Source organism: Pagrus major, chromosome 15, assembly GCF_040436345.1.
Source record: "Pagrus major chromosome 15, Pma_NU_1.0".
In the NCBI taxonomy this organism is placed as follows: domain Eukaryota; kingdom Metazoa; phylum Chordata; class Actinopteri; order Spariformes; family Sparidae; genus Pagrus; species Pagrus major.
In genome coordinates this window covers 31,228,161-31,299,620 of record NC_133229.1, presented here as the reverse complement: position 1 = coordinate 31,299,620, position 71,460 = coordinate 31,228,161, and the positions used below count along the sequence as shown (strand labels likewise).

The 71,460-nt window shown below is 45.1% G+C and overlaps 3 protein-coding genes across 5 annotated transcripts in view; 2 read left to right on the top strand and 1 right to left on the bottom strand.

Moving 5' to 3' along the window:
• shld2 (shieldin complex subunit 2) overlaps positions 1 to 4,378 on the top strand; it is a 9,566-nt gene extending 5,188 nt beyond the window's left edge. Inside the window, exons 3-11 of one of the 2 annotated variants that reach the window (XM_073482021.1) lie at positions 1 to 718; positions 814 to 964; positions 1,118 to 1,225; positions 1,299 to 1,493; positions 1,794 to 1,940; positions 2,017 to 2,223; positions 2,401 to 2,644; positions 2,984 to 3,099; positions 3,782 to 4,378. The exon at positions 1 to 718 is cut by the window's left edge and continues 88 nt beyond it. In XM_073482021.1, the coding sequence (XP_073338122.1) occupies positions 1 to 718; positions 814 to 964; positions 1,118 to 1,225; positions 1,299 to 1,493; positions 1,794 to 1,940; positions 2,017 to 2,223; positions 2,401 to 2,644; positions 2,984 to 3,099; positions 3,782 to 3,954 (2,059 nt within the window). In that variant the 3' untranslated portion in view covers positions 3,955 to 4,378. The remainder of the gene's footprint in view (positions 719 to 813; positions 965 to 1,117; positions 1,226 to 1,298; positions 1,494 to 1,793; positions 1,941 to 2,016; positions 2,224 to 2,400; positions 2,645 to 2,983; positions 3,100 to 3,781) is intronic. The other variant, XM_073482020.1, reaches the window with a different exon arrangement.
• Positions 4,379 to 34,777: 30,399 nt separating this feature from the next.
• LOC141009164 (uncharacterized) lies at positions 34,778 to 46,685 on the bottom strand. Its single transcript, XM_073481619.1, is given in 11 exon segments — positions 34,778 to 38,561; positions 40,032 to 40,150; positions 40,745 to 40,838; positions 40,994 to 41,188; positions 42,004 to 42,320; positions 42,535 to 42,634; positions 42,740 to 43,820; positions 43,822 to 44,009; positions 44,388 to 44,886; positions 45,361 to 45,470; positions 46,265 to 46,685. Coding segments are annotated over 11 exon segments (5,892 nt in total). The 5' UTR covers positions 46,523 to 46,685; the 3' UTR covers positions 34,778 to 35,630.
• Positions 46,686 to 46,876: 191 nt separating this feature from the next.
• On the top strand, positions 46,877 to 68,654 carry LOC141009163 (uncharacterized). Of its 2 annotated transcripts, none has more exons than XM_073481617.1 (22): positions 46,877 to 47,773; positions 47,819 to 47,874; positions 48,037 to 48,087; positions 48,485 to 48,675; positions 48,816 to 48,858; positions 49,377 to 49,502; positions 50,155 to 50,259; positions 50,351 to 50,569; positions 50,745 to 50,891; positions 51,001 to 51,279; positions 51,575 to 51,793; positions 52,586 to 52,732; positions 52,817 to 53,050; positions 53,930 to 54,082; positions 54,169 to 54,432; positions 54,653 to 54,757; positions 54,844 to 54,981; positions 56,111 to 56,218; positions 56,491 to 56,528; positions 56,772 to 59,253; positions 59,919 to 60,027; positions 67,847 to 68,654. In XM_073481617.1, exons 1-22 carry the CDS (start codon positions 47,125 to 47,127, stop codon positions 68,449 to 68,451), a joined length of 6,468 nt encoding a protein of 2,155 aa, XP_073337718.1. In that variant the 5' UTR covers positions 46,877 to 47,124; the 3' UTR covers positions 68,452 to 68,654. The 2 variants fall into 2 exon arrangements, with proteins under 2 accessions (XP_073337718.1, XP_073337717.1); XM_073481616.1 differs by having other exon boundaries at positions 46,877 to 47,788.
• Positions 68,655 to 71,460: the final 2,806 nt, after the last annotated feature.

Here is a 71,460-nt window from a genome sequence, read left to right as displayed (position 1 = left end):
TGGTCTTCGCTCCGACGATCAGAGACCTGCAGACAGAGATGAAGAGTCCAGTCCTGAAAATGAAGATCGCTGTTCGTCTTCAGTTCAGGAGTATCTGGACAGCTGCTTCCCTGCAGCTCAACCAGAACCAGAACCAGGACCAGAACCTCCACACTGCTCGTCCACAGCCGTCCCGCCTCTGTCCACACACTCTCAGTTCCTCACCACCTGGACTCTGAGTCAGGCTTTAATCCTGAGAGGCAGGCGTGCTGTCCAATCAGCAGGCAGCCCTGAGAAAGCCCCGCCTCCTCAGACTCCACCCAAACACACCCAAACACCTCCGTCCGTCTCCTCCAGCACCCCCGAGCTCTTCAGCCCCGTCAGCCCGTCACTGGGAGCCTCCGCAGAGCTCTTCAGTCCGCCCTGTCCGAGCCCACGGGCGGAGGAAGGAGGCGTCGTCATCCAGGCCATCACAGACGGCGTGCTCTGCTCCCAGGAGGCCGAGCAGCAGGAGGCCACGCCCTCCCAGAACTCCCCCGCCAAATCCCCTGAACTCAAAAGAGCTCGAGTCTCAGAAAACATCAGGACTGAAGCGTCTGTGGTGACATCAGAGAGCGCCGGCACCGCTGCCGTCAGGCTCCGAGGTCCAACAACACTGCTGATCCGGTGTGACAGACGGGGGGTGCGGTACTCGGTTCTGGTCGCAGTGGTTCACCCCTGTCACCTGAAGGAGGTCAAGGTGGGCGGAGATACTGCATCTCAAACTGTTTCCCATTCTGAACGACCTGTTGGAGGTAAACTGTTTGATAAAGTGTTTGATTTGTTGGGTTACAGGTGAAGTCCGGGCCGGCGGCGGGGACCTTCGTTCCTCTGGCGTCCATCGTGGTAACGGACCAATCAGGTGTAGAGATGAAGGTGGTGCTGTGGCGGCGAGCGGCATTCTGGGCATTGACAGTCGGTCCTGGAGACGTTCTGCTCATCACAGGTACAGAAACACACCTGAGCTGTTCAGCTTCTGTCTGCTGCTTCATGATGGACGGCTCTTTCTGACACGCCCACTTCAGGCAGTGATTGGTCAGCTTTTGTTGTTGTTGTTGTTGTTGTTGTTGATTATGTTGTTGTTGTTGTCTCCGGTCAGGCCTGCAGGTGAACGAGGACAGGCGGAGAGGAGAGACGGTACTGCAGTCAACCTTCAGCAGCAAACTGCTCAGCCTGGGACAGATCACCGCCTCCGCCTGTCCACCAGGTACGTCACCACACCTGCGACCAATCAGAGCCTCCTCAGCTCAGTGTTACAGCTGATGTCTCTCTCTCTTCAGTTCCTCAGCAGGTTGATGCTCGCTCTCTCACTGCGCTGTGTGACTTCCTGCGGGAGCGCCGCCCCCTGCTGCTGTCTGTGAAGCTCCGCCCCCCTCAGGACCTGAACCGCCTCCCCTACGTCACTCTGAGGTCACTGAGGGTCAACACGCTAGTCCATGCCCTGCTGCGTGTCACACACACACACATCAGCACAGGTGAGTCACAGGTACAGGGTGTTACCATGGTGACATGAGACTCACCTGGTGGAATCGTCAGTATGAGATGAACGAGTTTAAAGGAAGTGAAGTGATGTAATCGGCGTTTACACAGCGGCATTATGGGTAACAGACTGATTTATATTGTGTAGATATTTTTTAAAGAGTTAAAAACAAATTAAAGATTAAAAACAGTCGTCTGCATAGAAACAGACATTTGTAAAACGTATTGTTTGAGTCTGACGTCATGATGTTGAAGCTGTGATGTCACAGCGTCTAAATGAAATGGTTGGTTGTCAGAGTGGCGGAGCGAGGCGGAGTCTCGCTGCAGGTCGGCGGTTCAGCTGAAGGCCGTCGTGACTGTGGAGCAGCCTGACGGTCAGCAGGGGGCGCTGCTGCTGTGGGGAGCAGCTGTGGACTGGCTGCCTCGGCTCAACGCAGACAGAGGTACGCACTCACAGACAGACTTTTACTCTGAAAGGGTCAGCTCACCTGAATCTCACTGATCCTCTGTGTCTGTCAGCGGCCGTCTGGGACTTCCACGTCCTCCTGGTGAGGGACGGTTTGACCTCCGACCTCCTGGAGCTGCACTCCACCCCCTGGAGCTCCGTCCAGCCTCTGGACCCTGCTGACCGCCGAGCGCAGGACTTCCTCCGACCACGACCCGTCCGGACTGAGAGCAGCATTGTGGAGCTGGATGTCGACACGCTGCTGTCACAGAAATACAGCGGTGAGTCTGAGAGCAGCGTCACCGTCAGACTGACTCAGATATTATAACTGATTCTACTTCCTGCCTGCAGAACCTTCACAGTAAAAGTACCAGGAGATTGTCACTGTTGATCTTCAGTCGTCAGTCTGATAAAAACATGAACATGACATCGCAAATGTTCTGTTTCTGCTCCTCCAGGTGACGTGGAGCTCAGAGTCCAGGTCTCCACCTTCCACTTCCTGGATCCTCTGGCTTCCCAGAATGCACCACAGCCGGTCCTGGATAGCTCCACCCCTCTGGATGGTATCCTGACGGTGCTGAGCGGTGACATCACTTACACCGGCTGCGCCCGCTGCTCCGTTGAACTCGATACGGACGCCAACGGCATCTACGGCCCCTGTTACCCCTGCCTGCCTCACACCGCCGTACGCCGCTACTACAGGTGACATCATCATCATCAGTGTGTTCATGGACGTCCTCTTCATGTACACGCACATGTTTACAGACATATTAATAAAGTGTATTTAAGTAGAAGAAGACTAAATTATTACAAACTTTTATTTTTACATCTTGATTTTTAATTAGATTTCTATACTAACTGAAGCTGGATTCACCACATGAACGATGTTTAACAATTAAAATGACAAAAAAATAATAAAATCCTCTTTTTATTTGTTCAGGAAACATTGATAACTTATTGTTTGTCTGCTAAAAGTGTGTGTGTGTGTGTGTGTGTTTGTGTGTGTGTGTGTGTGTGTGTGTGTGTGTGTGTGTGTCTCAGGCCAGGTGTGCTGACGGTGAGTGGGCGGGGCAGCACTCAGGTGTGTGTTCACGTTCCTCCTGTTCCGCTGCAGAAGATCCTCAGTGCTCCACCTGATAAACTCCATCGGAGCTCAGGTGAGACACAGACAGACCTCCTGTCAGCTGTGGACGAGTAGGAAGTACTCAGATTACTTTACTGAAGTAAAAGTACTGATACTATTAGAACTTTTTCTTACTATCTGAGTAAACATTGTAAAATAATTTGTAATTGTGTAATGAAATGAAATGTGATGAATCTTTTGGTTCAGACTGTGAAATGACTAAAGTAAAAGATCAGGCACTCAAAGACTCAGGTAGACTAAAGTACCTCACATTTGTACTTTAGTACTTGTAATACAGTACATAAAGTACATAAAGTACAGGTGATGATGATTAAACTGAGTGAAGCTTTACTGTCGTCACATGATGTTGAGATAAAACACACAGCTCAGACAGAAAACTATGGAAAATAAATAAATAATGTTTTCAGTCACTGACGCCCTCTGCTGGTCAGAAACAAACACTCAGTAACTGATTTTAGATTATTCTTCTGTCACCTGTCTGTCCATCTGTCTGTCACCTGTCTGTCCATCTGTCTGTCACCTGTCTGTCACCTGTCTGTTGGTCACCTGTCTGTCTGTCACCTGTCCATCTGTCTGTCCGTCTGTCTGTCACCTGTCTGTCTGTCACCTGTCTGTCCGTCTGTCTGTCACCTGTCTGTCTGTCACCTGTCTGTTGGTCACCTGTCTGTCTGCCTGTCTGTCTGTCTGTCTGTCAGCTCCAGGCTCAGAGGTGAGACACATCCAGGTGGCAGCAGACAGGATCTTGTCTCTCCTCTCCCTCCCAACAAAAACCGTCCTCCTCACCGTCAGGAGTCACTTCCTGTGTGACGAGAACAGCGTCCCCATCGCTCAGGACTTCACCCTGCTGGACCTTCAGTTCCCCCCCTGACAGCTGACCCACATCAGTGAGGACGGGCAGACCTGAGGGGCTGCGCTGGATCAGGATCAGGGTCCCGTCCAGACCTGATCCAGGTCATTATTGATGGATCAGTATCACCCTCATGAAGCCTTATTCAGTGTCACAGTGGTGGAGAAACACTCGGTGGTTTCCTTCTGTCAGAGGATCGATGATCTGCAGCTGGAGATGAAATTACTTTGAGCAGTTAAGACTCATCGAGCTCGCTTAACTGCTATTGGAGCACGGAGCGAAAAGAGGCGGGGCTTAGACAGATTAAAGTTCTGGTGCTGTAACACTGGGTCCGACTCTGCCTCCGACATGTCGACTGTGGAGCTTCAGACTCAGAACATAAAGAAAGTCTTCCTGTTTTCTGATTTCATCTCATTCATTAAAATACAAATCTCTGACAAACAGCTGATGTGAACATGAAGACGTGTTTATTGTTTCCATCATGTGAATCATCTGTTGCTGCAGCTCATCACTGTGAAGGTCTCTGCTCTCAGACCACAGCGTTTGTAACCCATAACTTTAAAATATTACATGTTGTTACTTTAAGATTCAACAAAGTAAACATGAACCTTTATTCTGAAAATACAATAAATGTTTTAAATAAATGTGTCACAGGAAACGCTCCTCGTCAACAGACAGAATATCAGATATACAAAACATTAATTAAGTCATTAGCAGTCGATATCTGATGATGTTAATTTAGTGTTTTCTTTAGTTTTTATCCACAATACAACCAACAAACATCCAGTGTAATGCTAACTGTATACTAATTAGCCCAGCTGTGACTGTACGTCAGCTCTAATAACGTTAATAATCCTGAATATACGTTAAGAAACAATTCAACATTCAGGGAAATATCAAGAACTAAATGATGAAAGTAAATATGAAGTCTGGAACTGGAATCTTTGATGTAAACGTAAACTAATGACAGCAAACATGTTCATCAGTCGGCAGAGCCAGGCTAACTGTTTCCCCTGCTTCCAGTCTTTATGCTAAGCTAAGCTAAGCTAAGCTAAGCTAAGCTAACCATATCTAAGTCCAGCACACACAGAGACAGGAGATGATGTGGATGTTCTCATCTCTCAGGAGGAAACAGAGTAAAAGCAGATACAGCAGATATTTAGTGTCACATACAGAACGAATCAAAGGTCCAGAAGCTGTCAGCGAGTCTGAGACTACAGAACCAGGAGGAGCTGGTGAGTCCGGCTGGTAAACAGACGGCACATGTTTCAGTCTTTATAAAAACCGTGTCCAGCTGAGGATGAGCTGAAGCTTCAATCAGGTGTTTTCTGTCGGGTCAGTTCCCCCGAGACGTTTCTTCAGCCACGTCCATCAGATCACTGAACAGATCTGAAACAGAACGAGACACAACAGTTACTATCAGGTGGGAAGTAATCAGGTACAAATACTTAGTTACTGTACTTCAGTACATGTTTCAGGTATCTGTCCTGTACCTGAGTATCTCTGAGACTTTCCCTCTCTACATCTGAACACAAACATCTGAACTTTCTCCTCCTCACAGCTTCAAACAGCCTCGTTACTTTAGTTTGATGCATCTGAGGTGAATTATGGATTATTGTTATTTGGCGTCATCGCACGCCGCCTTCCCAACATCACCAGACTGATGTCGACCTATCAGAGCACATCACGCACGGCAGACGCAGCGAGACGAAGCAAAGACGTAAAAGGAGTAGTGACCTGTAGAGGCCACTGTGCTGAGGTCAGCCTCCATACGTACCTCCATCACTGACTCCTCCACTCGGTCCTGGATATCCTCCCCCGTCTCCTCCTCCTGCTCCTCCTGCTCCTCCTGCTCCTCCTGCTCCTCCCTCCTGTTCACTGAACAGACCCTTGAATCCTGACTTCTTCTCTCCACCCTTCTCATCGTCGTCTTTGTCGAAGAGCTTGGTGAAGAATCCTCCCTTCTCCTCCTCCTTCTTCTTCTTGTCGTCTCCGAACGAGAACAGTCCTCCTCCCTTCTCGTCCTCGTCCTCCTCCTTCTTGTCGCCTCCGAACATAGAGAAGAATCCTCCTTTCTTCTTGTCCTCGTCTTTATCTTTGTCTCCGACACCCAGAGCGTTCTTCACGGCGTCCTCCACCATGTCTCCTGCAGGACAGACAGCATGAAGACCACATGTTTGATTTAACCACCTGGAGCACCTGACGGAGGCGGGGTTTATCTCAGAGGGAAGAGAGCATTACATTTCATTTTAAATGTAAAAGTTCTTTTTGTTTAAGTTTCCTGAAGCTGCAGTCAGATTAACTCTTCAGTCAGCATCAGCTGTCGTCCATCACCTGACTCAGGAGAGCCTGAAGTGTCGGTGTGACTCAGTCTGAGCCTGAGGGACAGGAGGGACAGGAGGGACAGGAGGGACATGTTTTCTAAGTCTGATCCTAACTCTTCTCTCTCCTGAGTTTATGAAAAAAAAACTTTTGCAGCCTAATTTTTCCGTGACCTCAACCCTCGGACATGACACGTCTTTCTGTGCGGTTGATTGGACTAACAGACGGGAGGGGAGGGACAGACGTCTGTGTTTTAGCTAACGAGCCTCTCTCAGCGTTAACAGGAGCACAGAGCTGGTTTCATTAACGTGTCGGCGTGTCTGCAGCAGCAGCAGGAAGACAAAAGAGATAAAACACAACAACACGGTGACGACAGGAGCCTCGACACTACAGACACAACAACACAACAACACAACAACACAAGAGCTTTCAGCTGAAGGTGGAACTGACATGAGACTTAATGAGACGCACAACTGAAACATTGAGACATTAAGACTTCAGCTTCAGTGTCTCCTGTGAGTCTCTTCACAGGAGATCAGATAAATGATCAGAGTCACCAGAGACGTGTTTCCTCCTGACGGCAGCAGGAAGATGTCCGACATGCAAATCAGGACCATGAACACACACACACACACACACACACACACACACACACACACAGACACACACACATACCCCTACTCACCTATTTTCTCCCCCACCATGCCGGCTATTTTATCCATCTCTGTGTGTCTCTGTGTGTCTCTGTCTGACTGTCTGTGCTGTGTTCTCAAGCAGGTGGAGGTGAGACTGAATCTGACCTCGTCTCTTTCAGTCAACGCCTCTCAGGTCTCGCCCCATTGGCCGTGGAGGAGTCAGGTGTGTCCGGGTGTGTCAGCAGACCGGACCGACCTGTCCCACCTGCTCTGACGCTCTGCTCTCACCTCGGCAGTCAGAACCAAGAGCAAAACTTCATTCACACTTAAAGCATCTCACTGACAGGTGATCTCACAACTTTAACTAACTCCTGTGTTGTTGCGTTAACACGAGGGGAAGCTGGAGCCCTGAGCTCTGACTGCAGGTGTTTGTGTTGCCGTGGTAACAGGAGCTGATGCTGCAGGACAGGTGAGTCGAGTTACACTGAGACAATGAGAATAATGGCATGAGTGTAATGAGTCTGTCCTCCCTTTCTGTGAGAAAGTATGACTCAGTATCACACTATGAAACACACACACACACACACACACACACACACACACACACACACACACACACACACACAACTCATCAGATAACAGTCACATGACCTGCAGATCCAGAGCTGGGATCCAAAACATGAAAATACAGACGCACCTGCAGACGTGCAGCTCCACCTTGAATCTAGTTTTTATGACGTGCAGACGTTTTGTGTTTCTGTCACGCTGACGTCAGAGAGCTGATGAACTGATGAGTCTGTGCTCTGTTGTCCAAACTGACCCAAAGTCCACATGTCTCTGAAAACTGCTTCCTGTCTCAGATGCAGCTGTGTGGTGACGGTCCGCTGTGTCGGAGGATGAGTCGGTAAAAATACTATAGTACAAGTAAAAAGCATTGAAACTGTTACTCAAGTAAGTCCAACAGACCAACAGACCCACAGACCCACAGACCCACAGACCAACAGACCCACAGACCAACAGTCCAACAGACCCACAGACCAACAGACCCACAGACCAACAGACCCACAGACCCACAGACCAACAGACCAACAGACCAACAGACCCACAGACCAACAGACCAACAGACCAACAGTCCAACAGACCCACAGACCAACAGACCAACAGACCAACAGACCAACAGTCCAACAGACCCACAGACCCACAGACCAACAGACCCACAGACCCACAGACCCACAGACCAACAGACCAACAGGCCCACAGACCAACAGACCCACAGACCAACAGACCAACAGACCCACAGACCAACAGACCCACAGACCAACAGACCAACAGACCCACAGACCCACAGACCAACAGACCCACAGACCCACAGACCCACAGACCAACAGACCAACAGGCCCACAGACCAACAGACCCACAGACCAACAGACCAACAGGCCCACAGACCAACAGACCCACAGACCAACAGACCAACAGACCCACAGACCAACAGACCAACAGACCAACAGTCCAACAGACCCACAGACCAACAGACCAACAGACCAACAGACCAACAGTCCAACAGACCCACAGACCCACAGACCAACAGACCCACAGACCCACAGACCCACAGACCAACAGTCCAACAGACCCACAGACCAACAGACCAACAGACCAACAGTCCAACAGACCCACAGACCAACAGACCAACAGACCAACAGACCAACAGTCCAACAGACCCACAGACCAACAGACCCACAGACCCACAGACCCACAGACCAACAGACCAACAGACCAACAGACCCACAGACCAACAGACCCACAGACCAACAGACCCACAGACCAACAGACCAACAGACCAACAGACCCACAGACCAACAGACCAACAGACCAACAGACCCACAGACCAACAGACCAACAGACCAACAGACCAACAGACCCACAGACCAACAGACCAACAGACCCACAGACCAACAGACCAACAGACCAACAGACCAACAGTCTAACAGACCCACAGACCAACAGACCAACAGACCAACAGTCTAACAGACCCACAGACAGGTGGCAGCACATGTGGAGCTGCAGCAGCAGGTGACACACACACACACACACACACACACACACACACACACACATCTGCAGTTATAAATCTGAACAGACATGAGACACACGAGGACGACAGGAAGTGAAGTCAGACAGCCAATCAGAGAAAGCCCCATTCAGAACAGAGAATCTTCATGTTTTTAAGTTTTCTTCAGTTTTACAGTCATCCAGTGAAAACACTGTTGAACATTGTTGAACATTGTTGAACATTGTTGAACATTGTTAAACACTGTTAAACACTGTTGAACATTGTGGGTACAGGAAGCATTTAAAATGCTAGGGGGATCCTTCACTGGAGGTCTGGAGCTTCTCCCCATGATGTCATCTAACAGTTGGTTTCATGCTTTTATCTGACTACAGCAGCATGACAATAATTATGTTTTACCTCACATTTTCAGTTTCCTCCAGAGGAAGCAACTGTCTCCAGATGTGAAGATATTAAAAAGTTAAAAGTACAGAAACTGATTCAGTGACTGATTTATAAAAGCTTAGTGTTGCAGGCTGCTGACACACCGTGTATGTTTTTGGCTAAAAATACATATTTGCTAACATTTCAAATAGAAAATAAAACCAAAAGATTGAATGAAATATCTAAATTAATGTGAAACAATTAATCACCAATCATGACTTTTGCTGTTTTCTATATAATAAACTCAATGACCTCACACTGTTACAAGGTGCCCAGTTATATCATGTGATGTAATGTAACAGTTCAAAGATTTAAAGATAATATTAAAAAATAAAAATCTTTCTCTCCGCCTGTTTAAGTCTCATCTATCATCTTCCTTTCCTCGCTCCTGTTTCCCTTCTTCCAGCCTTGAATCCTGTCTGTGTTCAAAACGAGTCACATCACACTTCCTGTTTACATCCCCAGCTGACGGAGGTTATGCAGGAGATTAACATGACTGACAGTCAAACTGGACGGAGCTCAAACCTGAAAACCTTCACAAGTAGCTTCACTGTTAGCATATCTCCCTGTAGAGTGTGAATATGCCACGGGTTGTGTTTTCATAACTTTTATTTCTTCCCAAAGAAAGCTAATAATATTCAGGTTAGCTGGTGCAGCAGTGTCATTATATTTGATTATATTCAATAAAATCTAAATTCATATTTGAAACTAGAGACAGTTTTTAAACACACAGTGTGTATTTCCTGCTGCGAGGAGTTTGTATGAGATCCAGACCTCCTGGAGGAATAAACACCTGGAGGAATAAACACCTGGAGGAATAAACACCTGGAGTCTCATCAGGAAACATTGAGATAATATATGAACACAACTCAACAACACGAAGAACAAAGGTCCAGTTGTTTTTACACATTTTAATGCAGAATTCGGACAGATTTTATCTTCAGTAGTTTCTGTTGACTTCATTTAATTAATCAACATCGAGTTCTTGTCATTCACTGAAAAACCAACAAGTGAATATTTCATTGAATCACTTCTGAACTGATCACATCTGAACCTGAAGTTTGAGCTGATTAGTTGAATTAAAAACATGACATCAGAGTGTGATTAGCATTTGATTAGCATTAGCATTCTTTAGCAAAACACAGGAGAATCTGCACTGATGTTTAAATATATGACAGTAATGATAATGATGTAACCGTCTGCATCGAGCTGAACACAGAGTGAAGCCAGAGATTTCATTTAATCAAACATTTAGTGATGATGCATGTTCTTTAAAAGTGTCATCATTTTTAATGACTTCATATTTCATTTGTTACTGCAGGTGGACGTTCGATGGACTGAAGGTTTTGTCAGGAGGTCGTCTGCAGGTTTCTTCTATTTAAAGAATCCTCCAATGAAATCCTGCACATCAGCGCCTGAGAGAAGAGACAGAGACAAACAGAGAGCATTAAAAACACCTGGATGGACACGAAGATCAGACGAGACTGACAGATTTTTATAACATAAACTCTTTGACCTTCTGCACAATTCACCATTTGTAATAAAAAAGCTCCTGTGAGACGGATCAACTGTCAGAACTCTGCTGACCAGAACACTTTTCATCCGGTGCCATCATCAGGTCAACAGTTTGCTTTAGTTTATGACCAAACACCTGCAGAACTGATGACATCATCAGCCTCACCTGGACTCTGTTTACTGATGATTAGCTAACCTTAGCATGCTAATAGGCTAAACTATGATGGGGAAAATGGTGGACTTGATACTGGCTAAACATCAGCATGTTAGCATGCTGATGTTAGCATGTAGCCTCTCAGAGCTGCTAGCATGACTCTTGTTGTGAGATATATTTTTAGCAGGAGTTTAAACTCAGATGTCAAACCTCTGGTCACAGCAGGACCGGAGTCACAGCAGGACCGGGGTCACAGCAGGACCAGGGTCACAGCAGGACCGGGGTCACAGCAGGACCAGAGTCACAGCAGGACCAGAGTCACAGCAGGACCGGGGTCACAGCAGGACCAGAGTCACAGCAGGACCAGGGTCACAGCAGGACCGGGGTCACAGCAGGACCAGAGTCACAGCAGGACCGGAGTCACAGCAGGACCGGAGTCACAGCAGGACCAGAGTCACAGCAGCACCAGAGTCACAGCAGGACCGGGGTCACAGCAGCACCAGAGTCACAGCAGGACCGGGGTCACAGCAGGACCGGGGTCACAGCAGGACCAGAGTCACAGCAGCACCAGAGTCACAGCAGGACCGGAGTCACAGCAGGACCAGAGTCACAGCACTGAATTGAAGTCAGTGAAACGTTGCTGTTTTAAAGCACTCACCTCCTCCTTCCTTTTTGTCACCGCCTCCAGTGACGGAGGACACGATGTTTCCTAACGCTCCTCCTCCACCTCCATCATTGCTGCCTCCAGTGACGGAGGACATGATGTCTCCTAATGCTCCGCCTCCTTCTTTTTTGTCACCGCCTCCAGTGACGGAGGACATGATGTCTCCTAATGCTCCACCTCCATCATTGCCGCCTCCAGTGACGGAGGACAATAAGCCTCCTAACGCTCCTCCTCCACCTCCTCCTCCTGATGACTCCTCCTCTTTGTTTCCTCCACCACTCAGGATACTGGTCACCGCTTGCTCTGCAGAACAAACAGCTGTTAGTTTCTCAGCACCTGGTGATGTCATACTGTGATAAAAGCCACCATGGACGCCCTCCGTTAGTAAAACTGTGGCATCTTAAAATCCCCATGAAACGGCTAATCGAGAGCTTTTTGTTTCAGCACAGTGACGTGCCTCTCTGGACAGTCAGCTCCCAGTGACTGAACAGCGCATCCTCACCTGAGACGGAGGGAGTACAGCACCGAGGTGGTTTTGTTGCCAGGCAACCCGGGGCTGTGTCAGCAAGGACCGCTCACCAAGCTAACAGCAGCAGTTAGCGCTTACTTTAGCACCAAAGCTACCGGTATCTGTCCACCAGGAGACTCCTGAAATCACCTCGGTGCTGAAACTCACCGTTCTCGGAGGTCCACTGAGGAGCCGCTGGTTATCAGCACGTCTGTTAGCAGGTACTGTAGCAACAAGTGAAGCTACCTGTCCAGAGGGGGCAGCAGAGAGAAAAATCACCTGAATCGCTGAATACAGTTAGAAGTCAGTGAGGTCCGGTCTATAACACATCGCTCAGTTTATATATCCACAGCAGAGTCATAAATATAGAAAACAAATAATGAATATACGCCCCCGAGTGCAGAATGAGTCATCGACATTTTTAATGAGTTTCCAGGAAGTTACAAACTCCATGTAGAGTTCATGTGAAACTAATAAGACGCCATGAAGAATATCAAGAAAAGGCTGGTTTATTTTCAGTCTGTCTCTCAGCTCAAAGGTTATAAAGTATAAGAAATATTTAAATAAAACCAATTTCATCCTCTTTTATTAACAGATCATTTTTAAATAACAGATCATTTTTAAATAACAGATCATCTTTTAATAACAGATCATCTTTTAATAACAGATCATCTTTTAATAAGCGACATTAAAGTTAATTTGTGAGGAGCAGTTTGACACATACAAGCTGTGTTTGATTCGACCTGCCTGGAGCACCAGACGGGCGGAGTCACAACATATTTTTAAATTAAAGTAATTAAGTGCAGTCGCCTGAGGCTCCTGATGGTGTTACCTGAACTGCACTGAAACACCACCCACCTGCTCCACCCAGGAGAATAAAACAAACGCTGTGTTTTATGTGTTAACGCCAGAGACGACTGAGCTTCTGTGTGTGAAAATAATTGATAATAAAAGTCCATTTTCATTCAGTAACTCGTCCGTAGTTTACACGTCCATCACACATTTTGCTTTTGAAGTTTGACTGGAGACAGAATTTAAGTAGAAACCTGACTGACTCCTCAAACATCACAAGCACGTCACCTCTCTGACCGTCACATAGCAGATCTGATTAACGGTGGAATTTGAATATCTGACCATCTGACAGAAGGTTTTTATGTTTCCTCATGATTCTCCACATTGTTTAATAATCCTCCATATATTCTGTATATGTTGATCATCAATCAGTAATATTGATCGCGAGCTCGTTCTCTGTATTTAAGATAAACTAATAATTTATATGATGAAATTTAATTCAGACACATTTCCTCAAACTTCAGCCTGATTAGTTTGATATCTCTGGAAACACACAAACTTCTGCAGCTGAAACATCTGTAAACATCTGTAAACATCCTCCACCTCTGGAGCCCGGTGCTGGTGCTGGTGCTGGTGCTGGTGCTGGGCCTGAACCTGCTGCAGAGGAGACTGAAGCACCTGATCTAATCTGATCTAATCCTGCAGAGACTTTCAGAAACACACTCACCTGCTTTTTCCCCGACAAATTTTCCAATGAATTGTTCCATGGCTGCCGGTGTGTCGAGTGTGTCTCCTGGTGGAGGGTCTGTCTGTCTTATAGACGCAGGTTCTCTGCGGGCGACGCCTCTCTGCTCTCACCCTGTTGAGGAATCAGGTGTGGCTGCAGGCCGACCCGTCACACAGGTCCAACAGTGGCTGCAGGAGAAGAGCGAGCGAGAGCGACATGTTTCACCTGTAAACACACATCAGTCAGCCTGTGTGTGTGTGCGTGTGCGTGTGCGTGTGCGTGTGTGTGTGCGCGCGTGTGTGTGTGTCAGTTTCCTCCCTTCAAAAGAATTTAAAGAGGCTCAATGACTCATCACAACTTTTCTTTAAGCTCACATGAACTCTCTGAGAAAGACTGAAAACTCACGATGATTCACTCGTGTGACGTCAGTCAGGATTCCTTCAGGAACCACCCCCCGATTACCTCCACCTCAGTGTGTCTGTTGTTTGGTTGTTATGTTGGTTGTTGGTTGTTTTGTTGGTTGTTTTGTTGGTTTGTTGGTTGTTTTGTTGGTTTGTTGGTTGTTTTGTTGGTTGTTTTGTTGGTTGATTGGTTGTTTTGTTGGTTTGTTGGTTGTTTTGTTGGTTTGTTGGTTGTTTTGTTGGTTTGTTGGTTGTTTTGTTGGTTGTTTTGTTGGTTTGTTGGTTGTTTTGTTGGTTTGTTGGTTGTTTTGTTGGTTGTTTTGTTGGTTGGTTGGTTGTTTTGTTGGTTTGTTGGTTGTTTTGTTGGTTTGTTGGTTGGTTGATTGGTTGTTTTGTTGGTTGTTTTGTTGGTTGGTTGGTTGTTTTGTTGGTTGTTTTGTTGGTTGGTTGGTTGTTTTGTTGGTTGTTTTGTTGGTTGTTTTGTTGGTTGGTTGGTTGGTTGTTTTGTTGGTTGTTTTGTTGGTTGGTTGGTTGTTTTGTTGGTTGTTTTGTTGGTTGGTTGGTTGGTTGGTTGTTTTGTTGGTTTGTTGGTTGTTTTGTTGGTTTGTTGGTTGTTTTGTTGGTTGTTTTGTTGGTTGATTGGTTGTTTTGTTGGTTTGTTGGTTGTTTTGTTGGTTTGTTGGTTGTTTTGTTGGTTTGTTGGTTGTTTTGTTGGTTGTTTTGTTGGTTTGTTGGTTGTTTTGTTGGTTTGTTGGTTGTTTTGTTGGTTGTTTTGTTGGTTGGTTGGTTGTTTTGTTTGTTTGTTGGTTGTTTTGTTGGTTTGTTGGTTGGTTGATTGGTTGTTTTGTTGGTTGTTTTGTTGGTTGGTTGGTTGTTTTGTTGGTTGTTTTGTTGGTTGGTTGGTTGTTTTGTTGGTTGTTTTGTTGGTTGTTTTGTTGGTTGTTTTGTTGGTTGGTTGGTTGGTTGGTTGGTTGGTTGTTTTGTTGGTTGGTTGGTTGTTTTGTTGGTTGTTTTGTTGGTTGGTTGGTTGGTTGGTTGTTTTGTTGGTTGTTTTGTTGGTTGTTTTGTTGGTTGGTTGGTTGTTTTGTTGGTTGTTTTGTTGGTTGGTTGTTTTGTTGTTTGGTTGGTTGTTTTGTTGGTTGTTTTGTTGTTTGGTTGGTTGTCTTGTTGTTTGTTTGCTTGGTTGGTTGGTTCTTTAAAACTGTACTTAAGTACAGCACTTGAGTAAATATACTTAGTTACTTTCCACCATGTGACTGAACATGTGTTGTGTATGTTGTTATTTATGTAGGTTAGTCTGTTTGGAAACATAAACACAGTTATGATTGTGTTGTTGTCATCTGTGCAGTCAGACCGGTCCTCCTGCTCCTCCTGCTCCTCCTGCTCCTCGACATAAGATATTTATGTGGAGCCTGTTGATGGAAGCGTGAGGAGGCTCAGATATCTGTGCTGCTCACTGATTGGTTGTAGAGTACAGGTGTTGCCCTGGGCCAGGTATGCTGTGTGTTGTTGTGTTTGATGGGCCCCACCCTGCAGTGATTGGACGTCTTCGTGCCAACATGGCCTCGGCTGACATGAAATCATTTGTTTGATGTGCTGACATGCAAAAACCTGAAACCTGATGGAGGGTTGCCATGGTTACCTTCTCCTGCATGAGACAGCCTCTCTCATACAGAGTCTGAGCAACAAAACACTAAAGGTGAAACAATCTAATCACAGGTCCACTCAGCAGCTGTTCTGGAGCTCTGGATCTCCTCACATGGTTCCTCAGCAGGTCCAGTTTGATTCCCACCTGTCACAACCTGTGTGATGTCATCAGGAAGAGACCGACGTCCTGGAGCAAGAATGTAAACAAACATGGCGTTGAGGGCGGCATGTCTGATACCATCACCCTCCTCTCTCACTTCAACATGTTTAAGAGCAGTCTGCGCTCCTATTGGTCGACATCGCCAACAAGTCCGAGTCCATCAGCAGAAATAAACATGTTTACAGCTGGTTTCTGTAGATAATTTATCCCTTCATCACAACTTTTATACAACTCACTGCTTTGGATTATATTAAGGCCTAAAGTTAGAGATAATCGGGGGTGTGGCCTCTTCATTCCAGTCACTGATCCTCACCTCTGGGGAACGTCTCCGAAACCACCTGAGAGAGCGACAGGACAATGTTTGGCCTCGTTGAGCTGCCACCTCGACCACAAACGTCAGAAAATGAATGAACAAACTAATATAAAATTAATCATTTGGTGCATGTAAAGATAATTAATTAAATCAACATTTACTGTAAAGTTTAGTTTTTATGATGAGCCTGTGAGGACAGACTGCAGCATGTGAGCGCAGTGTGAACATGTTATTACAGTGTGTGACGTGGAAACAATCATCATAAACCTGCTCTGATCAACGATACAGACAAAACGACACATAGCTGAGCCGCTCTCACAGAAACTGGTTTGTCTTTTCCTCTGAGTGGCAGAACAACTTTTTAAAGTTACATCAGAAAAACACCTGAAAACACTCAACACTCAGGGAGATCCTACAGACCACCTGTGATGTCACTTCCTGCCCTATATGAAACAAACCCGTCCATCACTGAGACAAACAGACTCCATGTTTCTACACAAAGACAGAAAGAAGTTCATGTAGAACATTTGCTGAATTTACAAGAAGGAACAAATAAGTCAGAATCAGTCAGAGACAGAGTTTCACACAGTTTATAAAGTGTCTCCAACTCAACAACTCACTAAACTGGCACATTTGTTAAGGGAGTCTGGGGACAAAGAAGTAGCCTATACTGGTTACTGTTTAGTGTATTTGTAAAATGTGACATGTTTAGCATCAATAAAATGTTTCTTCTTTCATAAATTGAGTGTAAATGGTGAAATCAGTGTAAACAGTGTGTTCAAACAGCTGCTAAATGTTGGCAGGTCAGACTTTAGCACTTTAGACACAGAAGCAGACAGGCTGGTGCAGCCATGCTGCCACAAACTGACACTTTTTACAAGGAAACACACAACTTACTGTTTTCATTTAATGCTGAATTTACAAGAAGGAGACAATGATTCAGAATCTGTCAGAGACAGAGTTTCACTACGTTATAAAGTTTGTTTTAACTCAACAACTCTTAAAATCACTACATTTTTTAAGGGAGTCTGGTATCTGCTATGCTGCCATTATGTATAAACAGTTTTTTTCTACAGTGCGGCAGCTTTGACTGCATTTGTGCATGAAAATCTTTTGCTACAGAGCTCTGTTATACCCCATCTGAGCCTCTGAAAGAAAATAACGTGTTCACTTTATTTAAAAATGGGCCGTGGACAACAGAGCTGTCGAGCCGGAGCTGTTCAGTCTGTTGTTTCACAGCAGTTTGTGTTCATGTGACCACAAATGAAGGAGCAACACACAAAAAACATCCATCAGACATGTTGGTGATTTGAAAACATAAAACCAGAATCATTTTGTGGAGCTGCCTGAAATATTCTTCTTCTAGCGTCCAGTGAAATGAAACAGGACCAGCTGAGGAGTGTCGAGGGACTCAGAGGGTTCAGCTCGCTGAGCCGGGCCCTGCGGTGACTCCTGATGCTCGCTCGCTCATTAAAGAAAGCTCAAAACAGAAAGAAGCAGGACGGCAGAGAAATGTGACCGGGCCTGAAGAGTCCGTCTGCAGTGAGTCACTCATCACCTCCCTTTAACCTTCACAAGAGGGCAGCGTCTCACTCTGATTGGCTGAGAGGAGAATGCCCCAACCTGCTCTCACCCATTAATCAGGAGTCAGTGTGCACACCTGAACATCAGGTGATCTGAATCACTGCAGTCGGTCCAGACAGAAGCAGCAGATGTGACGAGCAGTTTGAGCTAAAAATGAGCTGAAATGTTCTAAAATGACAGTTGTGAGCCGAACTGAACCGACCAGAACTTAAAGTTCTGAAACATGAAATATGTCAGTGTCACTCAATGTGCTATTATTTCTAATGACATTATGTCTTCATGTGTGTGTGTCAGGAAGTGTTCACAGGTATACACACAGATCCATCCAGTGTTTTTAGCATTTCTGTTTCATTTATCATTTTAGATATTTTTTTTACTTTTTGTTTTTCTGTCTCGTGTCCTGCCCTCTTCCAGGTCACCACGGTGGAGAGGAGGTCGTGTGGCTCGTCCTGCTCAGTCGTCTCCTGGATCCAAACACTTCACATTAATTATAATTTGTATCAGATTTTCTGTCAGTGCAACTTGTCCACTGTGATTTTGTCGTTCTGTTCTGTACATGTGACGTCTCCTGAACGTCTGTCCGTCCTGAGAGGATCCTCCTGATGTTTCTAACATCTTTTTTTCCTGTTGAAAGATTTTTTTCTCAGCATGTGGAGTTTTTCCTCTCTTGAATCGAGGACGTCGTTCACTGTACAGATTGTAAATCACTGAGGAGATGTGATTGATTTGATTTGTTTAGTGTTTGTTCTGTGTGCTGCTGCGTCAAATCAAATTTCTCCTCCAGAAGATCAGTAAAGGTACATCTCATCTCATCTCATGTCGTGTTTCAGCATATTTTTCACATTATCTTAAAAACGTCCACAACAGGAGGAGAGATGAAAACGGATCATTTGACACCAGAATCATCAAAATCAATCCGTTAATGATGGTTCTGCTGAAATAATGTCGTGTTTCTGGATATTTTTCACATGACTGTAAAACAACAATAACAGAAAGAGATATAAAAAATGATTCCAGAGTTAAAAACCTGTCACCTGACACCAGAATCATCTAAGTGGAGACTCACCTGTACAGGTGGGAAACTTAATGCTTCTTTAATATGATCCGAGAGGTCAGTATAATATTTTGTTGTTAATGCTTTTGCTCTCCTGCAGGACGGTGACTGTAAGACTGAACTGAAGCATCAACATATGATATATAATATATTGTATTTTATCTAAAGTAATTTAATTAGCATGTTAAGTCTCAGACTGTCACACAACAGACGACACGTGAAATAATAAAAGTCTGGTTCAAACATGCAGCTGAAGTCATAAACCATTAATGACTCCTGAGTGTTTGGGTGGAGCTGTTAACGAGCCGGGTGGAGCTGTGGCTCGTCACTGGAGGAGTTTGAACCTGTTCAGCAGATTCTTCACATTCTGTTTGTCTCAACGTTTCTCACGACGACGCTCGACCGGCTCGTTTCTCTCTGAAGCAGCTGGTTCTGTTTCCTCTCAGTCAAGATGTAAAGTGTGTGTTCTGTTTCTTTACATGTGAAATGAAATACAATAAATAAATCTATTGTCCTCCGCTCTGGGTCAGAACCACAGTGATCTGAAGACGGAGGACGAGCCTGTTGGTCTGCGGCTCGTCGGCTTGTTTCAGCTTTAAATCTTTAAAATGAGAATATCTCCAGTGAGTGACCGCAGGTGAACTCTGAACCTCGTGCTCCTGATGTGTGCAGGTGAAACACTGGTCTAACACTCACCTGCAGGTGCTCAAGCAGCTCGCTGGCTCCACCTCCTGGCCCTCGACTGTAGGTGCTGATAGAGGTTTGTTACCATCCGGACACATTTCTTTAGTTCGGGTCACATTCGACAAACTGTTTCATGAGCTGTGTGACAGAGTGAGCGGTTCTGATGCCGGGTGTGTCGCTGATCACAGCCCAGTTTGAATCAGTGGGGAGGTCAGACAGGTGACATGCAGGTAGCAGTCCCGTTGTTAAGACCGTCTTTCTTTGTTTGGGCTGATTTTCAGAGTCTGGACTGATGCAGTGGATTCAGATCACCTGTGTGCAGGTGGTGAGACTGACTCCTGATTGAGTAGGGGAAGCAGCTTGGGCCGTTCTCCTCCCAGCCAGTGACGCCCTTTTGTGAAGGCTTGAAGAGGTGAAGAATGACACCAGCTGGGTCTGAATCTGTCCTGGACCCACTGAGAACCTCGGCCCATTAGATTGCCAGTCAGAAACTCTGCTCTGTTTTGGCCTTCTCATGTTTTCTTGGCTGCCTCGTGTCTCATGAGGGAAACCGTTCATTCTTGAACCCCTTGAAACCCAAAACCTCATATACACCTTCAGTTTCTGCGACAGGAAACACTTACACACCTCGTATGAATTTTAGAGCAAATAAAACTAAGAAAGACAAAGTAAGCCCTTCAAGTAATCTATGTTAGCAACAGTAACTGTATCCAGATTACCACCAGTTCACACTATAACAGAATACAGTTACTGGATTTAATCATGTCTCTGGTCCCGCTCACTGAGCTCCCCTCAGATCCTCTGACGAGACTCCAGGTGTTTATTCCTCCAGACGGTCTGGATCAGCACCGACTCTGAGCTCGTCCAGCCTCCACGCGACACTCAGCCCACGTTTTCTGTTGTGTTGGCGCCCCCTAGCTGTGGGAAATATACGCCGTGTGTTTAAATGAAGCAGTGAAGAAGAAAGACGATCAGCTGGGTTTAAACTCATTTTATTGAACTTTTGTAAAAGAAGAAATCAGCTGAAGCTCCGTTAATATCACACACCACCTGCAGGGTGTGTGTGTGTGTGTGTGTGTGTGTGTGTGTGTGTGTGTGTGTGTGAGTTATTAGTGAATGTGTGTGTGTGTGTGTGTGTCAGTAAAGCGACATGCAGTTAAAAGGCTTCAGGTGTCCGCCTGTCAGGGGGCGGAGTCAGCCTGGTGATTGACAGGAGGGGCGGGGCTTGTAGGACACTTGTGGCATCTGATGTGAACACTCAGCCAATCAGCTGAGAGTATAACGGATGACATACGACCTGATTAAAATCACCTCTGAGTTTAAAAACCTGACATCAGTGTGTACGTGAGGCAGTGTTACCATGGTGACAGGAGGGGAGGGTTTCTATTGGTTAGTGAGGTTAAACTGCACAGAGGTCAGAGGTCAAAGGGTTGAGCGACAGCCGGAGTATAAATGTTCCTCTTCTCTCGCTCCTCATTGGACAGGAAGAAAGAGGAAGTGACTGCAGACACTGACAGAGAGACAGGAAACAAAATGGAGGACAGTTAATTTAATTTAATTACATTTAATCTTATTTAATTGAATTTGACTGAACTTCTCTCAGGTGTTTTGCTCAGGTGTGTCCTCACCTACTGAGCAGCCTGTTCAGTCTGTTCTCCTCCTGCTTCTGTCTTTGGGAGGTCAGCCTATAGGAGAGAAGATCACAGGTCACATGACTGCCTCCAGACTCCTCCTCCAATCAGATCCGTCCCTGTACACAGCTCCGCTTCTCCCACAACAGCTGCCGTTAGTCACAACACCAACGTGCCGACTGGCGGGAACGAGCTGGACCAATCACATTCAACCAAAGATCCACAACCGCTCCGCCTTTTAACACGGCGTCCATGTTTGTTTTGGGACGAGAACACGTGTCGGTCGGCGTCCATGTTTGTTTGCATCATTTGTTTTGGGAGAAGTGTAACTGACAGCAGCTTGTACAGGAGAGCGCCCCCTATCTGCAGAAGAGAGACGAGGTGAAGCCGAGCTGAAAGAACCAGCCGTGTTAGTCGTGCTGGTGAGTTACAGCGAGATCACAGACGCATCTGAACTTCTCTACACTGCTGATCCACAGCTGATCTTTATCCTTCAGTCCAGTCAAAGTAAAATGTCATCAGTTAACATTTCACATTTCTACGTGTCTTATATATAAAATCAAGTATCACATCAACAGTGTTCAGTTTCAGGACAGCAGAGTGTCTTCACAGTCTGAGTCTGTCTGGATGAAGGACTGGACCAAGCTGCTGTCAATCATTAATCAGGAGTGTCCACACCTGCTGCAGGTGATCTGGATCTACTCCAGTCAGTCCAGAGAGACTCTGACGTTCAGCTACGATAAAAGACAGAAGGAGCAGATATAATGGGACCTTGTTCTGGACCTCACTAACACCAGGACCTCTATTTATTCATTCATTTGGCTGTTTATGTAAATGAAAACAGTTTTCGTCGTCTCTCCAGAGACTTACGATGAAGCTTGTGCCGTGCACACACACCAAACCTCATGCAGGAAGGACCTTTTAGGGGACAAGGGACAGTGTGAGGTACAGAGACTCATATCTCTGAAACCAGAAGAGCCAAAGACTTTAAATTTAAATGATTGTAAAGCTCCTGTGTAAATTAAGTTATGAGACAGTTGTTATAACGAGCAAATAAAGTGAATGATGAGTCACGTCATTAATATATTTCTTACACATGATTAAACTCTTCATCGTTAAGATAAATTGTCTCCATGCTGCGGTTAGTTCAGCTCAAACTAATTAGTCACATTAACAGGAAACAGCTGCAGTGAGACAAAAACATTTATAATTAAAGATTTAGATTTGAAACGTGTGTAAATAAAATGAGTTTTCCTCTGAATGAAGCAGCAGAAACATCAGAGAAGGGTTAGAGTTAACGAGCATCATGCCATGCCCCCCCCGACCAATCAGGCACCTCCTCAGACACTGGTCCCGCCTCCTCCTGCTCCCAGCCAATCACCAGAGAGTTATGAACAGAAACACAACATGAAATGTATCAACACAACACAGATTTTATATTAATAACTGTAAATATTATAAATGAGGCAGAGGAAGATATAAACAAGAGTTAATCTGTCAGCTCACGTGAAAACTAAAATTTAAAGAATGTTAAAATATTTTGACATTTAAAAATTAGAAAAAGCACAAAATATTTTAGAAATGAATCACAGACTGATAATAGAAATAAAGCTCATGAATGACATCAATCACTCTGGTATGACATCACTCACCAGTTTGACCAATCCGCTCGCCACCGCCGCACTCTCCACCCCCTCCACCGCCACCTGAGCGACCTCGTTGGCCCCGGTAACCGCGGTGTCGGCAGCAACGTTGGCCTGTTCGTTCGTCTTCTGGGCGACTGGATGACAGGAAACAGGAAACAGGAAGAGGAGTGAGAGGACTGTTCAGCTTCACAGTGACAGAGGACAGTTTCTCTCAGCTGTTTAATGAATAATAATTAAAACTTTAATATAACACCAACATTTCATTTATTCTAAGTAATTACAGATCCCAGTGAGGCTCCTCTGAAACTGTGACGTCTGCTAACAAACAGTCTGATCACCTGTGTTGACGCTGGTCACTACGCCCTCCATCGTCTTGTTTCCTGGAAAAGAAGAAAAACAACGTTTAAATGGAGTCAAATCTTATTTACAGCCTTTTATTAGAGACGGGCCTTTATTGTGTCGTTCTCCTGTTTTATCTGAATATTTGATGAGAGTCGTCTTCTCAACATGTTATAAATACAGAACAACGTCCATTTACACAGTCATGTCAAACACTCTCCCATCACCTCCACGCTACCTTTAGTTTGAAAGGGAAAAGGTTGACTTTTTAATTTGAAACATTTGCAGGAAGTGTTGCTGAACAGAAAAACAGCAGAGAGGTGAGAAACGTTCATTCTACTCAGTGAATCATGGGTGACGTAGTTTCTGATCCACATTTATTTTGACGTTTTAATGTTAAAAGAAGTCAAACAGATCAGAGTCACATGTGAGATATAAAAGCTGACCTGGTTTCCTCTCCAGCTGCTCGCTCCATTATTTATTCATGTCACCCAGTTTACACCGAGCAGGGCTGGAGGAAGTACTCATGTAATAAAGTACTCAGTACTAAATATTACAGTTCTGTGCTGTTATTATGTCTTCATCACTTTAATGCTGCGGCTGGTAAACAAGGATTTATATTTAGTATAAATGAACTAATATTGATAAAATAGATGTAATGTAGTTAATACATAAATCACATCATCATTTATCAGCTGACTGTTGTTGAATATTAATTATAGAATAGTATAGTATAGTAATCAGTAACTACAGTAAATAAACACTTGAGTAAATGTACTCAAGAACCAGCAGTGATGAAGGTCAACTGTCGCGTCCTCGCACATCTCTCGTGTCCCGACTGAAAAGCTGCACTTGAACGCACCACAAAGACTCATCAGCTCGCACCGCCAGGTCTGTGCACGTTATTTCTCCGGGCTCTCATTGGTTTTTGTCTCTGTCTCTAGTGGACATGAGAGGAAATGCAGTAGGTCTGAGCCGGCTGGTTGTTTGGTCCCGGTCCAGTTCCCCTGTGGGCGTCCGTCTGCTCCGACATGTGATGGATCAGACTGAACAGAGTCTTTGTGTGAGTGAACACAGTGTGACCCACACAAACACAGCAGCTGTTTGAGGCTGATGTTCACCATCAGTTACAGGAAGGCAGCCTATCACCAGATATCATGCATACTTAATGAGCCTGCAGGTTTAATCTCCTCTAATGGACTTTAATCAATAAACAATTAGTATGTTTTGATCTCTGGCGAATGTCCACGGACCACAAGCTGAACAGGAAATGTCCCAGAATGGTGAAGACACAGAGAATTATACGTCAGGACAGCCGCTGTGATCTGAACTGGATCTCCAGAAAGACAACGAGCTGCCTGACGAACATAAAGTTTGATCCATCAGGAGACGGACCCACATGTTTCTGTCGTCCTCACGCTGCCGTCAGATCACAGAAACTCATTTCCTACTTGGCAACTCAACAAAAATGTTGTTTAGTCAGACGATGACAGAATGTTCTGAGGAAAGACCAGTTCTTCACCCAGAACCCGAAGTGTGATGTAACAATGATCTTTAACCTGAAGACTGTGGAGGGCAGTGGGTATGACACGTGGTTCTGTTGGTTCTGAGAGCATACTGATGACTTTGTTAATGCTGAGTCATGTTTCAGGTTCTGTAGCTGTTATTAATGCTGAGTCATGTTTGTCTGTGAGCAGCAGGGGGCGCTGCAGTCCTCCCTCGAGCTCGCGGCATCGACTCAGCCAGTTCTCTGATGTTCAGTGAGGGAAGCTTCAAGATCTCAGATGTGAATATTTTAAGATTCATCTTCTTGTCCTCCATCATCCAAGTTTAATGTTGCATCACTCCTCCACCCATCCCTCCGTCACTCCACCAGAAACTCAAATCACTGATAAATTAATGTGCAGCTTTTCTCTGACATTTTCTTTCTTTCCTTTCATCTCTCCATCTTTCCATCCATCCGTCCTTTGATATAAACCGACTAAAACATCTTTAAATTTCATGCGTGATGTCATCATGAACAACACTTTTCTCTTTTTGTTCTGTTTAAGATTTTAAGATTTTTAAGACTCCATCCACTCCTCCCTCCATCCTCCAGCTTAATTTCAAGTCAAACTGAACTTTTTATTTGCCAGTTTTTCTTTTTTACTCCTCTCCCATCCATCCATCCATCCATCCATCCATCCATCCATCCATCCGTCTATCCGTCTGCCCTCTTACCGACATAGATGACCCCCTCCTTGGTCTTGGCGGCGGCCTCCTCCACTCCGGCCTTCGTCTTCTCGGCGGCGGCCACCACTCCACCCTTCGCCATGGAGATTCCCTTCTTCAGAGCGTCCATGATGCTTTGCTTCTCCTCTCTTCTTCTTCTTGTCCTATTCACTCGTTTTCCCTCTTCTTCTTCTTCTACCTCTTCTTCTTCTGCTGCTCTGTCTGCCTCTGTCGTCTCGTCTCCTTCTCCCTGCTAATGGATGAAAGAGAGAGAGAAGGGGTGGAGAGAGGGCACGTGAGAGAGAGAGAGAGGGAGAGAGGGAGAGAGAGAGAGAGGGAGAGAGGGAGAGAGAGAGAGAGAGGGAGAGAGAGAGAGGGAGAGAGAGAGAGAGAGAGAGAGGGAGAGAGAGGGAGAGAGGGAGAGAGAGAGAGAGGGAGAGAGAGAGAGAGAGAGAGAGAGAGTAATTTATAGAGGCGACATGGGACTCATGTTTTGCAGTGGAGAGAGAGAGAGGTGTGGTGGAGAGACAGAGGTAGAAAAACACTTAAGAAGAGAGAGAGAGGAGGAGGGGCGTGTCCAGGGAGCGGCCAGCTATGATTGGCCCTCTGCCCGGTCAGAGGCGGGATCACAGTGTAAACCGGATGATTGACGGATACATGAAGCTGAGATTTATAAAGTTTCAGATTATTTTCTCCAACACGTTTATTTATGTGTTTGTTGTTGAAGTTTTTGTGGGTCAATATTTCACACAAAGTCACAAGATGAAAATATTCAGTATTCGCATGTCGCTGTGCTTTGTCGTCTCTGGAGGAGAGTCGGTGCAGATCCAGACCTCCTGCAGGAATAAACACCTGGAGTCTCATCAGGTTCTGATCCGGAGCTGTTCACCGATGGGAGCAGAGCTCAGAGTTACTTTGTAACTTGTGGGATTAAAAAGGTGATTTATCTTCACTCCTGTTTATCAGCCTGACTGCAGCAGTGATCCGGAGGTGACCTCCAGGTTCTGTTCTGTTGACTGCTGACTGGAGCTGGAGGGGAAATGGACTTTACTTCATGAACATAACGTTACAGAGAGGAGACAGAGAACCAGAACCAGAACCAGAGTCTCTGCTGAGTGCTGACTGAATACTGGGGGAACGAGGCGAGGTGAACTGATCCAGTTTGTTTCTCGGGACAGAACAGATTCACTGTAACATGTCAGGATCATCCAGAAGGCTTGTTTTCACCTTTACAGTGACTTTGTTTTTTAAATTGTTCTCTTTTCTTGATCGTCACGGTGGAGGTGCAGTATGGACGCTCTACAGTCCACGCCCCCTGTCACTCACCTGTGACATGGACCAATAGGAGCACGGAGCACTCGTCAGTGGTCAGTATCCACACCTTTCAGACGCCATGTCTGTTTTCATTCTTGTTCAGAGGTCTGTCCCTAGCTCCTCCTTCCTGATGACATCACACAGGCTGTGAACGACAGCGAGCTGTGATTGGCTGCTGTCATGTCTCGTGGCTGAACCAGAGAGCGCTGCTCAGCCTTGCTTCAACCTGTCCCGGTGGCCACTCGTGGTATTGCAGCTAAAAACAAGCACTGCAGACGAGGTGGATTACGACTCTTTCTGTTCTGCATGTTTGATCCATGGAGGTTTTATATTTCTAATACTTTGCTCAAGATGATTAAAAATCCGTGATGTCATCACAATGTGAAGCGTATGGGCTGAACAGGCACTGGTGGGCGGGGCCAGCGTGGGGAACTCTACTGCACATATTCAATGGGCCACATAACCAGGAAGTAAACGCTGAGCAATTCTCATTGGTCTGCACGGACGCCATCGTTACATCTGACGGACAGAAACATCATGGAGTCTCATCATAATGCGCCAACATGGCCGCCGGCTGACATCACAGAGGAGAGAGAGAGGGGAGGTGAAGACAAGAAGCAGGAGGAGTCTACTGTGTCCTGACAGGAACCTGGATATGACTCAGCAACACACACACACACACACACACACACACACACACACACACACACACACACACACACACTCCTCTCAGACACACCCTTGGCTGCCTCACCCCTCCTCTGATTGGCTAACAGCTGGCGCCGGTCTATTTTTAGACTGATTTTATTTCATTTCATCAGGATGGTCGGCTGCATTATGGGCTGCTGTGGGTTACCGTGGCGATGAGAGCTGTTCACCCAGCTGCATTGATCAATACTGACCACACACACACACACACACACGCACACTTCATTGATCTCGGTGTAGTTTTCTCTATCAGCAGAACAAACTCACATGATTTAATCTCTAATTTCTCTAAAATAACTCAAAACATCACTTAAAGAAATAAATAATAATGTTGAGACTCGACATCTTTAATTCTCTGATTCTCTTTTAACTCGTACTGAAGGTTCTGACCCGTCAAATGTTTCCTAAAGTTTTGGTCTGAATCACGACCTGCAACACAAATATGACCCGTTCTGTATTTGTTCTGACGTCAGTTTGGGCTGAAAGACGTCCTCAAAGTGCACAAAGCAACAATTCATCCACACGGATAAAAACAACATGACAAGGTAAATAAAATCACATTATTACAGCTAATAAGTCCGTTTCAGTCAGAACTGTGCTGCTGGTTCTGTGGCGACAAAATGTCCTTTTTTTCACAGGAAGTCGGATCATCTCCGTCTGTAGTCATGACGACCAAAACAGGTATTTTAATCCAAACCAGGATGTTTTCTAACCCTGACCAGGTGTTTTTGTGGCTGAAACACAGCTGTGACGAGAGAAAACTCAGCCATAACAAACGTGACGTTGCAACATAAAAAAACCTTCAGCTACAAGTTGTTGTTGATTCTAGCGCCCCCTGTGGACAAACGCGGTACGACACCAGCACCTGCTGCTGTAAAGACCTTCAGCGCATGCTAAACATCGGCCTGTTCGCTGATGGTCTCGTTTGCTGTTTCAGGCGGTTTATAATCATCAGAAGAATCAGAGGCGGTTTCATAAACACTGAAAAGTTCCTCGTAGTCACTTTAAATGCAAAAGTGATGAACTGACAAAACGACTGAGTTGTGTGTGTGTTTACTGCCCTCACAGCTCATCACACTCTGAGACATGCAAGAGACATTGAAGAGAGTTCGCTGACCTGACTCTCGGGTGGAGACGGACCCAGGACAGCGAACGCACCGTCCCTCGTCTTCTCAGTCTGGACCGAGTCAACTAACAGGCGGTGTTCAGAAGACCTGAGGGACCTGGAAGAGGAAGATGGTGCCAGCAGATCGCTGATATACTCTGAAGACTGTTCACACAGAACCAACATGGAGGATCAAGAGACCGAGCAGGTCCAAGAAATAAACCGAGACAACGCACAGGTTAAAGGAGCACAGGTGGATACGTTGTTATCAGCTGAAAACATTGTGGTCTGATTGTACAGTTAGCTGATTAGGTCCAGTGGTTCCCAACATCAGGCTCAGGTCCTTCAGAGGGTCACCACGTGCACCTGAGGGGTCGTCACATGATTCACTGTTTCACTGACCTCAGGAGCAAAACTACAAAAACATGTTGGCCTCCAACAGAAGTTATTATCAGACCACCAGACCAGATATCACACAGCTGAGTCCAACTGAGCCCACAGACAGCAGCCCACTGTGTGTGTCTGTGTGTCTGTGTGTGTGTGAGTGTGTGTCTGTGTGTGTGTCTGTGTGTGTCTGTGTGTGTCTGTGTGTGTGTGACAGCAAACAATGAAGTCTTTAATTCAGATGAAACAGAAGATAATAGAGTGGAAAATAACTTCAGAACAATAACACACACACACACACACACACGCACACAGACACACACACACACACAGACACACACACACACACACACACACACACACACACACACACACACACACACACACACACACCTCACCACTGATTTTTCTCCCCACATTGTTTTGACCTTCAGTAACGAGAGCGAGCTCCGACTTTAACTTCCTGTCTGCACAGGAAGAAGTGTTGAGTTGTGATCAGCACGTTTAATGATCCGATGTGACGGACCGAGCGTCACTGGACTCATGTCACAGTCTGACTCCTGTTTACTGACAGAATAATTAAACAGACACTGATATCAGAGCTGTGTGGACCCAAAGTCAGAGCTGGTACTGAATATGTTCTGTTGTGTTAACTGGAGCTGACTCGTCAGCAGAGGATCTGTACAGCTCGCTCCAGATCACCTCTGTGAGGAATCCAACAGCCGCCTGCTAATTGATCACTGCAGCGTCCTAATGAGGAGAGTGTGTGTGAGTGTGAGTGTGAGTGTGTGTGTGTGTGTGCCTGTTTGTGTGTGTGTGTGAGTGTAAGTGTGAGTGTGTGTGTGTGTTTGTGTGTGTGTGTGTGTGTGTGTGTGTGTGTCACATGTCTGTCTCTGTTATCACTTTAGTTTCAGAACAACAGTGACAAAATCAATATTTACAATATTAATGAGGTCATAATACAAACTGTTTCCATCAGTGAATAAACCAGCTGTTCTCAGAGGAAAATAAGGTCCCAGAACACTGTCCGAAGATAGAAAGGTGGCAGGGTCCGCCACATATAAACACAGTAAAACTGCTTTAAGGTCAGTTTGTTTATTCAGTCATGAAAACAAAGAGAGTTTGTTTATTTAGTTTGATTCTTTTGCTCCTCATTAACATTTCTTCACCTAAACTACAGACTGCTCCTTTAATTAAACAGTAAAAGCAAAATAAATAGATTAATAAATGAATTAATAAATAGATGAATAAATAAATAAATTAATAAATAGATTAATAAATAAATAAACATGTAAAATTAAGACTAAAAACTGTATTTTTCAGTTATTTCACTTTGTGGAGCTCCAGCTGCAGGAATATTACAGGTTAATTAATATTGTGATATAATATATAAAGGTCATGTGGTTCATGGTGGTAAAGTGACTGTGTGACGTTAATTCTCCTTCATGCAGTCTGACAGATAAACAGCGACACCTTGTGGTCAGAAATATACAGCAGGTGTCATCAGAGATCAGACGAATGACAGATGATTCAGATTTTAATGATAACTACATTTATCTCCATAATAGTAATCTGATTACTCAGTTCCCTGTGTCTCAGTTCAGCTCCTGTATGTTACAGACGCTGCGTGTTGACTGAGCGTGAAGACGTCTTGATGTCCTCAAACAGAACCGGTCTCTGACATCATCAGTGGACCAGCTGAGTGTGACGACACTGCAGGTGACACCATGAACACTTTCCATCAGTCGATGTTTCTGCACACTCTCCCTGAGGGAATTACCCACAGTTCATAGGGCTGTAACATTAACGCTGCTGTATGTAAGAATTGACCACCTGCTAACTGCTGCTAACTGTAGCTGCCATTAGCTCAGTTAACCGTGCAGCTAGCGGTCGTGTCAGCTGGGAGCTCAGAGCGGGGGGGCTAGCTGGTTAGCATGCTAACTTCAAAAGATGTCTCTGCAACACACACACAGACGTGTTTGACAGACGTCAGGACTGTTTTCTTAATTTTCTGTTAATAATTTAACTTTTTAACATTTTTAACTAAAATTCTTACAGACTGCACCTTTAAACGCAGGGTTAGCAGGAGAGATGCTTGTTTACATCTGTTTGATGTTGTTATTCTATCACGCAACATTTTCTACTCACAAACAGACATTTACATCCAGCTGACTCTTCACTCAGTTTATTATTAAAACAGCAGTGATTTTTATCGCTGACACCTCTGAACATGTTTCTGTGTTTTGTATTTATCATCATATATTTTAAAATGTTCAATAAAAAGTCATAAACCCACAAAGTCAAGTGAGGAAGTGACCAGGTGAGCTCAGTGAGGTTTTTGAGGGTTCAGGGTTTAAGGCCTTGGGGGGACACTGGACCGGTCTTATAGGCAGTGGTTCTCAAACTGGGGGGCGGATCCCACAGAACCACTGCAGAGCGGTCGTGGATGAAAATATGGAGTGAAACTAAGAATGAACATGTTTGCTGATGGTGTCGTGCTGATCTAACGTGAACCTTTATTATTTGCTTTGCTGATAATTATTGATGATCAATAAAAAGCTGAGGTCAGATTTGTTCAGGAAACAGTTTGAGAAGCTGCTTTCATGTTCGACAGCGGACATTGTTTGGTTTCAGTTTGTCGTTTCATTACCTTTAGGACAGGAAGGACATCAGTGCAGCAGCATCAGATCAGCTGGGTTCTGGTTCTGGTCCACGCAGTTTGAGCTCCAGTCGATGAGTTTTTGTCCGGAGAGACGTGACGAGCAGAATCATCTCTATAAATGGTATAAAGAGGGTTCGTTAAGTTTGTGACTGTGGTGATCACAGCTGAGCCTCAGTCATGTGATGTCTGCGGCGTTATCACATTATTTCATTTGATTATGGTGACAGTCGGAGGACAGCATGTGGTGTTTGATGTGAACAATGTGTGTAGTCATCATCGTTGACTGTCTGCCACGTAACGTTCAGGGGCTTCAGGAGAAAAACACACTTTTGAGCCCCTTCAGCTTCATGTTGAAGGAGAGAGGCAGCTCATTAAACATTTCTTCAGTGTGTTTGATTATTATTATTGATTTGATGAGAAAACTTTGGACTGATCATATAAAACACACTGACAAAAAACCTTCTCCACTCCAGGAGAACAAAGGAAGACGTTTTTACGACGTTTTACATTGAATTGGTTGATATGTCATGTTTTATTTGACGATAAACAGATTGTTCACATTTTATGATGTTAGACACTTTAGTGTTGACTGTAAAGTTAAGTGTAGTGTTGTGTAGAGTTAATCCTGTGTTGACTCAGCAAAGACTGACCAGACAGATTGTGGGTTCATTACTGAAGTCAGACGAGAACCCAGTTTATTCATTTTCATTATGTTTGTTTGATACAATTTAGATTTGTAATATTTTCTTTTAATCTTTTTCCAGAAAAAATCATCCACCCTGTGATCACAATTCACCCTTAAGTACATTAAACAGTCAGACTGTGTTTAAATGTTCACCACAAAAAATAGTTCTTCTTTTATTGAACAGAACTTAAAAGCATTTAGCAGGAAGCTAAGTTAGTTAGCTCTCCTCCTCTGGGCCTGTCAATACTCGATCAATAAGTCCTTTCTGATCAGTGTTCAGCATGTGCATCTCTCAATAGAAGAGAAGGAAGCAGTGAGCCTGGCTGGTCAACAGATTAAACCAAAGGCATCATGGGAAGACAGTGGACAGCTAGTGACGTCAAAGCTGTTCATAAAGATTTTCAGTATCAATCATCTTTATAGATTTATTTTATAAAGTCTCTAAAAGAAGCTGCAGTTCAGGCTGAATTACAGAGCTGCTGATCCTGCACACATGATGTAGAGTCCATACCCTTTCTTTGAAGTACAAATACTTCATCACTGTACTTCAGTAGATGCTCCACGTGCCTTGCCTTGAATTGTCCCCCGGGGACAAATAAAGTTTTTTGAATTGAATTAAATTGAGTTTCAGGTATCTGTCCTGTACCTGAGTATCTCTGTGACTTTCCCTCTCTACATCTGAACACAAACATCTGAACTTTCTCCTCCTCACAGCTTCAAACAGCCTCGTTACTTTAGTTTGATGCATCTGAGGTGAATTATGGATTATTGTTATTTGGCGTCATCGCACGCCGCCTTCCCAACATTACAAGACTGATGTTGACCTATCAGAGCACATCACGCACGGCAGACGCAGCGAGACGAGACAAAGACGTAAAAGACGTGAACAGACAGAGAGGGAGGCTGAATGGGGAGAAAAGGCGTGTTAATGTCTCGTATCTGCAGAGAGTTTCTTATTTTCTCACTTTGTTGCTGCTCGGGACGCTTTACCAACCCAACATGTGGCTGTTTGACGTCCTGGGAATGAGACTCAACAATCAACTATCTTTGTGGCGCGTTCAGGAACAGCTGGGACAAATCCTACTGATTCTACCTTCAGTTGACCACAAATGTCCTTCAGAGGGAGACTTTTTACTCTGATACTCTGAGTACATTTCAGAGTAACCCACTTTTACCGGAGTCTGTTTTTACACAAGTATCTGAACTTCTACTGGAGGAGAAGATGTGTGGACTGTTGACAGCTCTGCCTTTTCAAAGTATTCATATGTATTCGACTCTGTGGTAAACTCTCTTGCTGATTGTAGACGTAGATGAACACGTTTGAATTCTTGAGTCTTGTGAATTATTTATACCTGATTTTTTCCCTACTTTTCTATATTTGTTCTGTGGAAACATTTGTGTATGAGTTGTGTTTTGAACCATAATTTATAATGAACACTTTCATTCCTTTCTACCATCCCTCCCTCCCTCTCTTTCCTCCCCTATCTCCCACCCTCTTCTTAGAAACCTGGAACTTGAAGTAGGACCTCGTTCACCCCTCAGATTTCAGATTCCTCTCCACAGAAGCTCAGCTGAAGGAGTTGACATCATTCACTATGAAAGCCAAACCAACTCATTGTGACTCTTGAAGTTTTACTGATTTGGTACCTTGGAGCATTAACTCATCAGCTTATGAGAGATCGAATATGATCCTGAGAATTAAGTACCTGGGCTACAACATCAATTTTGAAAATTGTTGCCTTGCCGGGACAGAAAGGCTCTAAAGCAGGTGATTAAAACTGCCCAGAACATCACTGGTACCCATCGGGATATCAGCGAAGTGAGGTGTCTGCACACCCCAGCCACAGTCTATTCACCCTGCTGCCAGCTGACAAAAGATACAGAAGTATCCACTCCCCTACCACCTGACTACTGTAACCCCTTTTTGACCAAGGCGGTCCAGGTGCTGGTTCAGAGCCAGTGCCTACTCTGGAACCGGTTGATGGCGTTTCAACAGTTTACCCAGCTAGGACAAAGAAACACTTTTGAGAAGGGTTGGGGGTGTGATTATCGTGGTAAAGGACCAACTAAACCTACGTATACCTACCTATATTCTTACAATGGACGCCAAGCTGTCCCAGGGTCAGTCATGTTTGGGATGTTGGCATGCAAAGCCAGGAGCACCACTTATAAAGAGTTGATGTAGAGTGCCATAGTTGTTCCTGGCAATGCTTGGAAACTGGAGATATATACAGTCACTGAAGGATGTGACTCTACTGTGGCTCTCAAAGCAAATCAGTTCTTAAAAGGAACCAATTCTGACCCAGCAGTTTGCACCAGCCCAGAACTAGCACTTGGTTCTCTTTGGTTGAAATGGGGTATGTGAGTCCTGGACGGATCCTCAAAACTCTGACATAAATACAACCCTGTGTTGTAAAGTGATAAATAAATGAAGTCTTAAGTGATCATGGTATCATCAACACACATTTAAACCAGTGACTTCTGTGTAAAAGAACCACAACACAGATCTGTTGTTTCCTCATTGACTTTTATTAAAACTCTACTTTAAGCAACAAACTTTACAAGACGAGCCGTTTGTTTTATCACACACAGTGACACTGGCCACAGATCAGTGGTCACAACACGAGGCAGGGAGGAAACCTGATGCATTTTATCATCATATCACCAGCTGAACTGTGATAAAGCATCTTGTCAATGTTCAAAGAGGAAAAATAATCAGAGGTGTGACTCTGTGTAGAAAACAAGGAAAACAACAACAGGTGTAGAGGACTTTATCTCCCGGAATGAAAGAACGAGGAGATTTAATCTGTGAACATGTAACAGACAGAAATGAAATTTAAAGGAACGATTTGACATTTAAGGACCTCTTCTTCTGTCTTCCAGAGAGTCAGATGACAAGATTGACATTAAAACCCAATGAATCTAGCGTTTTATGTTATGAATTTGAAAGTATTCAAGTATCGTCTAATATACATGACACGGTAATCAACATCCAAATCAGTAATAAAATTAGTTTTTCGGTTTGTTTTGAAGCAGACGTTGCATCTGCTGCACCAAAAAGACTGATTCAGAGGGAGTAAGGGAGCTCCTCTGTCGTGTTTAGTCTCAAAACCCATCTCTGTACTGGATGCACAGGAATGAAACTGACATCCATCTGAAACATCAGACTCTGGAGAAGACAGAGACCAAGATGGTTTCACTAAACCTCAACCTGGTCAGAGTTTTAAAAAGTCTCAAGTCTGTGAGTGCGAGTGTCTCTCTCGCCACTTCCAGCTGCCTTCAAGTCCAGTAAATTATTGATGAAAAACAGTTTTTTGAGAAACCCCCTCCCCAGATTCCCATCGCACAGTCTGGTCAGCTCCTATTCGAAGTTAAAATCAGTTTCAAAGTCCAAAGAGGTCATGTCTGTGGGGAGGCCCAGGTTTTCAGGGGTGATCTCCATCATCTGAGGGTCATCCTCACAGGATGCCCCCTCTTCCAGGTGCGACCCAGAGCCAGGATCTGATGTGTCCAGGCCCTTTAATTCTGAAGCTGCTGAGTCAGAATCTCCTGAAGCCGATTCTAGCTCAGAGTGGCTCTGCTGCTGCCGGGTCTGGTATCTGGTTTGGGATCTGGTTTGTCGGACAGGGCGGGGGGCAGGAGGGGTTCTCTTGCCTCTAGTTTTGGGGCCTGGTTTGCGATCAGGTACTGGAGCTACGTCAGGATGGGTCTCTGGATGGGACAGAGGCGGAGTGTCCTGGTCTAATTGGGGTTCAGCTTGTGGCTCTGTTTGGATCTGAGGATTCTGTTTGGGTGGGGACTGAGTTTGATGTACTGGTTCCAGCTCGGCAGGCTTGGTTTGTAGGGCAATTTGTGACTTAGATTTAGGCGTTGAGGAGTGTTTCTGGGGTACACTCTGAACCTCTGACTGGGCTGGTGGATGGGACAGAGACTGAGTTTCCTGTTCTAATTGGGGTTTAGATTGTGGCTCTGTTTGGATCTGAGGACTCAGTTGGAGCTGGAACAGAGTTTGAGTTGGGGGTTTGGGCTCAGCAGGCTTAGTTTGTGGGGCAATCTGGGAATCAGACTGGGGAGTTGAGGACTGCTTTTGGGGTACACTCTGAACCTTTGACTGGGCTAGTGGATTTAGTTTTGGTCGTGCTGGTTGTGAAGTTGTTTCAGATGGAACCACCTCAGATGCTGCAGCAGGTGTAGACTGCAAAGACCAAACAGAAGCAATCTGAATGTCTAATTCTGGCTGGGTTTGGTGACTTGGGGAATTGTTTGAATTTGGTTGTGGAGATGTACAGACCACAACTGGAGGATGGGATTGGCTTAGGGACGGACTCTGAGGTTGTGGTTTTTGTGCTTGTGCAGTAGGAAGCTGACTTTTATTGGTGCTATTGCCATCAGCTCTGTTGTCTGTTGCTGGTTTGGTGATGGAGGAGGCACTCGATTGGCCGAGGCTGCTGTAGAAGATGCCAAATAATTCCTGCCGTTTGGCTGCAGCCAGGTTACTCTTGAGCTTTTCAGACTTTTGAGCTCCATCGCCCTTAGTCATTAAAGGTGGAGGCTTGACGAACACTGTACGAATTTGCTCACTTTCTGGGACACCGGGAGCTGCCACGTCAGACACTATCTTCATCATTGTTGGTTGTGTAGGTTTAGTTGAGGATGGAAGGGAAGTTTGAGCCTCAGACAGCACAGGCTTTGCCTCCATTGGTGAGGGTTTAGAAACCAGCGGGGCAGGATTAACCTCAAATAGTGCCGGTTTTGAAACTGGTGGCGCAAGATTAACCTCAAACTGCGCAAGTTTAGCTATGGGTGGAGCAGGGGTGGTTTCACGTGGGGCAGTGGTAGCCACAGATGATGCAGGTTTAGATTCAGATGATGAAGGTACAGCCCGAGACGGCACAGGCTTTGCCTCTATTAGTGCAAGTTTAACGTCAAGTGCTGCAGGTCTTGACTCTGGCAGCAGAGGTTTAGTCTCAGATGGCTTTGTACGTGCAGTTGGTGGCTGAGGTTTAGCCTCCAGCATTGCATTCTGAGCATTTACAGCTTTTGTGTGAGGACCAGGGAATTTTGGTCCATCTTTTGGAGGCCCTAGTATACTGGTGTTTTGGGGACTGATGGAGTGGAGAGTATTCAGAGGTGCAGGTTCAGGGAATATGGGTACATCTTTTGAAGTAGGCCCTGGTACACCTGTGTTTTGGGGTCTGATGGAGAGGAAGGTGTTCAGAGGTGCAGGTTTACCCAACATAGCTGTTTTCCTCATGAATGCAGCGGGTCCAGGGAGGTTAGGCCTGATCCTTCCCGGGTTGGCCTGGTTGGATACCCAGGGAGGAGTCGTGTTCTGCTGGCCCCCTAGCTTCTGGGCGATTTCCTTAGCAACGGCCATAGATTTCGCAAAAGAGTCCTCTGATGAGACTGGATTCTGTTTCACTGCTGCTTCGTCTTCCTTGATGAACTCTGCCGCCACTTTCTGTGCCTCCGTTGCCAGAATGTTCTCCCTCTTTTTCCACGTGAACTTCCCAAATGAAGGTGCTGGTTTGCCGGCTTCCTGGCTCTGCTTGCGGAGCTTTGCCCTCATTGCTGGACTGGGACCACAGAAGACTTTGGGTGGGTCATAGGGCTTTGGTGGAGGTTCAGGTTTGGTGACCTCTGGTTTCCCTACCGGTTTAGCCAGCTCTAGCTTTTTAGTGGCTTCTTTCTCAGCCTTCGGTTTCCCTTCATCTCGCTCTCTGTCATATTTTGATCTGAAATCTGAATATTTACCATGTTTATACCTGTCCTCATCTTCTCTTGGCCCATATCTGGGATGGTCATCATATCTGTCACCTTCATCCCTGCGGCACCGGTACCGATACTCTTCTTCTCGACTATATTTGTATCTATCGTCTTCGTCTCTTCTGCTGAATTTCCCCCTCTCCTCTTCCTCTCTGCTGTACCGGTATTTATCATCTTTCTTGCTGTATTTATACTTTTCATCTTCATCTTTCTTGTTGTAAAAAGGCTTCTCCTCATCCAGGCTTTTGGCATCTTTGAAATCCTCCTCTCTCTTGCTCGGCTTCAGCCTCTCCTCCTCCTCTTTTTTAACTTTAGATTTCTCTTCATTCTGAACAGCGTCATCCTCTTCCTTCTTTTTCTCCTTGTCTTTTTTCTCCTTTTTGTGTTTGGACTTTTCCTCCTTGTCTTTGTTTCCTTTCAAATCATCATCATGTTTGCGTTTCTTTGCACTTGTCTCTAAGGCCAGTCCTGCCTGGCGGTCCAGGTTCCTCCTCTGTTCATACAAGGGATTCTCGTACATTTGTTTCTGGTGAAGGAGGCATTAAAACAGAAAGACAAGAGCGTGAGAAAAATACATCAAGAACTTCTGCCTAACATACAAACACTTCAAATCTTAAAAGTCTTTATATAACACTGTCTGTAAATATGCTGTCTAAATTCAATGACCAATGAAAGAAAAAGCACACAACATATACAGGCCTCTTCTACTGCAGGACCTTGATGATCAATAACATGGAGCGCTTAAATCTCACCAAGAACCTTAAAGACTTTGGTTCTGGGTTCTGTTTTACAAACACAAACATTTTAGATACACCAATAAGCAAAAATAATACAACCACAAGGGTGAAGTAAATAACATTGATCATTTCTTTACAATCATCCTGGCATTCATACGGGTGTTAGTGACATGAATCACCCACTCAAACACTGTGACAGACCAAGTACACCCCCCCATGGCAACTCTCTGATGGCAGTGTTGCCCCAGCAGAACAATGCAACCCGAAATAATGCCAAAACTGCTCAGGAATGACCCGAGGAATGGGACGATGAACTCACAATCTCACCCTGACCTCCAAATTCTCCAAATCCACATCTAATTGAACATCCGTGGGAGGGTGAGGAACAAGTCCCATCAATTGAGGACCCAACTATGGATCAGACTTTCTGAGGCCATTGAGGCATGGACACAGGAACTTATAGGGTTGTCCTGTGGTACCTGGTACCAGGGCGATTGTGGCAAATCCTTTGGGTCCTGTGGGTTGCGAGGTGGGGCCACCACAGATCGGGCTTGTTCCGGCACTGCCCACGTATGTTAAACTGAAGTGGGACCTGGGAAAGGCCAGGTCATTCGTGAGCAGATTTTTCAGGGTGCACTGTCCTGCTGGGGAGTCACTGCCATCAGGGAGTGCTGTTGCCATGAGGGCGTGTACTCGGTCTGCAACGGTGTTCGGGTGGGTGGCATCCTGACCCAAGGTTTTCCCAGAGGAACACTGCATTTTAACAAGCTAGTCAATGTTTTTCACGTTCCCTGTCAATGGTTTTATATTGCCTCTGATTGGTGAGAATGTCATCAACAAGGTGACCCCGGCAAGAGGAGTTTTGGGACTGAAGAGGGGAAAGGTAGCAGCAAACAACGTGTGTAGATATTCAGAATATCACCTGTACAATCAAATGTATCCAAACACATCCCGAGTTATTAATCGTGGTGTTTGTTGCATTTCATCCACCTCAGAGAACCTGAACTTGGAATTAGTTTCACCTCCTGAGCTGAGCCCAAATTTAGCTCTGGGAACTCGGCCCCAAAGCAGAGGGACATCAGTGGAAACCAGAGCAGAACCAGAGACAATGGGTTCATGATAAATTACACTTCAGTATGTTCCTGCAGTGGAAAAGGCCTGTAAAGCTTTGTCAAAAAAGTATCCTGAAGTAATCTGGCAGCTTCTCTACGATCTTCGATTGTCCATATGTGTTGATTCATCAATCCCACATCTAATACCTTGTATTTCTCATTGTGAGCATGTGTGGTGACGTGCTCTTCTGCACAAATGGCGTCTCCATAAAACTCTTTGCACAGCAGGCAGAAGAATCCTCTGACGGGCAGCAAGAACTCCGAACCTGCAGCAAAACACACGCAGCACGTTTTAAACCCACGGGTGGACATTAAATAACCTGTCAATCATGTTTACCTGATGGACGTCTCCATTTCCAGTACCTGTCAGGACAGCAGAGGGTTAAAGGGGGAACACTTATATAAAGTATTGAAGAAATAGATGATGCTTAGTTCAGTGGTCTTAACTCAGCAGTAACCGATGGAAAAGTGCTAACTGCTCAGTGATACCTGGGTTACTATGTCGTGAAATCAGGACAAACTCTGAGCGACGAACACCTGTAATGAGAAGTTAAAGCACTTCTCCAAAGGTTACTGCAGGACGTTACATTTACAGCATTCATCGGAGGATGAGATGTAAAACTAATGAATTGACATCAGAGGTGTTGACAGGAGTCTCCTGTGGTTCGACGAGTCTTTGTCACGTCGTTAGCACTGTTTTCATTACGAGACACAGAAACTGCAGCAGAGATCCACACTGACCTCCACCTGGAAGAGGAAGACGGCTAACAACATTCAGGGACTCTCACACCAGGATCATCAGTAAAAAAGCTGCGTCATGACAACTTTTCAGACAAATGGTGAATGTGTAGAACGAGTACCTTTGGCGGGTTTTGTCAGCTTCTCTTCTGACGATGTGTTCTTGACAGTTTTGTTGGGAGTGGAGGCCCAGGGCCGGTCGTATGGGTCCACAGTCTGTGAAGAGAAAAGGAAAATTACACATAAAAGGACTGTACAGGTGTGAATATCAAACCTCCTCCAAAGTGAAAAGTAGACATTGTCTTGTACAGCTGACATTTATGTCAAAGATATTTATAAAAATTGTGTCAAATATAAAAACTGTCACAAACCTTTCGATGTGTTTTGTGATGCAAGTGCGTGAAAAAATCAAACATTGAACCAGAGGTGACGTTACAGTTTTTGCACCAGTGGTTTCCAGCGTCATAGTATTCAAACGGATCCGGGGGCGGGGTCGGAGGCGGAGCCGGTGTGCTGATGGGCGGGTTGTCTGTGGACGCTCTCGACGGAGGCGGCACCGCTGAGGCCTGCTAGGAAACAAAGATGGAGGAGCGTCAACATGGCGGGTGGAAGACAAAAGGATTCACTCAGACAAAAACAGCCAAGTTCCTTCTTTAAAACTCGACTCCACAAAATGTGAAAATTAAAAAGTTTCTTACCTTCATCGACTTCCAGCCTCGAGGACGTTAATCAACACGTATTTTGTGAAAATCCATCAGCTGCTTTTATACCGACAGTAACTTCTTATTCGCTCTAAAGTTTTAGCTCGACTCCAGTCTCAACGTACCTTTCGAGACTTTTAACATTTGACGACACTGTTCATATGTAGAAAAAACTAAACTTTCTGAATCTCTAAAGAAAAAGTGACGACTTTGAACATCTGAGAACTGAGCTATCTATGTTCAAGCTAACAACACAAGATGAGACGATCTTGTCAAGAAACATTTCTTGTGTTTAAAACACGTGACGTCTGATTTCTGTGTGAGTCTTTATGTTCACAAAATCTTTTACAAATCAAAATCAAATCATTTGTTGCACAAAAGTCAGGAAACAGAACATGTTGAAACACCTCCTGTCAGAGAGGAGCAGCTGAACATACACTCATGTAGTCAGGACTTTGTTCAGTTGACAACGTTGATATTTAGCTTTTAATCTGAAATCTGATTTGATAACTGACCTTCAACTTTACGATAAATAAACAAGTTATTGATGTTTACGATATTCCACACACATTTTCCTGATCAATATATTTAAGTCCAATAAAAAGTCAAAGAAATGAGCCCTAGCTATGCTATACAGCTGTCAGTAGTACTTGTTTTACCTGCTCTGCAGGTGTTTGTACCTTTATCATGGAGCTGCTGGCCGCCTGTCGTCCCTCGGGACTCCTCTCCGCCTCCCGTTTTTCCTTCTGTGGTGGCGGCGGCGGCTCGACCTCCTGGTCCTCGACCGGCTTACTGGTCTTACGGGGCCGGTCGGACGGGCTCAGGCCGAGGATGAGTGCCACCTTGTCGATCTCGTTGCGTTTCTTCTCGGCGGCCTCGTGCTCTTTGCGCAGGTTGGAGATCTGAGTCATGACATCCTCCTGCAGGTGGCTGATCTCCTGCAGCAGAGGGTCTTTGTGGCCGCCCTTCTCCCGCCGCTTCTTCCTCAGGAGCTCGCCTGAAAACACCACAAACATTGAGGAAAAACTGATCACAGAACAACACGTTCCCATCTCGTTTCTAGTTTCATTTATATTCTCTAATATTCGCTGACATAACGTCTGATGATGTCTGACACTCAGCTGTGCGTCTGCCACAGACAGGAAGTGGTCCCATCTGTAAAGGAGCAGGTGAAGGCAGGTGAGCAACATGGCGTCTGTGTGTGAACTCACCTTGTTGCTTCCTGAGTCTCTCCAGCTCCTTCATCAGATATTCTTTCTTCTTCATCCTGACCTCTCTCTCCTGCTTCAGCTTCTCTCTCTCCTCCAGAACCTGAACACACACAAACAAACCTGATCACACCTGCACTCATCATTAGGTATCACGTGTTCCTCAGGTGTTTGATCGGTGAGTGAAGGAGATAAATGAAGGTCAAACCTTTTGTTTCTGGCTCTCGTTGTTTTGCTCCTCAGAATCCCGACTGTCACGGCTGCTCACTTTTCCCCTCTCACCGTCCTGAACACAACTCTTCACCTCTTTGTAGGGCAGAGTGCGGGGGAAGTCGTCTGGGCCGGTCTGGGGGGGCAGGTTCATGTTGGGGGGCGGGTACATGGGCGGCCACTGCTGGTGCATGTAGGGAAGGTAGTTTCCGTACTGGCCATAACCCGGCGGGGGGAAGTTAGGGGGCATCATGGCGTGAACCGGTGGGGGGGGGTAGGCGGGGATGGGCACCCCAGGATGAGGGGGGAGGGTGTTGGGGTCGGGGGTGTTTTGTTGTGGCAGTGCTGCGTCCGCCTTCGTCTCGTTAACCTCTCTGTCATTGTGAGATTTGTGTGGAGCCGAACTCTTCCTGCGGCCATCTTCACTGCTCCAGCTGCCCCCCCGCCCGCGGCTGCGACTCCTGCTGCTGCTGCTGGAGCTGCCGCTGTGGCTCCGCCCCCTGCGGTCCCGGCTGCGGCGGCTGCTGTCCGAGCTGTCGGAGGAGTAACGCTGGCGGCGTGTGGGCGTCTTTGGTGGCGGCTTGTTCCCATGGAGCCGCTCTTTGGTCCTGGCGGCCATCTTGCTGATCTCGGCCACGCCCAAGTCCAACCCAATGGTCTTCAGCAGGTCCTGGATCTTCTCGTACTCCTCCAGCGCCTGACGCTCCCCCTCCTCCAGCGGCTCCGTCCCCGGTGGGCAGGCAGGGTTCAACACCTGCACCGTGATGTTCTGCTCGGGGCTGATGGTGGGACGGCCCGGGTACCTCCCACCCATCTCCCCCATGGTGGGAGGAGCCTGAAGGTGAGGAGAGGCCACCGGTGGGAGGCCGTACGTCTGAGCGATGGCAGCTTTCGGCGGGGGGTAGTCTCCATACAGAGCCTCCTCCGTCACGTCTCCGTACAGATCCAGCCCGTGATGTTGGAGCGGTTCGGACACCGGTGGAGGTTTGGGCTCCTCCGAGTCTCCGTACAGGAATTTCTCTTCGTCGTCGATGTCGTCCTCCGTCTTCTCCTGAGCCCTGGGCCCCACTGCCGCCCCCCCCCAGCAGGTGGAGGATCTCTTTGATCTCGGCGTCGAGGCCGGCGCGTTGAGCCGTGTGCGGGTGGGACTGCAGCTCTGACAGCATGGCGGCCACCCTGCGGGGCTCCATGCCTTTGACAGCCAGCAGCAGCTGGTCGGCCACCCGAGAAATGTTGGATCCTTCCAGAGCTCTGGGAGAGTCTGAGCTCTGAAACACAGAGAAACAGAGCAGAGTGACACCTCTGTACAAAGATCCTGTCCTCACGCTTTAATGACATCACATCACAAACTTTATTTAAATCAACAACTGTCGTCATGACAACACGCTCAATGTATTATTGATCCATTTAATTATTGATCAGAGGATTAGATGATCAGCTCTGATAACGTCAAGTCTGCAAACAGACAAAAACATGAACTCGTGTTATTAATTATAATTGATCGATTGTGCTACTGATCAGGACGATTGATGAAGTGTGTGCGTGTCAGACTTCCTCTCTGAGTTTAAACTCAGTTCTGTCGTGTTGCATCACTGACTGGATTTATATCGACCAGTTGATGAAAGCGGTCGGTCGTGGCGTCCTACCCTGAGCGACGGCGAGTCCTCGGAGTCGTTGCGTTTCTTCAGGATGGATTTGGTCGGCTGACTCAGCATCTCCTCCAGCTCCTTCCTGCGTCGAGCCGTCTCCAGCTCTTTGAACTCTTTCTTTTTGGATTTCTCGTCACTGTCGCCTCCGCTGCGGCTGCTGGAGCTCGAGCTGCTGCTCGCACTGCGACTGCGGCTTCGATTCCTCTGCCGGCTCTTACTGCGGCCGTAGCTCCCTGCTTTGCTGTAGCTCCGCCCTCTGCTCCGTCCTCTGGACCTGGACCTGGACCTGGACCTGCTGCGGGGGCGACTCTTGCTCCTGCCACGGCTCTTTGCCCGGCTCCGGTCCGGACTGCGGCTCTTGCTCCTCGGCCGACTCTTGCTCCGTCCCCGACTCTTGGCCCGGCTCCGGTCCGGACTCCGGTCTCGACTGCGGCTGCGAGGTCGGCTCCGGCCCCGGCTCCGGCTCCGCTCGTACTCTGGTCGAGGAGGGTAGTCTCTGTAGGAAACACAGACTTTAACTGGACTGGATTTATAACCACAGTTGGTTCCTCTCATGAACGTCTTTAGTTTATTGACTTTAATCTCTCTGAATTATCTTGTTCAGATGATTGAAGAGACGAGCTGATCAACATATTTATCATCCGAGTCACTTTTCAATCATGACCTCGAACTCAGATCAATAAGCTCAAAGCTTCCTGTGGAGTTTTCTTGCCAACTAAAATTCTGTTTACATTCAGTGTTTCTCACTCAACTACAGAACATGATCAATACATTTGATCAGAAAGGTGACTCTTTCTCTGCCCTGGGTTTGGCCTCTCAGGCTGTAATACAAGCTGCTGTCTGACCCTGTGATCAGGCTGACAGGCAGAGTGCTGCCTGAGAGAAACACTGCAGACACTAAAAACCACTAAAAACTCTGAAACCTAGAGACGGACAATAAGACAATAATATTCATCCGTCTCATAAGCACCTGTCATGATGGCGTGAGGGGGCCGACCCAGACGGTCCAGTCAGCTCGTTGCCCACGGTGATGAGCAGTTTGTGGTCCAGGGGAGCCGGCCCGCGAGGAGACGGAGACCTCTGCAACAAAAATCACAAAAAGTCAACAGAAGTCTGGCACACACAGATTAATGAGACACATTGATGAAAGGCCTCCTGAGACAGGAGCCTTCTACTCAGCACACACCTGATCACCTGCCGGCTGAACACACCTGTTCCAACAACACTGACCTCAGCAGATGGACGCTTCATGTCCACGTTGAGACAGAAACTTTTATCATCCTCCATTTTAGTAACAAGACAGGAAGAGGTGAAGCAGGTAGAAAAGTCCCTCAGCTTCACATAGCTATTATTATTATGGATTAAAATCTAATCAATCTTATCAATCAGTCACCATCAGCTCCATCAACAGGAAGTGAAAACCAAAGTGAACACAGATGCAGCTGATAAATGCTCAGTGTGATGGATCATCTGTCACCAGGAAGTTCAGAGCTGATCTTCAGTCGAATAAAGTGAAATTAATGTAACAACAACACTTTGAATCAACTCCGTCAACAGGAAGTGAAAAACCAAAGTAAACAACTCATGTACTGAAGTTACTGTTGTTTACTTGATGTGTTGTTCAGAAATACAACACAAAGTTTCGGGTTAACAAGTGCTTCACACAGCGGGCAGCTGACGCTGTGCTAAATTGACGGGTTTTTGAATGGAGTCTGGTGTACAGGTGCTAATAACAAACTATCTGGGTTAATGGCACAGCTGACTTTACCCAGAATGCATTGTGAAGAGACGGGGGCATTAAGCGACCACAGTTTGTTTGTAAAAATGGACACTTTCATATAAATTAAACCGTATCTGGAGCCCGGCTGACCGACCTCTCTCGGCGGACCTCCGGCCCAGTACTCTCCGCCTCGGTGGCTTCCTGACCCGGGGGAAGGGTACCTCCTGCGCGGCGGGGAGCGGCGGTACGGTTCCGGGTGAGCACGGTCGTGGTAGTCCGGGTGGTACGGATGTCTGGGTCGGTTCCTGTCGTCTCTGTAGTCCGGTCCCGGGTAATGCCTCGGAGGCGGCGGACCTCGGCCCTCGAAAGGAGCCGGGTAGCCTCCTCTCGGCGGAGGCCGACCGCGGTACATCTCCTCCCGCAGAGCTGCTCCGGCTTCCCGCGGTCAACCAGCTCCGGTCTGCAGCGCGTCTTTAACGCAGAACAGAGACTCGCAGCTGCTTCACTTCGTGTTTGGATCAGTTACTGTTGAGGACTGTTATAAAAGCATGATCCTCTGCACCTCGCTCACTCTGCATGTACACAGACCTCCTGTCTTCTTCTCCGAGCGCAGGCGGCAGCTCACATCCTCGGTGTCACATCAGCGCCACCTTGTGGACGCACGGAGCTCCTGCAGGTCAATAACAGCTTCTCGCCGGCAGGTGGCGGTAATCAGCCAACTGGTTGCCGCCGCTCATAATTTCGAAGAAGAAAAAGGAGGCGGAGGAGAAAACACGTCGCTGGTGTTTGGGCGACTTCAGCGTTCAACTGTTGACTTTTCACTGAAAATATTTAAATTCATATTCGTTCACCGACTGCTTGTGAGATATGATATTAAAGAAAAGTAAAAGTCGAGTCAACCGGTGAGTTTCCCTCCTAAACTCTGGCTGTGAGTTGATTAGCCTGTAAGTTGACAGCTAGCTTAGCCAGCTAGCTCCCTGCACGCAGCTGCAGCAGCTTTGTGTCGGTGTGGACATGGGACCGACGCGGAACCGACCCCCCATGGGACCGCCGTTTGATGACGGACCTCCTTTTGACATGGGGCCACCGGGATGGGGTCCTCCGCCCCCGGGAGGCTGGGGTCCTCCCCCGCCAGGTGGCTGGGGCCCTCTGCCGCCCGAAGAATGGGGGCCACCGCCGCCTGGTGGATGGGGGCCACTACCACCTGAAGGATGGGGATCCAGAGGTCCTCCGCCGCCCGGAGGTTGGGGGCCTCCACCACCTGAAGGATGGGGCCCAAGAGGGCCTCCGCCACCCGACTGGGATCCAAGAGGACCACCACCGCCGGGCTGGGGGGCTCATCCCAGCGACTGGCTGCCACCCCACCCCGACGACTGGAGACCTCCTCACCCCGACGACTGGAGACCTCCTCATCCTGACGACTGGAGACCTCCTCACCCCGACGACTGGAGACCACCTCACCCCGACGACTGGAGACCTCCTCACCCCGACGACTGGAGACCACCTCATCCTGACGACTGGAGACCTCCTCCTGGTTGGCCTCCGGGAGGTCCCCCTGAGCCATGGGGACCGGAGCCTCCCCCCGGGCCTCTACCGCCTCCTCCTGTGGGGATTCCTCCTCCAGATCCCGCCGCCTATGGACCACCCCCTGTCCCCCCTCCAGGCTGTCCCCCTCCAGGCTGTCCCCCTCCAGGCTGTCCCCCTCCAGGCTGTCCCCCTCCCATAGGCTTCCCGCCGGGCTTCCCTCCGGGCTGGACGGGAGAGGTGAGCTGCTCACCTGTGCTCTGTGTTATTTAGCTCCACTGTTATTGATCATATGATATCACTGTCCTGTGATTGTTGGGTTAGATTAGGCAGGTGTTTCTGGAGCTCAGCTGTTCAGTATATTTTACCTGTCACACCTGAACCTTCTCTGTCTGTGTTCAGCCTGTTGTAGAGGAACCGATGCCCAACCCGCCTCCAGAGCAGCCTGAGTGGGTGAGTCCAGACCAGCCGACACTGTGACCAGTGAACAGAAACGGAGATAAACCGTCACACACTTCATATCAGAACATATATTTGTATTACTTATTAATTTTCTGATTTTTTTCCACAGTGATCTGATTAAACAGTTAGGTGATAAAATGTCAGTAAATGTTGATAAATGCTGATCGTCATCAAAACAGAAATGCATTAATAAAATTAATCTATAATAAATTATATATTATTCAGCTTAACGAACACTTCTGGTACTTGAGTCCATCTTGAACGTAGTGTTTCTACACTGTGGTGTTGACCCGTGAGCAGTATGAGGTCCAGGTCTTCAGCAGGATCACATGTAGATTTGTATAAATCTCGTGTTTTTTTTTTTGTTTTTTTTTGTGTAATGTTTCAGATTAAAGCGTTGATTTCAGCTCCGGCCACAGAATCGACTCCGGGGGAAGTTAAAAAAACCACAGAGGAGCCCGTCGTCATGACAACATCTGCACCAGACCCCCCTCCTCCTGCCCCGAAAGCTAAACCCAAAGCTGACCCCGTCAAGGCCGCCAAAGCCCTCGGCCTGCTGGGAAAACGCACGTTTGATAAGTAAGTCCTTACAGGTTTCTGATCTGAGTGACGCCGTTCACGTCTCAGTAGTTTAACTGATCGTTAATATTTAAAATATGAATTAAGTCAGCTTGTCTTCTTCTGTGGTGTTGTACAATGTGTTGTCTTTGTGTCCTCAGGCCTCCTCCAGGCAGGTCGACTGGGATCATCTCATTCATCGGGGTAAGACTGATGATGTCATTATTGATGACTGATTATTAAAAGCTTGTTCATCTTTTTGTCCTGTGAACTGACCTCCATAGAGCCTTAAAATGCCTTCAGTCAAATAAATAAATAAATATCAGGCCTTGAAAGTCTTTGAAATATCTTCAGTTGACCTCACCTCACACCTGGAGGTTAACTGATGTTTCTGTCGACATGTTTTCAGCAGAAATGAGTGTTAACATCATCAACCTGTTCAGTTGATCTGATGAACTGTAGCTGTAGACGTGGAGCGATCTCTCTGGTTGTCTGTGTTTGACCACTCGGCAACATTCAGCCATGATAGTTCTTGAGTTCTCCACCCTGAGGAGGGACTGTTTGAGATTCAGGAAGTAAATGTCGTCACCAGTTTTGTTTCTCGAAACGCTGGTAAAGTTCCATCTAAACGACGGATGTCCTCCCTGAACCAGAACACAACTCCTGTATGATTCATCCAGATTTAGTCAATAATCAGATGTTCCTCTGTGTCTGATCCTCAGCCGAGCTTCGGCTACATCGAGAGAGAAGATCTGGAGAAGTACACCTTCAGCTTCGACGCCTTCTTTGGAAACCCCAAAGCCATGCAACCCGGGGTTAGAGTTCACTTCACCGCCTGCAAGGAGAAGGTGAGGCGCCGCACAGAGATCAGCTTTAACTGTCAGCAAACAGCAGCAACATGTTTCTGTCTGTTCAACACTCGTTTAAATAAACTCACACTGCATTTTTATTTATGTTATTACTTCTCTCCATATCATTTTCTCTCAGCTTTAACTCTCCTGATCGTTTCTTTACTGTCATGAATGCATTGAGATAATTTCTGTAACTGTAATTTACTTTGGTTTTGAAGAATAATTTAATCAGAGGCTTCATTTGTAAGTAAGATTCTTTTCAGATTCTATAAGACAACAATCTGAAGACAGATCAGTTATATCCAGGTTGTTGAATCGTCTGATGACAGTTCTTAATGTATTTTCTCTCCAGAAGTTGCTGGTTGAGTCAAAATATTCAGTGTTCTCACGTGTGTATTTTGTTGGTGCTTTGAATTTTGAATTTGGATTTCAGATCATGTATTGATCTTTGTCTGAATTTGTTAACGTCATTTCTCATCTCAAGTTGTTTTCCTGGAGAGTTTTTGTCCATTTTATTTAAAGGAATGAAAGTTTATCTTATATTTTATCTCATGGTTTTCTCTTCAGGTCTCAGTACTTTAATATTACTGATAAAACTCACTTTTACTGAGCAGCTCTTTAATATTTTTGACTGATTGTTTGTGAGCAGAACAGTCTGATAGCGACGGATGTGAAAGTGGCTCCAGGTGGAACAGAGAACGTGGACACAGAGATCTACGAGGCCGTGGTCAGTCAGGCCATCACAGAACCTCAGGTCAGTCCGCACTCTACCGCGTCATGTGACCCATCCTCTTCCTTCCTGTTTCCTGTCGTTGACCCTGTTGGTTCTGTCTGTCTGTCTGCAGCTTGGCGGGCGTCAGTACCCCGGACAGGTCCACGTGAACATCGGGCCTCTGAGGACCAACCTGACATTTGAGAGGAAGGACAGCACGGTGACACTGCTGAAGAACGACCAGGTGCTCATCAACCTGCTGACCGACATCGTTTCCGAGAAGAGGAGGGCGACCAACATCAAACCCAAGATCCCTTCAACCTTCAGCCACACCAAAGAGTCCAGAGAGGAGGTCAGAGCTGCTCACACACAACCAGAGAAACCTCCAGTACCGAACAGAACACATGTTAAAATCTGTTACTGCAGTGTGACTGATTGATGGTCAGAAATTATAATATTTCACACACAGAGACATAAATCAGTTGTCTTTTGTGTCTCTGAGTGTGTTTTCAACTCTTCGCCTGCAGGGCGTCATCATCAGCCTCAAAGACAATGAAGGCGTCATCAAGTCGGAAGAACACGGCGAGCTTCCCTTTGACATCAAAGAGAACTTCAGTGATGTGGAGTTTACCAGCGAGGACGTCAACGAGGAGGTCGAGTTCACCGTCATCACGGTCAGGACTCCATCCACCGCTGCCACTATTTTGACCCTCTCAGGCTGCTTTAAAGACTTCCAGCAGTCAAGTTTGTTCTCAAATAAACTGTAAGTCTGTGTGTTTTCAGCTGAGAGCGGGGAAGAGGGCGATCAGGATCCGGCGGGTGAAGGAGCCCCTCCTCCTGACCTTCTGCTCTGCAACCGCCGCCGCTGCAGCTGCTGTCGAGGAGGAGAAGGAGGAGGAGGAGGAGGAGGAGGAGACACCGACACCGACCACAGATGGTGACAACGACTCTTCCCAGGCCCTAAAAGGGAAGGCCAACGCCAAGTCGGAGATTGGCTACAACATGAAGCTGGACCTGGAGCTGTACGAGGGCATCGTCAGCCAGCCAATCATCGAGCCGACGGTGAGCGAGACTTGACACGAGGGTCAGTTTACAAGAACTGGACCACGTGTCCTCGGATGTGTCCACGTCTGTATTAATTCTGTTTTCCTCAATGACTGAGTCACATTTTTAAGTTCTAGCCATAAAAGATGAAACGATCTGGACACTTTATCGTTTCATTTGACTTTACTAATCATGTTTAGAGCACCAACAGTTCAGAACTGTTTTTAAGTTGAATCTGATTCTTGCCTCTGATCTCACCTCAAAATGTACAGAAACGGTTTGTTGTCAAACATGGCGTCTGTCCTCTGTGTAGCCGCTGATGCAGGGTTACCCGGGTCAGATCCACGCCAACATTGGCCCCGTTAAGACCAACGTGACCTTCGACCACCGGGACTGCGGCGTTACGCTGCTGAAGAACGACCACGTATTGATCAACCTGCTGTACGACATGGCGACTGGGAAGAGGAGAGCAGCCAACATCAAAGCCAAAATCCCGTTTACCTTCAGCTACACCAAAGAGAAGAGAGAGCTGGTAACACACACACACACACACACACACACACACACACACACCTGTTACATCTGCCAATATCAGCATCAGCAGTTTGTGAACACACTGTCTGTTTCAACTGATCCAACCATTGAACCAGTAACCACAACAGCACCAGACTCCATTAACAAATGTAGTGATTTTAAGAGTTGTTTCATGAGGAGAAAATTAACAAACTTTGTGAAACAGCTACAACAGATTCTGAATCATTGTCTCCTTCTTGTAAATTCAGCATTAAATGAAAACAGTAAGTTGTGTGTTTCCTTGTAAAAAGTGTCAGTTTGTGGCAGCATGGCTGCACCAGCCTGTCTGCTTCTGTGTCTAAAGTGCTAAAGTCTGACCTGCCAACATTTAGCAGCTGTTTGAACACACTGTTTACACTGATTTCACCATTTACACTCAATTTATGAAAGAAGAAACATTTTATTGATGCTAAACATGTCACATTTTACAGATACACTAAACAGTAACCAGTATAGGCTCCTTCTTTGTCCCCAGACTCCCTTAACAAATGTGTCAGTTTAGTGAGTTGTTGAGTTGGAGACACTTTATAAACTGTGTGAAACTCTGTCTCTGACTGATTCTGACTTATTTGTTCCTTCTTGTAAATTCAGCAAATGTTCTTCATGAACTTCTTTCTGTCTTTGAGTAGAAACATGGAGTCTGTTTGTCCCAGTGATGGCCAGCGAACAAGCCATTTGATGTTCCAACAGGATGTGAGCTGTTCTGATGATCACTGAACGTCTGAGGTTCTGTTCTCGTTCTGTCTCTCAGGGCATCATCACCTATCTGGGGTCTGAAGAAGGGATCATCAACTCTGAGGAACACGGCGAGCTGCCTTTTGACATCTGTGAAAACTTCAGCGACACCGAGTTCGACAACAAAGACATCCACAAGGAGGCGGAGTTTACTGTCGCCATGGTGAGTGTGACCTGTGGGACAACATAGGACAGGAAGTGGTTTTAAGTTTTACATCCTGACACCGTCATTTTGTTTTTTCTGCAGGTGAAATCAAAGAAGAGGGCGATCAGGCTGTTGAGGACAAAGAGGGTGGAAGACAAAATCCTGGAGGAGCAGAAGAGACGGGAGGAGGAAGACAAGAGGAGGAAACGGGAGGAGGAGGAGAAGAGGAAACTAGAGGAGGAGCGTAGGAGGGAGGAGGAGGAGGAGCGACAGAGAGAGGCGGAGAGGAAGAAGAAGGAGGAGGTGGCAGCGGCGCTGGCAGCAGCCAAATGCAAAGTGAGAAACAGACGATAAAGATGAGATTTAACTCGTGTTTCATCAACAAGTTCTTCTTTTTAGAGCTTTGTTTATGTTTACAGAAATTTGTATCTAAAGAAAACGTATCTGTAATACAGCAGATAAATATTCTTAACTACAAGAAAAATGTTTGAATAAGCTGCAACTTGTTCCAAAGAAGATACGTTTGGAGAAAATAAAGCAGTGTTACAGTTTCAGGTTTAGTTTATTTTTAAGTTTAGGTTACTTAAGTTTGAGATGTGGTTGAATTTGTTTTAGTTTAAGTTTTATTTGTTTTAAAAAAAACTGTTTTTACTTCAGGCCAAGCTTAGTTTAGTTTATTATAGTTAAGTTAAAGTTCAGATTAGTTTAGTTTAAGTTTTAGTTTTACTTTGCACAAATGTTCAATCTGACTCAAGCACGAACTGATTAGATTTTGGAGGTCAAAGGTCAATGCAGCCTTACATATTGTGAGGTTGCAGTGACCTCGTACCATATTGTAGCTTCTTCGAAACTTTACCTTCTTTAAAGCGGAGGCATATAACTGCCAGGCAGTAGTTCTAGTTTTGTTTAGTTAACCAAGTAAAGCTAAAAAGTTAAGTTTAAGGTTGAGTTTAGTTTTTGTCGTCATATTAACAAGAACAAACTTTCTTATTGAAGCTGATCTGTACAGTTAATAAATAACTTATTAAACATCTTGTTGACATTATCTAAAGAAATGACCAGATTACTTAAAATCTGTCCTGAATGTTTCGTTTGTCTTTATTAACTTTTAAAACAAATACCAAGTTTTATTTTAACAAACTGTGAGTTTCTCTTTGTATCCTAAAGCAAACTGAAGTGTTTGTGACTGCTCGCTGTCTTCCTCTCGTCCTGCAGTGGACGCCGTTCGGCTTTAAAATGAGAGACCCAGACACGCTGGACGACCTCAGCAAGGAGCGATTTGAAGGCACCGTCCTCAAAGCCATCTCCAAAAACATAAAGATCAAGGAGGAGCCGAGGGAGGAACCAGCAGGAGCTCCCTTTGGACAGGTAAGAAGAATTCCTGCAGAAGTTCTGGACATTTTTTTTATTTTTTATTTAAAATAACATGTCCATACATTTTTTTTTCTGTGCAGGTCAAAATTAAAGTAGAGAATATGGATGAAGATGAGAAGAAAGAGGTGGAAGGAAAAGCTGAAGGAGAAGAGGAGCAGGTGAAGGTGAAAAAGGAGAAGGTGGAGGGGGAGGAGGAGGTGAAGAAGAATCAGTCAGCTGGAGGTGGAGTTAAAACAGACACAGATGTCGGTCGACTGGTGATGACCGTTGATGGTAAACAGAAACAGCTTCCCTTCGGTCCTGATGACCTGCTGACCACCGCCACCATGTTGGACGGTGACAAGGTGAGCCGACTGCAGTGTAAACAGGATGTAATCAGTATTATTGATCAGCCACACATCAGCTGTCATTAAAAAGGGATATTTTCAGGTTCATTTACACGCATCAGTGCTGAGTATTTCTGTATTTGAAGTTCAGAAGCCTCACTGTGCTGAAACAAGCAGCAGCTCATGTCTTTAGTTCTTGATGTTAGAGTTCTGATCCTGAGCTGTTTAATCTGTGAAGGTGCGTTTCAACATCGCCACCCATCGAGTGACCAAAGAAGAGCGAGCGACCTACGTGGAAATTCTCCCCGACTCTTTTGAGGAGTCCATCGAACAACGTCGACACGTAAGACTTTTAAAAGACGTTCATCTCATGTTATCAGTGTTTGAGCTGTGATGTGTTTTAAATGTGTTATTATGTTTTATAACCAGGGCATCGTGATCGAGTTCACAGATGACTCAGGGCTCATCAAGTGCTCTCAGAACCCTCAGCTCTACTTCCACATGTCGGAGGTGATAGAGAAGAAAAGACTGGAGCTGAACGAGAAGGTCGAGTTCAGCGTCGTCCCGGTGAGTCCTCCTCTGCCGCTTTATCCTCAGAGGAGGATACACAGGAGGTGTAGGATTACAAAGAAATACTTTAGAAAGTCAGATTACTTCAGGACAGGAAGCTGGTTCCTTCAGACATTCATAATTAAATCTACCAAGTGTGGGGGAAACATTTGATTGTTAGATGTATCGCGATGCAGATGTGGACGATGACAACATGATGTTTACAGAAAGAAAAAGGCGGAACTGAAGTATAATCGTGAATAATTCTACACAATCCACCAGAGAGCAACGTTAACAAAGCGGAGCAGCAGCCGCTCAGTGAGCTAACAGTGCAGCAGAGAGGCTGCTCTCACTGCTGGAAACATGACGTAAATAACAACACAGCCAAGCACCCTGCGTTCCCCCTCATTCTGTTATTCTCATACAGACAGGAGTTTAGATTAATTCTTTCATTAGTCGTCCGATTGGCACCCACTGGGTTAAGGAAAAGAGACCTGATGAGATCAGACATTTAAATCGATAACCGATGCATCATCGCACTTTGAATCCGAATCAAATTTTTGTGAGGAGCCTAAAGATTCCCAATTGTGAAACTACCCAGAGCTCGTGGCCGCAGGTGAGTCAGAACCACCATCAATGACCGATGTGAGGATTTCATTGTTCTCGTCTCTTTTTATCACAACATTCACAGTTCTGCATCAATTCCACCGTTATTTACCAATTTAATTTCAAAGTCAGGTAAAGAGGACGTTCTAACTGTGTCTGAATGTCTTGGAAACACATTTAATGTGTACAAGTTTGAAGCTTTCAGAAGAATATGGTTAAATCTAGTGTTTTACTTTCTGACCTGAAAATGTTGCCGTCAGGTTGAATTTTTTTCTCATTAATAAATAAAACTCTTTACGACTATCATCAAATAGATCATCAACGATGTTCACTTTGTTACTGATGTTCAGTTAAGAAAAAATCTTTTCTTAAAATGCAGCAACCGAGTTCTCTGTTGTGACAGTCCAAAGTGTCAGATTAGGTCGTCATGGGGTGTTGGACATTACACGTTCAACACTCACATAATGATTATAGAAGTCAAGTGTCACAGTTTGTGTAATGTTTTATTATCTTTAACATTTCACTCACTTTTTTCTCCAAGCATGAAACGGCGGAGGGGGGGAACCAGGCCATCAGGATAAAACGTTTCACGGAGAGCGTTTTCCTTCCTGTTCGGAAATTGGGTGGCGTGGGGGCTAACAAAGGAAAGGTAACAAAAACTTTACACTCATATTTACACTCTTACTATGTGGGAAGAAATAAAGACTTCTTTTTTTGTGTACATCAATTTCAATTTCAGTCTTTCTGGAACAAAAATGTTGCCATGTATGTGCAAAATATTTGTACTAAGATATAATATATAATACAAGATGATTTTTACGGTCTTGCAAAGCTGTTTGTTTCTTTTATAGTATTGCTATCTTAATTTATTGACCACTTTGTTTCTGTAACGAGTTCTTCATTGTGTTTCTCATTTGGTAGATGACCATCAAGCTGACAAAAGCTTCAGAAGACACTGAGTGAGTTATACATTTTGTTTATTGATTTGTGTTGAGTTGGAAGACAATCGAGTGTTGCAAAAGAAGCCATTTTAAAGATGGGGATGGCCTAATAGTTTCCAAAATGTACTTATATAATTAAATAATATGTACCTACGTATTTCACATTGGCATCTTTACAGTATGTATAGAAATACACTTGTAAAAGTAATGTAATAAGCAAAACCTGTCCGTGATGTGTTTTATTTACTTCTGACATTTCAGGAAAGAAAAACCAGAGGCAGACAAGCTGAAGGCAGTGGTGAAAAATCTTAGAACACAGGACAGCAAGACCAGCATCAGCAGAAAGGATTACAGTTCCACTCGGCGTAGATATGGCCGCAGCAGGAGCAGAAGTCGGAGCAGGAGTCAAAGTAGGAGTAAAGCTAGGAGTAAAAGTAGAAGTAGGAGCAGGAGTCCGCCCAGAGACCAGTTTGGACGTCTCATCAAAAAGAGATGCAGCACCAGCATTGACCGTGACCGTGACCGTGACCGTAAAAGCAGCAAGTATGGGCGAAGCCGAGAGACAACAAGGAGGCGCACTAAGAGTCGGAGCAGGAGTCGCAGCCGAAGTAAGAGCTCCAGCAGGAGCCGCAGCAGGAGCAGGGAGAGAAGCAAAGACGGGCACAGCAAGAAGAGGAGCAAAATCAGCCGAGAGCGCGAAGAAAGTCACAAGAGGAGGAGGGAGTTGAGCCCTCCTCCCAGACGTGCCGGAGTCATGGAGGATGAGCTGGCAAGGAAGAAGCGGGAGCTGGAGGAGCTGAACGAGATGATTGCTTACAAAAAGTCACTGGTGGACAGAGACCCTGGACAGAGGACCTGCATTGACTACGACCATGGCAGGATTGCCGTCCCACTGGCAGAGTACAAACCAGTCCGGTCCATCTTAAAGAAGCGACCGGAGGGACCTGAGTACCATCGTCCTCCCCAACCCTATGACGACCCTTATTATGACCGGCCATACAGTCCTTACCAAGAACGGCGGTACGCTGACCGCTATGGTGATCCATACACTAGCCATCCTTATAGTGATCGCCCTCCTTATGGTGACCGTCCCTACCCTGACCGACCATATGAAAATCGTCTGTATGGTGAAGCTGCCTATGGTGGCCCTCCGTCAACCAGCCAGCGTTACACTGATCGCTATGATGTTTACGATGAACCCTATGACGATCGCTACTATGACCCAACATATGCCAACCGACCATATGATGATCCGTATCACCCTGTCAAACGGAGCCAGTCTCCCCGTGCTGCTTCGCCTTCTTCTCAGACTGGCCATGTTCCTGCTGCCTCCACCCAACCTCCCTTGACACATACTGTGGCCACTTCATCTTCCCATTCCCCTTTCAGACCTCCTTCTCCCACAGAACCGCCTCCTAGAAGCCCCTCTCCAAGACTGAAGAACAAAACACCACGACAATCCCCTCCTGCAGAGAAACCACCCCTCGATCGCTTTCTTGACATGCTCAATAAAAAGGTTGATGCTGAAAAGAATCCGGAACCGGCTTACATCCATGATGACCTTCTGCCTCATGAGCGTGCACTTCAAGATGGCAGGGGTTTCTCTCGGATTGTGGGAATGGCTCAAGAACCATCAAGCAGCAGTCTAGGAGTAGAAAGGGAAAAGAACCAACTAAGCCCTAAACGGTCCTCAGTAGAGAGAACAAGCGAGGAACCAAAGAGCGAAACGGAACCCTATGATAAGATCCAGAGTCTACTGCGTACAATTGGCCTGAAGCTGAGTACAGGAGATGTGTCCAAACTGGCAAGCCGAGCCCAAGAGAAAATCTATAGATCAAAGTCCTCATCCATAGAAAGAGAGACTTTGTCAACCCCAAGGGAAGACCTTCAAATGAGTAGAACTGGTTCTGTGGAATTGGATCACATCCATTCCCACTCCCCTGCCAGGTCCTCCAGTTTGGAGCCACTCACCAAACATAAAGCAGTCTCGGAGTATGAAGGATTCCTGGACCAGCAAGAGTTGGAGGCACTAAAGAAGGCACAACAGCTGCAGAGTCTTACCAAGACAATGGGCAGCACACCTGCCACCCCTCTAACTGTGAAACCTCCTCCTGGACCTCCGCCTGCTCACTATCAACATCCACCCCTACAAATCAACTTGCCCCTTGGAGTCACTACCCAGATTCCCCCATCCCAGGGCTCCACAACCCTCAGCATGGGCACTCCAGCTCCTCCTGCAGCTTGTCAGGATCCTCAAGGATTTGGACCTACAGCAGGACCTCCCCCTGGACCACCTCCTGGACCTCCTCCACGGCGTCCTGGACAGCCTCCTCCAGGGCCTCCTCCTGGACCTCCTCCTGGACCTCCACCCCGACGCCCTCCTGGACAACCTCCTTTCACTCCTCCCTCCAGCAATGTAGTGTTTCCTTTTATTGGCCAGCCTCCTGCAGCTCCTGCCCCCAACTCTTCCAGTCATTTGCAGCCTGTAACCACTGCCTCAGTAACACCACCATCATCAACACCGGCAACATCAAGTCCTCCAAGCGATGACCATTCAGCAATCTCTACAACAGTGGCCAGATGCCTGAAGGTCATTGAGACGGTGAAATCTTTGGCTGTGCAGCCACCGGCCAAACCCGTCAAAACGGTCCAGTTCAGTTTACCCACTGAGTCTCCAACAGCCTCCAGTCCTCACACCTCAGCAGAGACGGAGGAGGACATAAAAAACAAGCAGAAGGAGAAGGTATGATCAGCAGTGGTACTACTGTACAACCACCCAAATTAAAGAAAAAGTAAACAAGTACATATTAAATGTACTCAAGTAAGAATTTAAAGTAATGGTACATTTTGGGAAGATTAAAGACAGCTACATGGCACCAATAATAATGGTGTGGTTTTTGATTGTAAGGGGTTCTTCTTAAGAGGACTCTACCGAATGTCATATTTTTTTCTGAAGTTCAAGGAAAAGTTCGGGTCACACAAATAAAAAAAAAAAAGAAATTCTACATCATAACCACTTGAATCTAAAATCCCAAATAGTGTAATATTAATAACATTAGTGTGGCCTAATCTTTATATGCAGCTCTGTAGCTGTACAGAAATACTGGGTTCAAATTTAATTTAGGGTTTCGACATTAATAAAAAGGCCGCAGCATTCAAATGTTGTTAGAATTCAAATGTCAACATAATGAATAAAGTTTTGAAGCTTTAAACTACTGATGTGCAGTTCCTACGAGATAACAATTTATTTTTTGTATCTGCAATTAATTTAATTTTCTTACGTGCATGTAATTCCAGATAATCCGGACGGACACTAGTGCACTTATTAAAGTCCAAACTTTAAAAATGATGGAACACCGATATGATACAGCTGCATAGAAAAAGGTCTTGTTTGTGTTCATGTTGCAGCTGGATTTGTACAACCAGAGGATTTTGGAGAAGAGGGAGCAGCAGTACAAGGAGATGCTGGCCCGCAAGAAAGTAGAGAAGAACAACGGTGGTGCACTGCCCGCCCCAGGTATCAGAACTTTATTATATTCATTAACTAGAAACATTTTAATTACAGAGATTTGTGTGTTAAGCATTCAGTAAGGATCAGTTCTCAGTGAGGTAGCTCTTTAAACACATAAATACATTTTCAAGTTAACATTTCACAGCTGCATGCTGTCTATATTACTTTGACTACACAGGTAATTTGAGCAGATAAAAAAAACAGGCTTTGGCTAGAATCTTAGAGATACACTATTAGCCACATTTAATGCAGTGTGGAGGAAACGTGAAGCAGATAACATGATGGAAGTATCGCTAAGTTTTGTCTGGATCTCACTGAAGTATACATATAATTATTAAGGCCTAATTAGCCCTATTGGGCCCTGTCGTAGAGACCAGTGCTAAGATAGATTTATGTTTCTCTGTCGAGGTGGTCTTTCGATCTCACCATAGATTCTCACAAGGTAGGAAGTGATTTAGAGTTCAGCATAGGGTTTCACTCAGTTGTCATGGCTCCACCACAATGCTACAAGGACTTGTTGCGCGTTATTACGGTGTATCGTTTTTCACTTTGTGATAGAGATCGGCGATCACAGCGCAAAGGTTTTTCCTGGACATGGCTTTGCTAGTCTACGTTTTTCTAGCAGCTCTTGTGCTCTCCCAACAGCACCGACATGTGTTTGGGTTATTCAGGAGTTGCAGTCAGGCACAGCAGAACGTCTGATGCAGTAAAGGAGCCTCTGCACATTGATAGGTCTTCCGCTACATGTTGACACGGAGCCATAAACCCGTCCTTAAGGCTACAGAGACGTCGTAAAAACATTGCAGTGCTACAAAGTCAGTCGCTCTTCTGCCACATACGTTAGCCGAGCCAAGTGGTTCATCCCAGCGATCAAGACAAGAAGCCAACTTCAGTCTCAACTCCAAGAAGTATCATCTTTTTCCTCTTCATATGGTGACTCTATTGGTATCTAGATTTAAATTAACTCACTTGAGTCCAGAGAGTACTTTATAGTCAGATGAGATCATGAGAGGTTAAGATAGACAGGTATTTAGTGTAGGTATTATTTGAAACATATGAATACCACTGTCGATGCAGTATCTGAATTTCAGTACTGATTCAACACTGTAAATTCTATTCATACTTGATTAAAGTTTAATTAAATACAACTATTAAATCGACCAAGCATTTGATGCCAACTTTGCCGACAGTTTTCAGAACTTGATGCTATCGATACATTCTGGTCAGTACCAAAACCCCCCCAAGATTTAGTAGTTAGCCAGACATGTGTTCATAGTGATACTTAACAACTGAGTTAGTTTTGCTAAGTTTAGGTACTCGTTTATACAGTTTTCCAGCTTAGATACTGTTACACTTGGTGGTCACTCAAAAGGTACACCCTCCCACTTCTACAGGCATCGTTCTTCACTAAATGATAAGTCTCATACCTGTGCTTTAATGGGATCTGTGGTACCACATCAGGATTGGTAGCTGCAGAATATTTTTGGATTGATGCAAGAACCAAAATACCTTCAGTCCTGCTTCATGGAAAGTGTCAAAGATTAATTTTAAGACAAATTCAATCTTGAAACATAAGCAATTTAAAGAAGATGTAAGAGCCATAATCCTTGAACCTGGAAGAGGACGGTGTTCAGCAGCTGAAGACAGTTCTGGCTTTTTTGTAGTTTTTTTGTGTAGTAACAGAACCACTTTCTTATACATGAATCTCTGAATTCATTTTTAAAGATTGAACTTGATAATGCAAGCTGCTTCTGCTTGTCCTCCTTTTGATGCATGTCATATGGTTAAAGTTGGCTTGGGTTGTCCCCTTAGATTCAGAGGCCATTGATTTCATAGTCAATTTTTCTACATGGGTTCTATTGTAGACTGTCTGTCACTAAAAAATAACTCCCACCACATTCAGAGGACAGCATGGTATCCCCCTAAGAACTTCTGCTTGCCGTTAGAACTGAAGAAGCCATTCAAGCACCTTCAACTCTACAGCTTCGGTCCGGTACATACTTTAACTACGACTGGAGAGAAGGATGCTAAAGGACGCTCTCAATCATTATGTCCTGTCTAAAAACATCTCAGCACAGTACCTGACACTAAGAAGTTGTACTTGAACAGTGACCACTGAGTGTAAACGCAGTACAGCTAGCTAGAAAATACCGTTAATCAGCTTGGTTTGATCTGGTGTTCGTTGACAGCCTAACCTGCTAGATGATGTTTAAATAAACCTTTAACTCGACTTCAGCTGTCCAGGAATGACACCGCAAGAGGAAGACAAAGATAATGGATGATCCCCACTAACTGCCCAGTCTGTACTACTGTTTGTAGTACTAAGAGGCAGCACTAAGTATGTAGTACTCTGGTTGTACTACTCATTCCTTCTTTGGTTGGTTAGCGGCTCAAGTCAACTAGTTATGTAGCTGACATTGTCTGCTACAACAAAGACATGAAAATCACTAAAACAATACTTGGACTCTCAGATCATTTTAGTGCAGCTTGATTCTGAATACATGAGGAACATCTGGTCCAGGACATAGTAGGCCTTTAAGGCTAACATGGCTTTTACAGACATGGCTCAAATAATCAAGGACACAGTCTAGTAAGAACGCCTAGATGTAAACATCTAGGAGGTACTGTTAGGAGTCAATCTAAAGGCCTTTCCAAGACTAATAGCCATAAAGGATATAGGGTGGATACAGGTTTTTGTCAAGACAGTAGTTCATGTGAACTGTAGCTTGCTTTCATGAACATTTTATACAGCATTTTATACAGATTACAATTTTTGTCTATTAAGATCATATTCATAAACTTTGGACAACCTATTAAACAGAAACACAAGCCATGTTCATGAAAGCCTTTCCAGGGCTTTACGGAGACTTTTCACATCAAGGCCTTACTTGTTCTGGAACAACTGAAGCTTAGAACAGCTTGCCTGCTGATTTTATTACAAGTTTAAGTCAGATTTTCCAGATATTTCATTTTTTGTTATAAACAGAATTATGTGTTACACATCCAACGCCAGGTCCTAGAAAAAGGGTAAGTCAAGTTTGCTCACTTCTGTTTGTGTTAAACGGCCTCGAGTGTAGCTGCGTTTACTATATATCCAGAAGAATGATGTTTTAACAAGAGATCCAGAAGACTACCTTAAACTAAGACATCCTAATTTATTTACAGAGAAAGAAGTTAGTATTTGAACCGTTAAAATGATTTGTTACCCAGCTAATGCACAGTTTTAACCACATTGCTTATACTGCTGGGACAGGTTGTTTACTGTTTTGAATGTCACCAAATCTATCATCAAGTATTATTCATAAGTCCAGGTTATAGTCATCAGATTAATGGTGAATAATCGAGGTCATGACTAAGTCACAGAGGTAAGGATGGCATGACAGGAAACATTTCCAAAGCAATGAGGTCATTTCAGAATTGTAGACAGGTTTCCTATCATTATCTGACAGATTTATCCAGCTATAGTTGGTGAAGTAGCTCGTACTTAAATCTTTGTAACTAATGTTAGACCAGGAAGCCATTTTTGAGAGTTTTCACCATCACGTAGGGGTTGTCAGTCAGCTGTCATTAACTTTAAAGGCTTGTTTATGCCTCCTGTTACACGGATATTGAGCAATACATCCAGTAAACGGCAGCTAAGAGTTGAGGGTTTCTGACAACAACAAACATGGCGGTGGGAGAGGAAATTGTGATCATGTATCTGTTGAGAAAGCAGAGACAGCGTTGTAAAACGGCGGTGGTCTTGAGGGCATTATGACATCGCAACATGTGGACGGAGAATTTTCTTCACTAAAATCACAATGAGAGGTGACGACGGACGGCATTTCCAGTACTTGTGGATGTCCATCATTGTTCAAACTCTGCATTGTGTCCTATGGTTGACTCCCTTTATTGGCGACACTCCCCCCTACGATTTCCGGTGGTACTGCTCCGTTTAGTCCGCATCCATAAGCTTTCAGAAAACATGCTCAAATACAAAGGAAAATAAACGGAGAACGGACAGAAGGCGTCTATATCCAAAACGTGTCTCTCGATGAGCATAAATGAGCCTTAACAGTATCAGATGTGACTTGTCAGCAGCCGGTCATTAACACAGTAAGTTATCAACTCTATGTCTGGTCATTATAAATGATGTGTTGAGTGATGTACATATCTCTGTGTCCAACGAAATATGTCAAACTTTTGGTAAGTTTAGTCCAAACACTTTGTAAACACAAATGTAATAACTGAATTGGGACCTTTTGTATTCTGTCCATGAACTAGCTTTTCCTCTGTCTGAAACCAGTGTTAGCTCAAGAAGCTAACATAGAGAGCTATTACTGTAGGAGTCATGTATATGATGTCATGATTATTATGCCATGATGATTCTTAAGAATATGATTTGAGTAATACTGCATCGATTCTTGTCCAAGCTGATTTACTTTCTCATTTGCTCAGCCATCACATCATAATCACGAGCTCGTTAACTTAATAACTGTAAACTGGAACAGTTTGGATTCTGGGCTATAAACTGCATTTTCTTTTCAGTCTGTGAAGCTATCTACGTTCGTTTGGGAAAGAGAGTCAGTCGTTTCAGCCAACAACCAATGATTACCTGCTTTTGCTGGCTGATATCAATAAGATCACCTATAATGTCACGTTTATATTTTTAGTTTTTAGTTCAGTTCCTAACCTGTAGTTTATAAACAGTAAGTAAGAAAGGCTCAGGTGTACTGAGCAAAGATGGATGATGTAATATTCCACAGCTCGTTAAAACTCGTAGACTTTTCCCTCCTCTGAACTCTTGTGCAACACGTGTTAATCGTTTATGTGACTCGGTAAAAATCTTCAATACCGGTGATGATGTTTGGCCCTCTGCGTGATTATCTGTATATTGTGCATCCCTAGTTAGCTCTAGCACACGACTTGTAGTCTGTCATCAATACGGTAAGTAACTCTCAGCCTGACATCAACGAATATGACACCCCATTTGAAATAGTGGTATGTTAGTAGTAAGTAGGTAGCAGCTTTGATGAGCTAAATTTACCCACTTTTTAAAAAGCTTAGCTCTCTAAATAAGAGTGGTGTAGGGATGATGTATTTTTGTAGCTAACTGAAGTTAGCATCGCCCCGGTTCCCTCCACAAGAAGCCTATGAGATTATTGAATTGGATTTTGGATTATTACAGAAAATAATCTGTGTGTCAAACACAAGTTTCTGATCCTTCCAGGTTTTGTTCATCAAGATAATCTCCACAGATGAACTCCACTCTGTGATGTTTGAAGCGTAAATTAAATGTGTAGCAGTAAAAAGCTAATGCTCGGCTACAAACAGACGACATCACGGTCACGTGACTAAAACGTCTCCACCACTGAGCGTCTTACTGCACAATTACTATCCAGGTTTTCTATAAACTGATCAATGTACGAGTTGTAAAGTCAGAGTCAGAACAGTGTGTAACTAAAGTGGCCTGTGAAGACGGACTAGTGAGCAGATGAGTCTCCGTGTTCGCTGTGAGGACGTTTAATGTCCCCGACAGCCTCTGTAGTCTCATTTAGACACTTGTTAGCAACCGCTAACTGTTTTTAACACATGAAGAGCTTTATAATTAAACTGTGGACATTTAATGATGGATTTTATGTGTTCAGCCTGTGGGAACCACACACCTTATTTCACACATTTACCTGAAAACACATTCAACAAACTCACAGACTTTGAGACGAGGGAACCGGATGTGCTAACATGCTAACAGATTTCTGTGTTTAAGACTAAGGACTACACCACTGTAAATCGCATCAGTATTATTGAGTTTATTAATTTGAACACCTGTGAATGAGACTTTTATGAGTCCTTTAGTCTGTCAGAGTAATGTTAGCTCGGGAAGCTAACGTAAAGAGATTTTAGAATTGTTTGGAGGACGCCAGTCAGTAAAAAGGTAACGGTACACGTGTTTGTCCTGAACCATTTGGACCAGGATGTTCTGCTCAGTATGCGACTTCCTCACTATGTACGCCATGTTACCCAAACAATCATCATCATCAATCATCAAAGTACTTGAGTTTTACTTAAGTGCGCCTTCACGTGTACAGTCAGTTCGAAGATGCTAACTGTTATCCAGACTTACGTTTGTGGTTATTTTTGTTTTTGCTTTTGCTCCGTCTTTGGATCAGCACAAACGCTGACCGTCACGTCTCAGATGGTGTTTGAAAACGTAACTTTTGAAGTTCCATCACCCAAACGACAGTAGAACATCATTTAAATCCACTGTGATCATACAGCGCGTCTCATCTTTGCCTTTAAACGTGCTGCTCAGGTAACTTCTGTTCACCTGTGACCATCACAGGATGGACAACCAGACTTCCAGTTCACATCAGTTTGGTTTAGACTAGCGTGGAGATGATGAGGTCCAGTGTGGAGTCAGGGAACAGAAATGGAAAATACTAAATGTCTTAAATGATCTTAAATCATACCGATTCAATGGACCATTTAATCACCTTGTTAAACACCCATCAGTCCATCCACCAGCCTCCCCAACTCAATTAATTAACATTGTTATTTCTAAATGTGGCATACTAATTTTGGGAAACAACACACTGGCTACCCAATATCAATACGCATCGACAGTCATTCAAAGCCTTGTTTTGGTCTGCTTTTATTTAATTCATAATGCAGATATTCTTGTCATGGCTTACTTCCAGATTCAATTCCATTTCCTTTCTCTACATTAAATACTGGACCCTGAATGAACCTCAGACCTTCAGAGTAGAACAGAAGTTTTAGAAATAATTCAGAAATTCATCAATGATAGTTTTCATAAAGTAAAGGTATCGTAACTTGATAAAGTAAAATGTTAGTGAGGTTTTAGAGAAAAGAAATATCAGGATTCAAATATTTTTAGTGCTTTTTGTTTTGGTATTTGTGTTGCATGTTAATGTTTCTATACACAGCCAGGGTTAACAAATGGGTTATGTACATAGAGCCAGCAGTTAGCTAGGGGAGGATATAAGTACACAGATTTTATTTTGAAGTGACGCTGAAGGTTTTCAAATGAAAAAGTCAATATTTGTTGTCATGACGGTGAAGGTAGGTGAGCATTTTGATCTCTTAATTGTACTGATTGATCAGGCCTGCTTTAAAACCAGCATGTAGTAATTTAATTACACATCAAACACTAATATTTTTAAGCAGCTATCACAAATGCCTTTCATTGATCATTTTTGTTTTACATTAGTATGTTTTTCAGTTATCACTCCAATCGAAACAGTTCAACTAAAGTTTGGAACTGGGTGAACTTCCCTCCTGCAGTAGTTATTGCTTCAGTCCGTTAAATGATTGACATGATCGTTGATAGGAGAGATAGAAAGAAGATGGTGTACGACAACTGTTAATAGGTCAGCAAAGCGGGAGGAAAGAGCTATGAAAGACAAAGCTACGAACACGTTGAGATGGCCGGTTTGCACAGAAATATACGTAAATATTGGGCTCAGAACTTTTGGTGAATATTGGTGCTTGTAGGTTGTGAAAATCTACGGCTGGTTTCAAAGAGATCCAAAGTCAAAAAGTCGAACCTCATGGATGTCAGAGTTCAGACATTTCGCCCACAGTGAACTTGCTGTAAGACTATTTTTAGTTTTTGTGTCACTGTGTAGATCACGTATAAGATGAAAACCAGTACTGGCCCCAGTCTACGGGCCAGGCGAACGATCTTTGTGAAACCAGCCGGAGGACTTTTGTACAGTCCAAGCTTTAGAGGTCCAGTACAAGAGAAAGCTTGGGATCAATAAGTGGAAAAGAGTTTTTCAAGCTTTGTGACTTACAAATGTATTCGTATGTTAAAATTTTGTAGGCAAGCCGATCAGCAGCGAGCCCAAGAACGTTTGGATTTGTGGTCATTCACTGGTGTATTGGGCCGAGTCCCGGGCGAAGTCCCCAGAGGTAGGTATGCAGCTGGGAATGGACCCCAGCAAGGTCACCATCTGGTGGAAGGGTACGCAGGGCATGACGTGGCCCCAGCTCCTCCCCCAGCTCCACCAGCTGAAGGTCACCTGGCCCAACCCGGACGTCCTCATTATGCACTTGGGCGGCAACGACCTGAGCACCGACAGCCCAACGGACCTGCTGGCTTCAGTCAAGAAGGACCTGACATCCATGAGGAGCATCTTCCCTCAGTGCATCCTCGTGTGGTCCAACATCCTCCCTCGGAGGGCGTGGCGTCACTCGGCTGACAGCCACGAGGTTGATCTGGTCCGAACCACGGTCAATCGCAGGATCCAAAACATCATTACGGACCTGGGCGGCACCTCGCTGACCCACGACAACATCAGGTGCGGCGCCAACACGGGCCTGTATCGGGCCGACGGCGTCCATCTGTCTCCTAAAGGCATCGATGTTTTCAATCTGAACCTGCAGGACTTTCTGGAGAAGTGGGAGCTGGCCTCAGAGAAAAGCTAAGAAGTGTTTGAATCTTTTTTGTTTTTATGTCTTTTATTTTAATCATCGCTGAGCAGTTACATTGATTCAAAGCGCTGCAAAGACTTTACTCATAAAACTTCTTCTATAACGTCTTCAGTCGTGTTTGTAGTTTCTTCTCACCGTGTAGGAGCTGCTGTGGAAAATATCTCTGTCTTTAAAACAATAAAATTCAATATGAACGACCTGCTGCATCTCAGACTTTTCATTCTCTTCTTGATGAACATGTCAGAACCTGCAGTTATGATGTTTAAGTGAAGATGTTGAGATACACGTTCTGTTGTAGTTTGTGTGAATCATTAAAAATGTCTCCAACACATCGTTGTTACTTCTGCAGGTAAATGTAATCTCAATAAAGATTTGATGCCAAAAATGAACATTTTCATCATTTATAATTTTGTTTTGTGTTTAGTTTTTCATCTGAAACAAATAATTATTCAGTCGAGTCTTTTTACTGCTTTTATTTAGTGCTGGGTGATACGACTAAAAGTATGAAATGAATATTTGTCGTGATAAACTTAACAGAATAAAATGATGAAATCATGACGTGATGTCCAAAGGGTGAGACGTTTGTCTTTATCAGACTTCTCGTAAAGGATTTAAAAATATGATTCTTACTGTGTTCAAAGATACGATTTTATAGTTTTCAGCTTCTTTATAGATGAAAAACATTAAAACATTATGGTATCACTGTCGTATTGTATCGGTCAGATGTGAGCGGATTGTAATGCGACGTGATGAATGAGACCTTCCCGTCTCTGTTGTCTCTGGATGATGTGTAGCTAACATGACGACACAAGAGCTCCACAGAGAAACTAATATTTTGTGTTTGGTAACAAAAGGAATTAAAGCTTCCTCATTGATGAAGGTTCGTTCCTTTAGGCGCAGATGAAACAAACAGTTGAGCCGTAACAACATAAACGTTGTGCATTAAATGATCCTGAGTGCTCAGATTTACAAAAGATGCTCTTCAGTTTAGCTTCAGACCAAATGAAGAACCAAATAACAGGAACATGGTTAGTTTGAGCCAACTGGCCGACGTCACCAACTTTTGTTTGGGCCTTTTTACCTTTTATTAGACAGTAAACAGTGTAAAGCTGACAGATGTGGGTCAGGTCATCAAAACCAGCGTTACAACAAATACAAAAACGACAGTTAAATACAAACTAATGTTTGATTAAAGGCAGAAGAAATAAATAGAAATACAACTTATAATTGATGATTAAAACCATAAAAACACTGAGAATGTTTCAGTTCAACATCAAGAATAAAGAAGAGTGTAACTCCAGAAAAATGAACTATTAATGTAAACACATTTATACGATGACTTATCTTCTGATAAAGATAAGTCATTATTGTGTGAGCGGTCAGCAGGACGCTGCAGACTGTCGTATCGCCCAGCACTACGCCTGCAGTCACTTAAGTCTCCGCTCAGGTTTCTGAGCTGTTTGTACCTGTTGGAGCCGACCAGGTGAGTTTTTGTTTCCTCTGCAGGTTCGAGCCAAGACGGAGCTGAGGAGGATTCAAGGACTCAGCAGGTGAACTGAACGCGACAGAAACATCAGACACTCCTTCAGCAGACTCAGACTCGTCCACAATAACGTAGAGAAGTCTGAAAAATGCTTCATCCACAGGAAACTGATTTATACAAAGACTCCAGACTCGTCAGGCGACCAACTCCTCAGTCATAAAGTCTGATATCTTTCTGGGCAGTAAAATATACGTTCATATTCTTCAGTCCTGAGGGATGTGATTCAGTTTTTATTAGAATTTAAAGCTCCAATTTGTAAGAAATCCAATCTTGTCAAATACTGACGCTGTAGGATGGCGGTTAACTAGTTGACGAGTTGGGAACGACTCAAAATTAAATTTGGACCTTTAATCTCAGAACAATCGAACATGTCTGACGCTCCGGGTCCTCCAGCTCTCTGTGCAGTTTGTCTGAAATCATCCTGTCATCAGGTGTGTGGCACAAAATCAGCACCAGCCACATGCTGGTAAAATAAAGTGGCTGCAGGATGATAAGTGGTAATCTATTAGACATTCACCCGCCACGTGGCCAGCAGACAAAAAGTCAATTCTGCAGTCTGTGTGCAACATATAGGGACAGAAAAACATCCTTAAATCTGTCGACATTTTGACAGAAGGATCCTCGTCAACACAGGTCTTCAAGTTAAGGTGATAAATCAGGCCCGGCTGCTTTAGTTCTGCCTATAACAAGTTAATATTCAATCAAAAGTGGGACAAACCAGCTGAAATACAGTAAATCCGGACGCTTCAGGGCTCCTGGAGGTCCTCGGTCAGTTTCTCACTCTGTCTCGGCAGAAGTCGAGAATTTGGTGTCCTGAAGGAAGAAGGAAGTGTCGTTACATCACTCGTCCCTCGACTTTGTGTAGGAAAGTCTCCCGTTGGCAGTTTCATCAGCAGAAATCAGTCCGACCCGCCTCGTTTGATCACAGTATCATCGTCCCTGTCCATCGTTTGGAGAAGAAATCAGGTGTTAACCTCTCTGAAGTGTTCTTTCATTTTCTTGAGGCGTTTCTTCATCAGACAATGTAGATATAATGTTTTACTGTGTTTCTCCATCATCTCCCATAGACTTCAATACAGTCTGTCACCAGAGTGATGACCCGTCTTCTTTGGTTCCTCCAGGTGTGCTGTACCTTTTCAGCTCGTTAGCCATCAAAGTGAAGTGATGTCGTTCAGGACCAGTTCAACCAGACATGCAGCGCTTTGTTAGATGGTTTTGTTTGATAGTTTAGTCGGATTAAAAGCTCCAATCGTCCTGAATTTAACAAGAAAATAACGATGTCTCATCTTCAGGCTCGCTGGTGAACTAAGTGTTTCACTGGTGCAGATTGTAGTTGTGAGTTGGGACATGTTGCTTTATTAAAAATAACTGATTCAAGAGCCAGTGAAGACACGGACGTATGAACATGGACGTATGAATTTATGTTTGTGTTTCCGCTGGGTGGACATAAAGACAGAAAC

Excerpts from the sequence above, each read along its gene's own strand:
- LOC141009163 (XM_073481616.1), top strand. The coding sequence starts at position 47,125 with ATGGGACCGACGCGGAACCGACCCCCCATGGGACCGCCGTTTGATGAC. Across the intron at positions 48,088-48,484 it reads CTCCAGAGCAGCCTGAGTGG|ATTAAAGCGTTGATTTCAGC; the intron begins GTGAGTCCAGAC and ends GTAATGTTTCAG. Across the intron at positions 54,982-56,110 it reads TCGAGTTCAGCGTCGTCCCG|CATGAAACGGCGGAGGGGGG; the intron begins GTGAGTCCTCCT and ends TTTTTCTCCAAG.